Source organism: Ceratotherium simum, chromosome 20 (assembly GCF_057802395.1).
Source record: "Ceratotherium simum simum isolate JZ-2026a chromosome 20, ASM5780239v1, whole genome shotgun sequence".
Lineage (NCBI taxonomy): Eukaryota > Metazoa > Chordata > Mammalia > Perissodactyla > Rhinocerotidae > Ceratotherium > Ceratotherium simum.
Window position 1 is genome coordinate 41,555,719 of NC_141919.1, and position 72,089 is coordinate 41,627,807.

General features: G+C 37.5%; 1 long non-coding RNA gene across 1 annotated transcript; it reads left to right on the plus strand.

Moving 5' to 3' along the window:
* The first annotated feature begins 15,101 nt into the window (after positions 1-15,101).
* Positions 15,102-39,970, plus strand: LOC147914434 (uncharacterized). Its single transcript, XR_015555457.1, has 4 exons — positions 15,102-15,254; positions 24,550-24,697; positions 26,916-27,099; positions 37,721-39,970. It is a non-coding gene; the product is annotated as an uncharacterized LOC147914434 (long non-coding RNA).
* The last annotated feature ends 32,119 nt before the right edge of the window (positions 39,971-72,089 follow it).

The following is a 72,089-nucleotide window of genomic DNA, read 5'->3' on the forward strand; positions in this document are numbered from 1 at the left end:
TTAGATATGGTTCATTCATGAATTATTTGGATTCTACTCTGAGCAATTTGGTGTTTCTAGAAGGCTATGTAAGTAGTAGTTATAATCACTTGTGCCTCTGTCACTAGATAATTCAACATACTGCTTATGGTCAATACTCCAAATTCCAATTATAAGAAGCAGTTACATATTCATCAAGATATTTGTGGGGTTTTTTTTGCTGTTAAGTTGTATGAATTCCTTATATATTTTTAATATTACTCCCTCATCAGATATATAACTTGCAAATATTTTCTCCCATTCCTTAGGATTATCATAGGTTGCCTTTTCATTTTGGTGATCATTTCTTTTGCCATGCAGAAGGATTTTAGTTTGATGTTGTCCCACTTTTTTGTGTGTGTGTGAGGAAAATCAGCCCTGCACTAACACCCATGCCAATCCTCCTCTTTTTGCTGAGGAAGACTGGCCCTGAGCTAACATCCGTGCCCATCTTCCTCCACTTCATGCGGGATGCTGCCACAGGATGGCCTGACAAGTGGTGCCTGGGTGCGTGCCCAGGATCTGAACCCAGGCCACCAGCAGCGGAGCGTGTGCCCTCAACCGCTGCGCCACGGGGCCGGCCCCTGATGTAGTCCCACTTTTTTATTTTTGCTTTTATTGTCTTTTGTGCTTTTGGTGTCATATCCAAAATATCATCACCAAGAACAACGTCAAGGAGATTTTCCCCCTATGTTTTTTCTAGGAGACTTACAGTTTCAGATCTTACATTTAAGTCTTGAATCTATTTTGAGTTAACTGTTGTGATTTGTATAAGATAGGGGTCCAGTTTCATTCTTCTGCATGTGGATATCCAGCTATCCCAGCACCGTTTATTGAAAATATCATCTTTTTCCCATTGAGTCTTCTTGGCTCCCTTGTCCAATATTAGTTGGCCATATATACATGGTTTTATCTCTGGCTCTTGATTCTGTTCCAATGGTCTATGTGTCTATTTTTATGCCAGTACCACACTGCTTTGATTACCATAGCTTTGTAGTATAGTTTGAAATCAGGAAGGGTGATGTCTCCAGGTTTGTTCTTCTTTCTCAAGATTCTTTTGGCTATTCAGGGTCTTTTGTGGTTCCATATGACTTTTAGGATTGTTATATCTATTTCTGTGAAAGATGCCATTGAAATTTTGATAAGGATTGCATTGACTCTATAGATGGATTTGGGTAGTATGGACATTTTAACAATATTAATTCTTCTGATTCATTAACATGGGATATCTTTCCATTTATTTGCATCTTCCTCAATTTCTTTCATCAGTTTCTTATCGTTTTCTGTGTACAGGTCTTTTACCAATTTGGTTAAATTTATTCTTAAATATTTTATTGTGTTTGATTTTATTAGTTTTTAACTATTTTAATTATTGCTTCTGGGTTTCAGTTGCCTAGGGCTTTGTTGAGCAGTGACTAGTGGGTCTTACAAATACGCCCATACTGAAGACTTAATGATTGAGGATAATATGAGGTTTTCTACTTCTTTATGAAAATGTTTGATTTTAAATAGCTTTAATGAGACATGCCAAAGAAATGTTTAGTGTGTGGGAATTTTGAGCACTGTGAAGGTTTTTAGGTGAGGTTACTGGATGGGTCCTTTTCCATCAAATCACAATTCCAACCTTAAGTATTTATTGAAGATTCTCTCCTTGCCTTGTTTCGTGCTACCTACGTACTGAGGATAACAAGGGAAGAACAAAAGAAATAGATTAGATTTTATTAAACATAGCACAAACAAATGTTTTTGTTTTTTGGTGGGGACAATTCTCCCTGAGCTAACATCTGTCGCCAATCTTCCTCTTTTTGTTGCTTGAAGGAGATTAGCCCTGAGCTAACATCTGTGCCAATCTTCCTCTATTTTGCATGTAGGTTGCCACCACAGCATGGACGACGAGTGGTGTAGGTCTGTGCCCAGGATCTGAACCCACGAACCTGTGCTGCTGAAGCGGAGCGCACTCAACTCAACCACCACGCCATGGGACCAGCCCCCAAAGAATTTTTAATCTAAGAAACATAATATATTTTTATGGAAGATTGGACTTTAAATATTATGGAAATTCAGAGAGGGCATGTAGTGGGTTTGAGATAATCAGTAAAACTTCTAGGAGGCTAAGAAATGCTTCTGGGAGGTTACAAAAGAACCATGATTGATAGGTAAGGTTAGGAAAAAGAAATACAGAGAAAAGAAAAGGAACAGTATTGATTTGAGAGGACACTTACCTATCTATTAAATGTATGAGCATTGCTGCCAATAGAATCTCCTGGGTACATTTGAGTTCCTATTTCTCATTCAAATGTCTCAAGATGAACTACTAGTTCTTACCCACCTATTGCTTTCAAATATCAAATGCTCATTACCACAGAGAGACTACAGAGGGGGGAAAACCTCATGTAAAGAATATGATACAGATGATAGATTCATGTTTTATATGGTGGACAGTGTGGGGAGGAGGAAAGGGATGAATATTTGATAATTTGTCTTCAGAGGCACCTTCAAACTCTGAAACAATGAGTCTCTGATAATGAAGTTTAGTTTGTAGTACTATGCACTGTTTTTTCTAGACATATATTGCATTTTTGCCTACCAGTTTAAAAGAATCTTCATGTGTTCTTTGTTAGGACTTTTATCCTCCTTATCCCCTAAGGATAATCTATCAGTGCAAAATGACTCTGGAAATGAGCATTTATTTCCAAAGGGTTACTGAAAAACTGGGGTGAATAGTCCTTTGTATGTCTGTAGCCCCTGGAAGGCCTTTAATCATCAGGAAATTCCCTGCATCTCCATAATTATTGGTGAAAAAAATTGATTTTCACAATATATTAATGGATGAAACAATCATCTAGGTCTTCCATAATTTTCACCACATATATTGTTCCGTTTATAGCAGGCAGTCTCTCTCATCAATGTAGAGGATGTCTTTGATGGTGTAATGGCAAAATCACATTGCCTCTTACTCTTCCTTTCAAATGGCATTCTGATTTTCCTTTGAACATTCTTATTAGCTTGGGAATTAGCATAAATTGATAGCCTTATATTAGGCATCAAAAAAAATCTATTGCAGCATGAATATGACCAGTTAGATTAAGCAGGACATGGTGTATGGCCTACCATAAACAAGAGGTCTGTCACTTTATAGAATCTTTAAAAGAAAAAAAATAAAGATCATGCTTCTCAGTTCTCCATACTCTAACATGGGCTTTGAGCTGTTTTTATGATTATCTATTTGATAGAAAACTGTTTGAGGGCACAGTCTTGCAAATATGACAACTGAGGGTTTGAGTCTTCTCTTCATACTGAGCTGTAGTCTCTCAGCTTCCTCATCTGTAAAATAGGATTAAATAAGCCAATGTGTATAAAGCGCTTAGTAAATAGCATCAGTCAGGGGAAGGGGACTGATACATAGTGACCTCTGTCTACATATCCATAATTCACTTCATAATTAAAGGCAATCACTTGTAAAATAAAGTACTTTTCTGAAAACTCTTTTATTCATTTGATCCTCAGGGCCTGAACTCAGTGAATAGAGTGGAAATGCAATTGGCAAATTCTAATACAAAGGCCTAACTGAGGACCCTACCAGGGTGTTCCCATTGGGGGCCTCTTCACCATGCCAACAGGAGAGAGAGACCTTCACTGTTTGATACACTCCTTTTATCCCTGTGTACCATGTAGTCAAAAGTGTCATGGAGATGAGTTTCTACTTATTAGAATTCAATGACCTTTGGAACGTGATTAATCTCTCCATTTCCCTGTCAGTAAAATTGAAATAATAATATTTACACCACCTACCGCAGCATAGGCGCAAGGATAAGATAAAATTATATTAGTAATAGCAAACACAGTTGGAATGCTTACTCTGTGCCAGCTACTGTTCTTAGCATTCCACGTATATTAACTCATCGATTCTTCTAAGAACCTTTGAAGGTGGGCACTACTGTATATCCCAACAGGGAAGTTGCAACATCTTCCTTTTCTAATTCATCCTGTATGTTCCGACTAAAAATCTATGCATTTAGCCACGTACAAGCAAAAGTCATACAACTTATTGACAGAGCTGGAATATGGATTGAGGTAGTCTGGCTCCACACAATACCGATATCTCAGGGATTTTGACAGCCCTTTGCAAACAGTGAATAATGAAGGACTGGAATGATCGTGCATACTTTAGCTTTCTATCTGTGGGTAAGAGAAGTCTAAGTGGATTGGGGATTCCCACTTGGAACCCAGTGAAAGAAGGAACCAAAAACAGGTTTTATTTTCTAATAGGCATTTCAGGAAGTCTACAAAATGCAGTCAATCTGAGAATAAGATGAAAGAAATGTGGAATTAACAACCAAATTTTATATGCAGCAGAACTGGAAACATGTACCCATTTGTTCATTTGTTCATCCATTCACTATCTGGCATTATGCTAACAGTTGGTAATACACAGATGAAAAATATGTAGCATTTTGTCTTACAGTGCCCACTGTCTAGTGGGGAGGATAACAGATATTGGTTGTCATTCTGCCATCTATTATCAGCTTGAACTTGAGTGAGTCACTCAATTGCTCTGATCTTCTATTCTCTCATTTATAAATGAGGATAAACTCTTCTGCATTACAAGATTTCTGTGAAATCTATTAGAGATGGGCTATATAAACTGCCTGAAACATGTCGTCACTGAATAAACAGCTGTTAATGTTATGAAGGTGGAGCATGGAGGGAGTTGAAGTTGGAGAACCAAACTGCACACTCTAGTAAGGATCACGGGGAACCACTGAAGGATATTTAGCAGGGACATGAGATGATCAGGTTCTCCTATTAGAAAGTTCACTTCTGTAGCAAGATGGAGGTTGGGCTGCACAGGGACTAAGTTGAAGGACAGGAAATCTATTGGGAAAGCATTAAACAATAGAGGATGAGGGCCTACAAGGTAGAGAGAGATTGTGGACTTGGAGCAGAGACAAGAGAAATTTTGGAGATAGATTTTTCTACATCTGAAACAGGGCTATTTTATGGAATTTAAAAATGGAATCTTAGGGAAAACCAAGCACAAAAACGAGTATTTTTTGCAGACAAATTCTCTTTCTCAGAACATTTCTCTTGGTTTTGAGGCAGAAGAAGAAAGATAGGTATTCTGGATGTTAATTTTCTGCCTTTGAGCCTCCATCTCCCCTTCCAGAGGGTCAGTAGGGATCACTTTATTTGGAGCCATTGGCACCCTTCCGCAACTCCTTTCTAGCACATACTTCACCACATTGCACTTATTTTTATGACTGTCTCCCCCAATAGATGGAGAGCTCAGTGAATAAAGAGTGTCTTTTTCTAATGCCCAATATTTAGATAGTGTATGACACAGAGCAGGTATTCAGTAAATGTTTGTGGAAGAACTGAATGAGTAAACAAATGACAGCATACTAGTTAAGCATAAGATCCTTGGAATAGCACCGACAGATTTTGAATCCTGATCCCACCATCAATTACTAGCAGAATAACAACCTCCTAAGCCTGTTTGCTCATCTATGAAATGGAAATTACAATATCATGCTGTTGCACTGAGGTTAAATGGCACAAATATGTGCAAAGTGCTTAGCCTACTCCCTGACACGCACTCAGCATTTATTTCATTAAATGAGAACTATCATTATTACTATCAATATTATTATCATAAAGACAACTAAGCTCTTAATTCCTAACCATTTTCTCTCCCACTCTCTCCTGCTCAACATAACTCTGATTTGAAAAATTGAATTGATATAACCTATGATTATACTAACTAAACTTGCTGAACAGTAGGATAGAATGATTTTTCTTTTCTTTCGTTATTCCAGCTTACTCTCTCACTCTCTGCCCCCATGCAGTCAAAGCCCTAGCATATATCTATATTTATATCTGTATCTGCATCTGTATCTGTATCTATTTCTGTATCTATATCTATCTATATATGAAGTATAATATGTCTCTAGGAGAGAGATATATGTGTATGTATATACATCTAGGATATATATATACACACACATATACATATACACGCATATCTTCTACATAACCCATGTATCCTATATATCACATATCATATCATATATAGGAGAAATATATATGTATATATGCACATCTAGGAGATGTATATGTATAAATATAAATGTATAATGTACACATATACAAATGTATATGTATAAATATATACATCTCCTAAATTACTTATATGTTCTATATATCATATATCTGTATAGGTATAGATATTTCCTTGACATAGAGAAATATTAAAGAAGGAAGATCAACTCACTGGGAGCCCAGAAACAGAAACAGCTGTACGTTGTTGAGGTAGGAAGGCAAGTGGCTGTCTTTGAAGAATTAGACCAATATAGACAGGAGTCACCGGGGCAACTGGAAAGCAGTTCTCACAGCTTTGTTTTCTTACCAACTGACCAAACATGAAAGATGAAACTCAGTATGTGGCAAGGGCTTCCTTTTATATACTCTCTCCAGCACCTTCCACATTTCCAAATAATTTGTTTGAGAAGCATACTTTGTGTTTTTTATTAAACACAGGATTGGGCTGGCTTTCTCTGTATGAGGAGACTTAATTTGCCAGTGAACTATAGCTTCTGGTTGGCCATCTGGAAAAATAAACTCCTCAAAAGCTATGTTTTCTTTTGTCTGGTTGCCGGCAGTGGATGTTGGGGGATTCGTATTGAGCAAATAGCAGGAAGGCGCTTTCCTGGCTCCTTGAAAACCTCTTCCTTCTCCAAGGGGGCGTCTTGCTAAGTTACAAGTTAACAAATGGTTCTTACTCCTATAATGCCTTTGTCAACACTATGTATATATGAACTTAATTTTCAGTAAAATAAAGCAGCTTTCCTGTTCTAGTTGGGGAGGCACTGCCATATGGACTAAGGTCAGAAAAAGCATATTGCCTGGAACACAGGCCAGCACACCAGCTGTGCCCTTGCACCAGAAGGTGAGGGGGTGGCAGGAGGAGACCTTTCTCTCCCAGCTCATAGTGCTTACCCCTCACCCCCACCCCAACCCACCAAGTTACCAGCCTGGTTGTTTGGAAAATGTCATAGGAGACAATTTCCATGTTTTACTAAAACAAATGGTAATTTTTCTCCCAAAGCTTAAATACCAGGTCACCTTTTTTAGAGCTCAGCATGTAAGAAGTAGGGCTTGACAAGCTAATGTCAAAAACCTTATTCAATCAGAGAAACACTATAGTTCCTGATAAGTTACACTTGTTACAGTTCCAAGTACAGTTACAGAATTATTCTTCCCTTGCCTTTCTTTGATAAGGAAGCAATTAGAGGGACATCCTAGTTGTGGTTAAAACATGGGCTAAGCGACCAGATAGACCTGACTTCCTGGGTTGGTTCTGCCACTTTTTAGCTAAGTGACCTTGGCTGAATTAGTTAACCTTCTTGACCTCAGTTTTTCCATGTGTATAATCGGAATAATATAACTAATAACAATGGACTCCATCTCATAGGATTATGGTGATTGCATGAGATAATGCAGACATGTGAAGTTACTAACACAAGTCTGGCAAAAGTACTGAATACGTTTTAAGAATGAAATTAATTAGAACAAATGTACATTTGTTAGGCTCAGATCACATACTCTTGTACACTGCACTAGGTTTTTAATATAATAATTAAGTCTGCTTTTTATAGTTGCATTCTGTGCTAAGAACTAAGCCAAGGACTTCATAGCCACTGTTTCTATGATACAAGAATTGTTGAAACTCAGAGAAATTAACTAGTATGCCCAAGTTCACTTGTGGAGTCAGGATTTAAATCTGGATGCTCAGATTTTTTTCTTTTACCAAATAGCTAAACTTCTGGCTATAGGAAAAAAAATGTAAATTGCATTCAATTGCCATAGTGTTTAAACAGTGACACAGTAATTTCATACTATTTCTCATAATCTTCATAAAATAGTCACCACAAGTAGGCAGTGCCCTTGGTTATCTCTACTTAACATGTATGCTTAGTGTCTTTATCCATGTCTGATGCAAAAGAAACCAGATATTCCATCAAAGAGGTTTATCATCAAAGTCAAAAGCTGCTGTGCTCTACAACTCTATTAGTTTGCTAGGGCTGCTGCTATAACAAAGTACCGCAAACTGTGGCTTAAACAGCAAAAATTTATTATCTCACAGTTCTGGAGGCTAGAAGTCTGAAGTCAAGGTGTTGGCAGGATTGGTTCCTTTTGAGAGCTTTGAGGGAAGGATCTGTTCCAAGTCTTTCCCCTTGGCTTGTAGATGGCTGTCTTCTCTCTTTGTCTCTTTACATCATCTTCCCTCTATGTGCATCTCTGTGTCCAAGCTCCCCTTTTTATAAGGACACCAGTCATATTGGATTAGGGCCCATCCCAATGACCTCACTTTATTTATTTATTTTTTAATTTTTTTGTGAGGAAGATCAGCCCTGAACTAACATCCATGCCAATCCTCCTCTTTTTGCTGAGGAAGACCGGCCCTGAGCTAACATCTATTGCCAATCCTCCTCCTTTTTTTTTCCCCTTTTTTCTCCCCAAAGCCCCAGTAGATAGTTGTATGTCATAGTTGCATATCCTTCTAGTTGCTGTATGTGGGACGCGGCCTCAACATGGCCGAAGAAGTGGTGAGTGGGTGCGCACCCGGGATCCAAACCGGGGCCGCCAGTAGCGGAGCGCGCACACTTAACCACTAAGCCATGGGGCCGCCCCGACCTCACTTTAATTTGATTACCTCTGTAAAGACTCTATTCTCCAAATAAGGTCACGTTCTGAGCTACTGCAGGGTTAGGATTTTGCCATTTGAGTGGGGGGAGGGGCACAATTCAACCCATAACAAACATTAGTGGGAATATGCCTTGTCTGCTGCAAAGTTTAATAAGTGAATTAGAATGAAGAACCCATCAGCCTCAATCTTAAACCTCAAGGCCATTTTTTATTGCTTTCTCTCTCTTTCTCTGTTACCTGCCATCCCATCAAACTTTAGTTCTTTCTATGCAAATTCTTTTATTTATTTATTTATTTTTATTTATTTATTTATTTTTTAAATTTTTTGTTTATTGCAGTAACAATGGTTTATAACATTGTAAAAATTTCAGGTGTACATCATTGTACTTCTATTTCTGCATAGATTACATCATGTTCACCACCAAAATACTAATTACAACCCATCACCACACACATGTGCTGAATTATCCATTTCACCCTCCTCCCTCCCCCCTTCCCCTCTGGTAACCACCAATCCAATCTCTGTCCCTATGTGTTTGTTAATTGTTGTTATTATCTACTACTTAATGAAGGAAATCATACGGTATTTGACCTTCTCCCTCTGACTTATTTCACTTTGCATGATACCCTCAATGTCCACCCATGTTGTCACAAATGGCTGGATTTCATCGTTTCTTATGGCTTAGTAGTATTCCATTGTGTATATATACCACAGCTTCTTTATCCATTCGTCCCTTGATGGGCACTTAGGTTGCTTCCAAGTCTTGGTTATTGTGAATAACGCTGCAATGAACACAGGGGTGCATGTACCTTTACAAAGTGGTGTTTTCAAGTTCTTTGGATAAATACCCAGCAGTGGAATAGCTGGATCATATGGTAGTTCTATCCTTGATTTTTTGAGGAATCTCCATACTGTTTTCCATAGTGGCTGCACCAGTTTGCACTCCCACCAGCAGTGTATGAGAGTTCCCTTCTCTCCACATCCTCCCCAACACATGTTGTTTCCTGTCTTGTTAATTATAGCCATTCTGACGGGCGTGAGGTGATATCTCATTGTAGTTTTGATTTGCATTTCCCTGATAGTTAGTGATTTTGAACATCTTTTCATGTGTCTGTTGGCCATCTGTATATCTTCTTTGGAGAAATGTCTGTTCAGGTCTTTTGCCCATTTTTAATTGGGTTGGTATTTTTGTTGTTGAGATGCATGAGTTCTTTATATATTTTGGAGATTAAGCCCTTATCAGATGTATGGTTTGCAAATATCTTCTCCCAATTGTTAGGTTGTCTTTTCGTTTTGTTGATGGTTTCCTTTGCTGTGCAGAAGATTTTTAGTTTGATGTAGTCCCATTTGTTTATTTTTTCTATTGTTTCTCTTGCCCGGTCAGATGTGGTGTTTGAAAAGATGTTGCTAAGACCGATGTCGAAGAGCGTACTGCCTATGTTTTCTTCTAGAAGTTTCACAGTTTCAGGTCTTACATTCAAGTCTTTAATCCATTTGGAGTTAATTTTTGTGTATGGTGTAAGGTAAGGGTCTACTTTCATTTTTTTGCATATGGCTATCCAGTTTTCCCAACACCATTTATTGAAGAGACTTTCTTTTCCCCATTGTATGTTCTTGGCTCCTTTGTCAAAGATTACCTGTCCATAGATGTGTGGGTTTATTTCTGGGCTTTCGATTCTATTCCATTGATCTGTGTGTCTGTTTTTGTGCCAGTACCATGCTGTTTTGGTTACTATAGCTTTGTAGTCTATTTTGAAATCAGGGAGTGTGATACCTCCAGCTTTGTTCTTTTTTCTCAGGATTCCTTTAGCTATTCAGGGTCTTTTGTTGTTCCATATAAATTTTAGGATTCTTTGTTCTATTTCTGTGAAAAATGTTGTTGGAACTTTGATAGGGATTGCATTGAATCTATAGATGGCTTTAGGAAGTATGGACATCTTAACTATGTTAATTCTTCCAATCCAAGAGCACTGAATATCTTTCCATTTCTTTGTGTCTTCTTCAATTTCTTTCAGCAATGTTTTACAGTTTTCGGTGTACAGATCATTCACCTCTTTGGTTAAGTTTATTCCTAGGTATTTTATTCTTTTTGTTACACTTGTAAATGGGATGGTATTCTTAATTTCTCTTTCTGCTACTTCGTTGTTAGTGTACAGAAATGCAACTGATTTTTGTATGTTGATTTTGTATCCTGCAACTTTACCATATTCGTTTATTACTTCTAAAAGTTTTCTGGTGGATTCTTTAGGGTTTTCTATATATAAAATCATGACATCTGCAAATAGTTTCACTTCTTCCTTTCCAATTTGGATCCCTTTTATTTCTTTCTCTTGCCTGATTGCTCTGGCTAGGTCTTCCAGTACTATGTTAAATAGGAGTGGTGACAGTGGGCATCCTCGTCTGGTTCCTGTTCTTAGAGGGATGGCTTTCAGTTTTTCACCATTGAGGATAATATTAGCTGTGGGTTTCTCATATATGGTCTTTATTATGTTGAGGTACTTTCCTTCCATACCCATTTTATTCAGAGTTTTTATCGTAAATGGATGCTGTATCTTGTCAAATGCTTTCTCTGCATCTATTGAGATGATCATGTGATTTTTATTCTTCATTTTATTAATGTGGTGTATTACGTTGATTGATTTGCGAATTTTAAACCATCCCTGCATCCCTGGAATAAATCCCACTTGATCATGGTGTATAATCTTTTTAACATATTGTTGTATGCGATTTGCTAGTATTTTGTTGAGGATTTTTGCATCGATGTTCATCAGTGATATTGGCCTGTAATTTTCTTTTTTGTGTTGTCCTTGTCTGATTTTGGTATCAGGGTAATGTCAGCTTCGTAGAATGAGTTAGGGAGCTTCCCCCCGTCCTCAATCTTTTGGAAGAGTTTGAGAAGGATAGGTATTAAGTCTTCTTTCAATGTTTGGTAGAATTCACCAGGGAAGCGGTCTGGTCCTGGACTTTTATTTTTGGGGAGGTTTGTGATTACTGTTTCGATCTCCTTACTGGTGATTGGTCTATTCAAATTCTCTACTTCTTCTTGATCCAGCTTTGGAAGGTTGTATGATTCTAAGAATTTATCCATTTCTTCCAGATTGTCAAATTGGTTGGCATATAGCTTTTCATAGTATTCTCTTATAATCTGTTGTATTTCTGAGGTGTCTGTTGTAACCTCTTTCATTTCTGATTTTACTTATTTGTGCCTTCTCTCTTTTTTTCTTGGTGAGTCTAGCTAAAGATTTGTCAATTTTGTTGACCTTTTCAAAGAACCAGCTCTTGGTTTTATTAATTTTTTCTATTGTTTTTTTGGTCTCTATTTCATTTATTTCTGCTCTGATTTTTATTATTTCCCTTCTTCTACTGATTTTGGGCTTGGTTTGTTCTTCTTTTTCCAGTTCCTTCAGGTGCATTGTTAGATTGTTTATTTGAGATTTTTCTTGTTTGTTGAGATAGGCCTGTATCGCTATAAACTTCCCTCTTAGAACTGCTTTTGCTGTATCCCATAAATTCTGGCATGTCGTATTTTCATTTTCATTTGTCTCCAGGTATTTTTTGATTTCTTCTTTGATTTCTTCGTTAACCCAGTCATTGTTCAGTAGCATTTTGTTTAATCTCCACGTATTTGTGGCTTTTCTGATTTTCTTCCTATACTTGATTTCTAGTTTCATACCGTTGTGGTCAGAAAAGATGTTTGGTATTATTTCAATCTTCTTAAATTTATGGAGACTTGTTTTGTGGCCTAATATGTGATCAATCCTGGAGAATGTTCCATGTGCATTTGAAAAGAACGTGTATTCTTCGGTTTTTGGATGGAATGCTCTGTATATATCTACTAGGTCCATCTGTTTTAGTGTGTCGTTTAAGGCCAATGTTTCCTTATTGATCTTCTGTTTGGATGATCTATCCCTTGGTGTAAGTGGAGTGTTAAAGTCCCCTACTATTATTGTGTTACTGTCTATTTCTGTTTTTATGTCTGTTAATAATTGCTTTATATATTTAGGTGCACCTACATTGGGTGCGTAGATATTTACAAGTGTTATATCCTCTTGTTGGATTGTTCCCTTGATCATTATGTGATGCCCTTCTTTGTCTCTTTTTACAGTTTTTGTTTTAAAGTCTATTTTGTCTGCTATGAGTACTGCTACCCCAGCTTTCTTTTCATTGCCATTTGCATGGAGTATCTTTTTCCATCCCTTCACTTTCAGTTTGTGAGTGTCTTTAGGTCTGAAGTGTGTCTCTTGTATGCAGCATATATATGGTTCTTGTTTTTTTATCCAGTCAGCCACCCTATGCCTTTTAATTGGAGCATTTAGTCCATTGACGTTTAAAGTAGCTATTGATAAGTATGTACTTACTGCCATTTTTTAACTTTTTTTTTTTCTCTCAGTGTTTTAGTAGTCCTTCTCTGTTCCTTTCCTCTTCTATACAGTATTGATGGTCACTTTAGTTTGACCTCTGTCTGAAAGCTGTACTCTTAACTCCCCTCCTCCCTCCTTTTTTGTTTTTGATATCATATCTAACCTCTTTTTTGTGCATTTGTATCCATTACGTTCTAATCATGGAAATAGATAATTTTTCCTATTTGTGGTCTTCTCTTTTCCTCTTAAATCAGTCCCTTTAATATTTCTTGTAGCACTGGTTTCTTGGTGACAAACTCCTTTAATTTTTGCTTGTCTGGGAAAATTTTGATCTCTCCTTCCATTTTGAATGATAACCTTGCTGGGTAGAGTATTCTTGGCTGTAAGTTTTTTCCTTTTAGCACTTTAAATATATCATGCCATTCTCTTCTAGCCTGTAAGGTTTCTGCCGAGAAGTCAGCTGATAGCCTTATGGGGTTTCCTTTGTATGTAACTTGACATTCTCTTGCGGCTTTTAGGATTCTCTCTTTATCTTTAATTCTGGACATTTTGATTATGATGTGTCTTGGTGTGGGCCTCTTTGGGTTTATGTTGTTTGGGGCTCTCTGTGATTCCTGTACCTGGATGTCTGTTTCCATCCTTAGGTTAGGGAAGTTTTCATCTATTATTTCTTGAAATAGATTCTCTGCCCCCCTGTCTCGCTCTTCTCCTTCCGGGACACCTATAACATGGATGTTACTGCACTTGATGTTGTCCCAGAGGTCCCTTATACTGTCCTCACTCTTTTTAATTCTTTTCTCTTTTACCTGTTCACCTTGGGTAATTTCTTCTAGTCTTTCGTCCAGCTCACAGATCCGTTCTTCTGTATCCTCTACTCTGCTTTTGAGTCCCTCCAATGAATTTTTCATTTCCAGTATTGTATTCTTCATTTCTGATTGGTTCTTTTTTCTATCTTCCATTTCTTTGTTGACATTCTCACTGAGTTCATCTATTCTTCTCCCCAGATCAGTGAGCATCCTTAACACTCTTAGTTTGAACTCTCTGTCGGGTAGGTTGCTCATTTCTGTTTCACTTAGTTCCTTTTCTGGGGTTTTGTGCTGTTCCTTTACTTGGAATGTATTCTTTTGCCTCCTCATTTTGCCTCTTTCCCTGTGCTTGTGTCTACGTATTAGGTAGGTCAGCTACGTCTCCTGCTCTTGGATAGGTGACCTTATGTAAGTGATGCCTTAGGAGACTTCCGGTGTGCTTCCCTCAGTTCTCAATGTTTCAGGGGTGACCCCTATGTGGGCTACGTGTGTCCTTCTGTTGTGGCCTGTTTGCTCTCCCTGTGGGCGCCCAGGGAGGCTGAGTTACGCTCCTGGCCAGCTGTTGTAATGCTCAGCTGCTTGTAGTTGTTGTGGGGCCCTTCAGTCTCTTTATCAGGTGTGGGGAGCCCCAGCACAGTTGGCTGCAAGTTCTAATACCACATTTATGCTGCAGTATTTCTTTTAACTGAGTAGGCCCCCAGCGTGGCAGGTTGTTAGGCTCAGGGCCTTACAATTGCTGTAAGCCTCTAGCCTATTAGGTCTCTTGTCAGCTCTCTGAGGATTGCAGCTGGGTGGGGCTGGCCTCAGACACGGGAGCACCCAATCGTTTCAGGCTTTGGAAGGTGGGGCAAACCTCCTATGTGGGTCTTTGAGAAGCACAAGTCTTCTGCAGCTGACAAGCCCTGCCGCCCACAGGTCCACACACACAGTCAACACAGTCCTGCCCCGTGTGAGTGCCCCGACCTCCCCAAGCGGACCCAGTCTCTCCACGGCGGGAGCCCCACACACTCTGCCACTGCCCCACACTCTCCACCCGCTCCTTGTGCACACCCTGCCCCGCTCAAGTCGGCTCAGTTGCCAGGCTGCAGAGAATCCAGTCACCAATCTATGCAGGCCCACATGTTGCCTGAGGGCTTGTTGTTGGGTGGGGCTAGTCTCTAGGGTGGGCTGCCTGCCCTGGCTGAGCTGGATTAAATCGGTGCTCTAGCGGGTGGGGCAGACCCTGGGCTAGCAGGCCTCAGGGAGAACTCCAATGGCGTCTATGTCAGCACGCTCACACCGGGCCACAACAATGGCCGCCGCCAATGTCCCAGTCCCTGGAGAGGTCTCACCCCTCACCAAGATGCACTCAGGGCCTATTAGGTGAGTCTCTTTTCACCACAGCACTGTGCACCTTTCTTTCTGGTGATTTTGGGATGCTTTCTGAAACGGGTGAGTTTGCGTGCGGGCCCTTTAAGAGCCAGTTTTAGTTTCTTTGTGAACCGGGTTTTCTGGGGGTGCTACCCAATGCTTTAGTAGCAGGCACAGTCAGATATTATGCCGCTGGTGTCGATTGTGCTGGGTCCACAAAATGCCCACAGCGGGGGCGCTCCCCCCGGCTCAGGGCCCGGCGTCTCCAGGGAGGCTGCGTACCTGTGAGCTGCTCCCGGCGGCCATGACGCTGGCGGCTTGTGAAGGCGGCGTTTTTCCTCTCCAGAAGGGAGTCTCTGCCTCTTCCACCCCAGTTAGGATTGTCCGTTGTTGCAGGAGTTCCTCTTATCCAGTTTTCAGTTCTGTCTCAGGGGTAATTTTTCCACGAGTAGTTGTAAATTGGCTGTGTCCACGGGAGGAGGTGAGTTCCGAGTCTGCTTACGCCGCCATCTTCTGCAAATTCTTTTTATATGACACTTTTCACTTCCCTTTATAACTTCTTAGGCAAGGCCCTTATTATACTCTGTAACAAAATGTTACTTGTGCTAGAAAATGTTGATTGCTTACCCTGAAGCCAGTCTCCTCAAAAGATTCTTCCTTGTTGTGACAACTTGCCCCCAAAATGCCAGATGAATGTTTCCCTTTTTTCACAGTCTTTTTTTTTTTCTTTTTCAGCTAGAGGTAAGATTTCTCAACCTTAGCACTACTGATGTTTTGGGCCAGATAATTCTTTGTTGTTGAGGGCTCTTCTGTACATTGTAGGATGTTTAGCAGCATCTCTGGCCTCTGCCCATATTCCAGTATCACTAGCCTAGTTGTGACAAAAATGTGTCCAGACATTGACAGATGTCCCTTGAGGGGGGAGCAGAATCATCCCTGTTTGATAACCACTGGGCTAGAGTGGGCATGTGAGGCAACGTATGGCAGATGGTAGGCACTCAGGAAATGATATTTTCTTTTCCTAACATTTCCATGACTTTGGATACTCTCCAAGTCTGTTTCAACCTTCTTTATTTTCAATAAATGTTGTCCATTAAAAATGAATAACATCTTAAAATTTCAACTTCACTCAGAGTATGTCCCAAAGATGTCCTGTTGATTTCTCTTGTAGGTCTTCTCAGTGCCCTCCTATACATTTCTATTAGCTTGTCTAACCATCACCTTAAAAAAAGCATGCCAAAATGAAACTCACAATTTTATCCACTCAAAAACACTTCCTTTCCTAACTTCATTATTTTAAATAATGGAATCACTTTTCACAGCCACATAAACTTGTGAGGTGTAAGTACATACAGCCCCTTAAGCATTGCTGCCTCTGGTGGACCTAAGCTTGTATTCCACCACCTATTACAGGCAAATCATGCAAGCTCTCTGAGCCCATTCACACATATATAAGTGTAGTTTTGAGACATAGGAATAGTATATGCTAAGAATATGACACACTTATTAGGGCCTTAGTAAATGTCGGATAGCACTATTTTATTAGGAATAATGAGGTAAACAATTTTATATAGAATAATTTCCTGCTTACCATCTAACAGCTGATGTGATGAGTAAGTTATATTAAAAAAAATCAAAGCAGATAGGTAAATGAGATGGATTCCTAGAGAAAAAAAAGAAATATTAAGTATATGTGCAATAACATGTGCTGGTTATTTGTCTTGTGTAGTATATTGATGCCTTTGTGGGATAGTGGAAATAGTTCTAAGTTGGGAAAGCATACCTTGCTTTGGCACTTAGCAGTTGTGCAACCTTAAGCTCATTACTTAGTCTTTGTATGTCTTAGCTCATTATTCACAAAAATTGGCTAACATCCCTACCTCACTGGGTTGTGGTCATGAGGAAACACTGGAAGGACAAAACATTTTGCATGGGTACAGAGATAACTCACTTTTAGCTAAATGGTATCCTGGCTGGGATTCAGAGAGATTTCCACAAACCACACTGTGACAGGGGGTCTGAGCCCCTGCTAATGCCTATTTTCATCAGTAAGATGGTCACTATAGCATATCTCAAGGTCATCTGTGTTAGCCTAGACAGGAGAATCTTAAAATATCAATGGGATGCTGGAAGACACTTTTTTTCGGAATGGTTAATACTAGTTCCAGGGTTTTGGTGAAGGCAAATGTGCATTCAGAATAATTCACACATTTTCTGGGAAAATCCCAAGTACTCTAAAAGCTGACTCTTCTTCCTAATAAAGTGAGTACAGGTCAGCTGGGGCCCAACTCCACCACTCCCCACCTCTGTCATTCCCCGTCACTCACTGGCATTAGTGCTAATGTGGGTGATGGAACACCTGATATTTCTTGCCATAGCACTTGTCTAGAATTTGGGTGCCTTTTGATACTTCCACTATGTTAAGTTCCACTTAAGTGGAAAAACTCTTCTCCTACAGTGTCAACTGTAGGAGAGGAAAAAGTATTTTTCCTCTACCCTTCTGACTTAGCTGAGACTCCTGTAATAAAAGACAGATTAATAAGAGAAAGACAAACAGAAGTTTATTAATATGTATATGTCATGTATACATGGGAGATATGCAGGGAAAAATGAGCAACTCCATGAGATGGCTTAGAATTTAGGCTTAAATATCATCTTAATAGGGAAAAGGGTGGGGGCATATAGGCCTCTTAGTGGAGAGTAAAAGATTTTTAGGAAGGATGAATGGGCCTTTAGAAGAATAAATGGGAGGTATGATAGTTTGTGGCAAATTTGTCTAGGTGTGGTGTTGACTTCTAGTCTCTTCTGTGACAAGAGTCACTCTTCCCTGGCTGATGAAAATCCCCGGGAGGGGATTTATGGCAATTGAGTTCCTTTTGGAGGATCTGTCTTCAGGCAGATGAGGGGAGTTCAGTAAAAGCCCTTCCCTGTTTTTGCTGTTTTTCAAATGCCTACAGCTCAAAATAATCAATATATCAAAGTGGCATATTTTAGGGGCATGTCCTGAACTCCTACAGTCATATTTTGGGGTGGCATACTCTGCTATCCTTCACAACTCTTCTGTGTTAAATTCAGAAACTAGAATGATTGGTGAGCTACTTGCCCAGTCTGAAATTGGGTGTTGTCTAGGAAGCGAGGCTACCATCTGGAGCTCAGAGTCCTAGCCTAACCACAGATTCCCTACAACAGACCCCATACACAGTGTCTACGGACATATAAGACGTTTTTAAATCCAGAAGGTAGTAGTGACCACTCCCATACAGTGCTAGGAAGGACTCTTAGAAGACCACATATTTTGTTAGAGAATGACGTGGTGTTATTGCCCCACAAACCCCTAATGCACTTAGAGTGAATCTTCAGAGGATTCACCAGGAGGAAAACATCCTGAGGTGCAAAAACGTTTCTGGAGGGAGTGAGATTTGTTTGACTCTGTATACTGATGGATTTCTCAAATGGCATTAGGGGTGGGGGTTTGGTGGGTAGCAGGGAGTGGGGAGAATAAAAAGGCTGCCTTTCTTGTGACATGCTAAAGCCTGTCACTTAAGGGCAAGTGCCTGATTATTGCTCTTTCACGCCTGGGTGCCCTGTTTGCTGAAGGTGCTGTGAAAAGTTGCCAAGAGATAAATTCAACTGTTTATGAGAATCATTACGTGGTTCCGTGTTTATTTCCCTGGCACCCTCCAAGATCTATCATTTGGAGCTGAACAGCTGTTTTCTGGTGCTTGTAAATAAAAGTATTTAAATATGTCTTAAACACATTGTTTAGAAAGTATACACAAAATAGGATGCTTTTCTAGCATGAGGGAATCTATATGAAGAAGGAAAGGAAACTATCATTTGATTATTGCTAACATCTATTGTGTGACTGGGATAGTGTTACATTCTCTCACTGCTGTTATAAAGATGATAATTAAGTGGGCGGTTCTTGTAGGCTTCCGACCAACTTAGAAGCATTTCTTCTTCTCAGGTTTCAGCTGCTACTTCCCCTGAGTGGGAGCTGGAAAAGCAAAATAAGAAGACCTTTGAAGCCACACAATGTCTGGTCTGTCTCGGCTAACTGTGTCGTAATATAACTGACATTATAGCAGGTAGCAGGAAAATTCATGTCAGAAACAATACAATTCCATATTTCATTTATAGCCGGGAACAGAATGTGCACTGCTATAGTCCTGGGCAACCACTTCTTCACCGACTAGAGAAGGTGATGGCTCAGTCAGCTGTTGACCTGAAAGCAATATCAAAACAGCTATCGTGCAGTACCAGTTTATCAAAGTAATATTAAAAGCTGAGCATTTTAATTCAAAAGAGTACGCTCTGATGTTCCTCTTTTCCTTCACCCTTGTTCCCAGCAACTTGTCTCACGACTCCTAAGATGACATTCAGTCTGGTTCTCCAACATGTGTGTGAATGGGAAGCCAAAGCCTAGTGATCATGGGAGTGGATTAGCAGGACTGTGACTTACCTACTAAGCACCCATCTGCATTCAGCTGAGAAGCCACTGCTCTCCCATTTTCTGTGAAGAAGAATATTTCCATATGCTTCTGGTTAGTTAGCAAAGGAAAGATAACAAAAAAGTAGTCAGGATTGCCACATTTTTTTGTATAAGAACAAAAACGATTGTCAGGACTTCCCTGTGGATTTGTGGAATAAAAATGAACAGACTCAATGACCTCTCTAATAAACTTGCTTCAGCTCCTGAGGTTTGCCACAGCGCCCCCTGTCTTTTGAATTGGAGAGTTTCGGTTTCGAAGCATTTAGCTAGGGTATAGCCTACACTACATGGCTCTCAGTCTTGAAGGTTCCTGACACACCTGGCATCAGATTACCTTATATCCCAAACAGTTTGCCAAGACGTGAAGGGAAATTTGCTTAATGAAGGTAATCATTTTGGGGGCCTCTGCATCCAGAATCATTTCAGACCAGCGTCTAAGACTGCAAAATGTCAAATGCTAGGCTGACCAAGTATTGTGCTAAGACCTGCCTGAACGCTTTAATTCAAAAGGGTGAGCTTAAAAGAAAGAATCCAGGGGAAATCATCACTTCCTCAAATCTGATTGAAGGTTGAGAGGGATCAAGGGAAATTTCAATAGCTTGGAAACTAGTCCCCAGAAAAACAATGAATAGGGCCTGGAAGAAAAGAAAGGAAGACTTGCTGATTAGTTCCCCCTGTAGAGAGAGTCCCTGCCACTTGGCTTCCTTTGATGAGATTACAGACTTCTGAAACTAGTTCCCACCGGGAAGGTAGACATGTTGAAAGAACATCCTTCTAAGTAGGCAGGGAACATATTCCTTGTTCTTGGGAAAGTATACGATTTTGTTCTCTGGAATGACTTAATCACGTTTTCATGAGACCAGAGCGTTGCTTCAGGAGGTTCTGAACCAATCTAGTCTTAGAGGAAGTTTAGGTTTATTTGAGGAAGTTTCAAGCATTCCAGATAGCCAAATTATTGCGTTTTTATCTTTATACAATGTTCTTCAACAGGGTAGAAAGACCTTAAGGGTCCTCTTACATTTCTTGTCCTTGAGCTTGTTCCAATTCCATTTCTCCGTGGTTTCCCTCAATGCCCACCCCCAACTGGGGACGGAGGATCCAAGCTAAATTTTTATTGATTTGGATACCATAACGTAACAAATAATTTCTGCCCGTCTTCTTTTCATATGCCCTCCACTCTCACTGCAGTCATATATTCCAATTCATACTCTCATAATTTAAGACATTTAGAGTTGAACAGGATTTTAGTTTAGAGTTAAACTTCCCAGCCTAAGCAGGAAAGCCCATTCCTGACTTATAGTCACTGTCTTCCTTAAAACTATCAGTGTCAAGGGAACTTCTCGGTTGACTTAAACTTATTTTGGTACACCCTGTCTTTAATTCCCCATCCTCCACATCCACCTTCCCCTCATTTCCCTGCTTATCCCAACCTAGTATATCTTTCAAGACCCAACTTAAATCCTATCATTTCCTTAACAACTTCTTATATGTAAGATGATTCTATAAACTAATAGAACCAGCAGAATCATAGAATCTTAATCAGTTAAAACCCAAAGGGACTGTATAGATGTTCTAGTATAGTCTCTTCATTTTACAGACATGGGAACTGAAAATAAGGGGGGTCTGATAGGTCTGATATCCTACATTTTGACATTCTCTTTAATGCAGCCATGAACAGTCTTGTTGTTGTTTAACACTGCAAGTATGTTTGTATTTTTTTTCTCTCTTTTTGAAGGCAAAGTTATAATTTCTATGTCTGTATTTTGCATGGTGTTTCATACCTACCAGCTTGTTCTAACTCAGTGCTGTCCAATAAAACTTTCTATGATGCTGTAAATGTTCTATAACATCTGCTCTGTCCAATATGGTGATCACTAGCCACATGTGGCTTCCGAGCACTTGAAATGTGGTTAGTGAATCTGAAGAATTGAATTTTTAAAATTATTTCATTTTAATTACCTTAAGTTTAAATGTATATAGCCACATGTTGCTAGTGACTACCTCATTGAACGTTGCAGCTCTCGTTCATTTGTTGTTTCACAGCAAGTGAAGAAAAATTAGGGTACATTTGTTGACTTGATAATGTTTTTTAATATTGTTTGAATCAGAATAACAGAGGTTTAGAGATGGAAGGGGCCAGGTCTCATCATCTCAGTTAATACCCCCAGAAAAGTGAAAGCGTTGGTTCAAGGTCACTTGGTTAATTAGGAACAGAGCTGGCACCAGGGTCTAGGCCTCCTGGCTCTAGTTTTTCTTTGTTATTTTTTTCCTTTTTTTGCCATAGTGTCTTGGAGATAGTGAGAGCAGGAATTGGGTAGTAAGTGGAAAGGAAAACCAACTGAAATTTTTAAAAATATGAGGATTACAGACAAGAAAGAAGAAAAGAAAGAAAACCATACAAGAGTGGATAAATTTAAGAATGTCAGAGAATGGAGATGAAGAAAAGGGAAAAGAAATTAAATGCTCATACTTTCATCCATGAGCTAGTGTAAATGAAGAATTCCCTTTTAAACGCGAAACAATGTTACTGTAATAAATCAGGGACCATTGCATAGGTGTACCCATGGTTAGACGATGAAGAGAGCTTAGTGGTAACTGAACCATGACAAAGCCCTCATACTAATGAATTACATTTCTCAAAGTCCTTGTCAAATCAATCAGAGAACTCTCTCTGAATGAGCGTGGAATGTTAACATCTGGTTCACTGAATGGAGATAACAATTTCATCCAAAGCCTTGTTAGTCAACCTTTCATCCCCCCCCCGTTGTCCGCTGATCCCACTTTATCCTTCCTCGTACTTTGCAGCTGATCAATGGAGAGATCTTGATGAAGAGTGTTGGATTCAGTGGCGTGTAAGATACCTGGGAAGTAGAGGAGACTGGTGGAAGTGAATCATTCGGAAGCCTAAAGAGCACTCTGGATGCCCCTTCTTCATACATTGTCCTGATACTCTCAGCAGATCCAACAACTTTTCAAGAGAAATAATTTGTGATGAGACTGTGGCTTATCATTAAATAAGAGAAGCGACTAGTTCCCAAAAGCTCAGTGGTGTTCCAAAGAGGATGCTACATTTGTTTTTTTTCGTAGTATTTTGTGTTTCCTAGAAGGGAGGAAAAACTAAGACTAAAATCTGTAATATCATGATTTGTATCATGCATTCTGTTTTTCTGTATCTTTTCTCATTCTGGCAGGGAAGTGAAATGATACTGAGATTTTCTCAGAGTGTATGGAATAGTAATTTCTTACTAATTTAGTGGTTGTTCAGTTAGGTCATAGGTGTAGCAAGCTTTTCTTTTGCATCTTGAATGTTACTTTACCTGTTGACATGGGGCCATTCTCAAAGTCACAGGCTCAGGTTAGGATTTACTCATTTAGGAATATAAGATGGGGTCAATCATCAGTTCCTTCCAAATCTCACTCTCTCTTTCTTCCTTCTACTCATTTCCTTCTTCTGAGGTTCCCTATTTCTTATTAATACTACCACCCATCCTGTTCAACTGTTAGTCTGTGGAGCATTTTTTTGTGAGGAAAATCAGTCCTGAGCTAACATCCAATGCCAATCCTCCTCTTTTTTGCCGAGGAAGACTGGCCCTGGGCTTACATCCATGCCCATCTTCCTCTACTTTATATGGGACACCGCCACAGCGTGGCTTGACAAGCGGTGCGTCGGTGCACGCCTGGGATCCGAACCTGCGAACCCCGGGCCACCGAAGCAGAGCACGTGCACTTAACTTCTGCGCCATCGAGCGATGTGGGGCAATTTGACTGTCCTTTTTTTCTCATGGCCTACCCCTAGATGATTTCTCCATCAAGCAGCTTCTTTCTACAGTCTCACATCTGTTTCTCTCTTTTCCATTTTGTTGCCTCTACCCTAACCCAGGGTGCTGTTAGTTTTTTGTCTTTCCTGTCACCAGTACAAGCTACACACTGTCCCTTAATGAATCATTCTGAAGATCAGGACTAATTGTATCACTCTATAGCTCAAAAACGTTCAATGGTGTGTGGTACTTAAAACGAAGAAGGAGAAGAGGAGGAAGAGGAGGAGAAAGAGGAAAAAGAAAAAGGAGGAGTAAGTTGCCAGTGGAACAAAATAGAAAGCTAAGAAATTTTGCTATATATAAGAATTGAACATATAGTACTGATAGTAAGTCAAATCAATGGGAAATTATATTTCATGCAATGGTTGTGAATAATTGCTTTAAAATATTTAAGTTGGATTTTTACCTTTCAGCATACACCAAAATAATTTTCAGATTGATTAGATATTAAATCTAAAAAAATTCTTAAAAATACTTGAAAGATATCAGAAATAACTATTTAATGTCAAGATTAGAAATACTTTTCTAAATAAAAAAAGCAAGAGAAGAAAAAGAATAAACATAACATTAAAAATCCAGTAAAAACCCAGTCTCAAAATTCAAAGGCAAATGCCATCGAGGAAAAAATATTTCCAAGATATATGGCATTCAAAGTCTGAGTGTACCTAAAATATCAAGATCTCTTACAAATTGGTAGGGAAAAGAGCACTCCAATAGAGAAAATTTGCAAAGATTATGGAGAGGGAATTCACAAAAGAATAGAAACGATCTATATCATGAAAAGAAAGACATCAGAGCTAATGTGCTCTTTTCCTCTGTGTGTTCTTCCATTGTTTTAAACTTATGAAATCCTTCCTCATTTCAGGATTGGTCAGTCACATTTTTTTCTAGTTTATGTTTTCAGTTTGCATTTAATATTTAATTCACTCAATTTATTTGGATGTATGCTCTGAGATATTAGAGCCAATTCAATTGTCATCTTTTCCCTCTTTCCTAGATTGCAAGCTCTTTGAGGGCAGGAACAATGTGCTATTTATTTGTGTGGACCCTGCAACATGTGACAAGTGTATGGTACACAACAGTCAACACAGGAGGGGTCAAGAGGGAGCATCAGAAAAGTTTTGAGAGAGGAGGCATCTTCTGAGGTTAGTCTTAAAAGTCTAAAATATTTTCAAGATATTGTCTCTTTTTTTTCCTTTCCTTTTGCATGTCTCTTTTGGGTTAATCATGGCTTAAAGGCAACGTAACATGACAGAAGAGGAAAGGGTTCTGAAGAAAGACAAATGAGGATTCAAATATTGACACCACCAATCACTTATGTCACTCTGAGCCTCAATTCCTCATCTATAAAATTAGATATACTGGTGACTACTTGCATGGTTGTTAGGGAGATGAAAACCCAGGTTTGTAAAGTGATCAGCATATTGATTCTATTCTCTTTGTACTCCTCACTTTTTCTGCTAGTCTGGGAGAGACATTTTGCATCTCTTAGCCTCTTTCTCTGTAGTGAAGTAAAAATGTGGTAGTATGTGTGAAAACATCTCGTAACCTGGGATTTTTCTCACAGCATAAAGTCCTATTAGTTAAGTTTTTTGGTATATATTTAAGTGTAAATTGCTTATTATGCTCTTGTTAATTATGAATGGAATGGAAGTGATGTTTGGGTGAGAAAGTTCAGAGTAGATAAATAGAGGTAAGAAAACAGAGCAAAGTTAAATGTGAAAAACAGAATTTTAAAAAAATTCTAATGCGTTGGAGTCATGTAGTAAATGGCCTGGATTTGGGGGTCAGGCAAACTTGAATTTGAGTCTCAGTTCTGCCACAAACTCTCTGTGCCACCTTGGGCAAGGTACTTGCCCTCATAGAGACTCGGTTTCTCCACCTTTCAAGCTGGGATTAATAACATTCCCACAGCAGGGGTGTTGTGAAGACCAATGAGATGAGTAAATGAAAGCATATGGCACCTAGTTGACATTTGATAAATCCTTCTTGTTTTGCTTCTTTTCTTCTCTCTCAAAGACTAAAGAGCAAGACTGATTCATCATAATACCTCTGGGTATTTATATGTTTGAAAGACCTGAATATGATTTCTTAAATACCCAACCAGTACCGGTGATTGCCTTAGGCTTCAGGGAGAATAGATCCTACTTTTATAAATGCCTTCAGACTTGATCCCCTTGTTTACAGAAGGATTTTTGGATCCATGTCTGTCTCATGACACAGTCTAAATCTCCATGCGTATTCAGTTAATCATCTTGATCTGTCTTGCAGGCACACAGCCATCATTTTGCTCTTGTGAAGACTAAGAACATTGTGTACTTATTCCTTTGTTGTGGAGGGCTGTCATTTGTCGTTATCACTGCCTGCTTTTTAAATTCTGTGAGCTGTAAAATGTAGTACCATATATTCCGGAGTTTTTTTTCCCACTGAGAGTATTTCAGTTGAATGTTTTTTTAATAGTCTGGGAGGGAAGATTTTGATAATAAAACAAAGCATTCGAAATTTAAAAAGTAAGCAGTACATTTATAGCAATTATGTAGGGATGTTATTAGTGATTAAATATAGTATTATAGAATAATCTATCTAGGGTGAAAAAATGCTAATCATTACAACCCAGCAATTTTTTCTAGTTCTTTTTGTTTTTACTGAAAGAATGTTTATATTTTAGAATGATTGAAGCATGGCTAACTATATTTGCATCAGTTATTTCGTGTAATAAGATACAGCAGAGTATTTATATTGTTACTCTGTCTTTTAAATTGTTAGTTAGGGGATATGATTCCAGCCTCTGTTATATTCTCTTTAGATATGGCCTTGAATGAAAAGAGGCAGCACCCTTTTCTCCGATGATAAAATATTCTCCACACACCATTTTCCCTTCCTTTCCTAGGCTCCGGAGATATGCGTTTGCTGTTTCCTTTACCTATATGTCCTGGGTCATAACTATTTTGCTAGAATCAATAATTTAACAATTAGCCAACCTGTCTTAACTTCAGATTTGGTTTTGTTAAGGAAAAAGTTTAATGTTTGATTTGAGTCTGTTATGACCATTTATGCACTTTATGGAATTATCTCATTTAATTACCTAATTTAAGTTTAAGGTTAGGTGATATGTTTGATTGTCCCCATTTCAGAGCTGAGGAAAAGGAGGCCCAGAGAGTTTTCATAAATTATCCCACATTTTTATCTGCTAAGTGAGTTGAAATTATAACCTGGATCTGAATAGCTGTAAACATAAGTTCTTTCCAAGTCAGTAGGCTACTGGCCCTTTACACTGATTTGTAAGAGTTCTTAAATGGCCTTTTTATGATTAGAAGGTTATGTAAGAATAATGCTTCTTTCCTCTTTTATATCCCAAAATAGGGAACACCGGTGGAAAAGCAGGCGTTTGAGGGGAGTGGTGAAGAACCTGGCTTTGGACATGCTCTTTTTCAGGTGTTTGCCATACACCCATGTGGAGTTGGATACATGGGACCTAACCTCCAGAGAGAGAGTGACCAGGACTGGAGATAGAGGCTTGGGAGCATCAGTGACACGTACACAACAGGTGAAAGGCACTTGCAATCTTGACTTCTTTTTGGCCTGTTTTCCCCATTCTTAGAGTGGTTTGTGGGATTGTGAAACTAAAGGCAGAGTAATTTAACATATGGGAGGTTCTTCTCTAAATAAGATGGATGGAGCCAGGAGTCTAAGAGGCTACGCCATTAGGAGATGTGGGTAGGGGTCAATCTAAGTACTTAACGTTTGTCTAAGCCAAAGATTCTCAAACTTTGGTATTTTACAGAATCACCTAGATAACCAATAAAGAATCAGCAGCCCAGTAGGGAAGGCCTGGGCCTCTGTGTTTTTGTCAAGTTCTCAAGAAGAGGCTGACAGACTCCAAAGTTTGAGAAGTACTAGTCTAAACCATATTTTGAAATGCCTAGCTCATTAATGTATTACCGATCTCATTAAGTAATGACTATAAAAAAGCAATCATCTCACCTTTTTTTATAATTTATTAGGATCTGCTGCTGATTTGAAATTTGAATTAAAAAATATATCGTTATATTTTATGCAGTTATCTGAGGCTGACAAATACATTCACATGATAAAATCTTTCTAAGACAATTCTTTTTTTTTTTAATTGATGTCTTTATAGTTTATAACATTGTGAAATTTTGGTTGTACATTTTTGTTTGTCAATCACCATATACATGCTAAGATGATTCTTATCTTGCTCCTGCCACAGAAGGCGAGGATGAGCATATCCAGGACATCTGAAAAATTCTCCTTTTCAAACTTTGCTTTCCCTGTGGGAAACAGCATGAGGGAAAGGAAACGAGTCCTGATCCTCCCTGGAGGCAGTGCTTACACATATTTTGGAATCTGAGGGGCAGCTGCCAATTCCACCTGCAGGCAGAAAGAACACACCTGTTAGCTACATGGTTTTTAAAATAGCCTGTACTTGACCAGATTACAAGGAACACTGTTGTTATGGCATCAAAAAAGGAAGCTGACTTACATGCAAGTAATCCTTATTAAAGGGGATTTTAGGAAGCTGGACACTTGAGAAAAGCAGGCAACTGTGAAAAGAATATCTCTTGCTCACCTTTGTAAAAGCCAACAATTACCCCCAAATTGGGCTAAGATTAGATAAGGCCATCAGTTGTAATAGAGTTGATATCTGGGAAGGGGGGAAGTTCGAGTCATTCAGAGATAAACCTCTTATTATGGTTCCCTTTCCTTGATCGTCTTTATCCTCTCACCCCATCCCTGCTTTCTACACAGTGCTGGTGGGGTGAGGAAGGAATGACTTGGGAAGTGCTCCTTAACCAGGCTTTTGTCTGCATTGTCCAAGGCTCGGGGCTTTCTCATCAGCAGGCTCTCCTGCCCTGTCATTAGTCCTAGTGGCAAAAGAGCCTCATTCTCATGAACTGACCCATGCTGCCAGCAGGTCACCTCAGATGGAGGCTTGCTGCTCTATTCAAAGGCTTCTGAGAGTCCCAGATGTTGCGGCAAGATGCAAATATGGGGACACTCTTTCATCGCTCCTCAGTTCATTTTTTGACCATTGGAAGAAACAGGGTTCTATCTGATGATCAAAGGCGTGGTTTCACACGGGCCTGGTGGATTCGCACCTTTCACAGGTGCAATTGCAAAAAGAGTCTCCTTGTGAGCGCAACAGTTAATTCCCTCCGAATGTTACTACAGTTTAGGGAGAAAGAGTATTCCCCCCCTTCTTTCCATTTCCCCTTCATTTATGCTTAAGAACAGGTAATTGGAGCAGGGCCTCCAAGTGTAATCTTGCCCGAAGGCTAAGCTTGCCACCTAATGACACACGGTAGTTCTTTATTGAGGCAGTCTTGCACTCATTATCCCTAAATTAGTTCCCTTTTCTCCTTTGCTTTATTATTCATCCACCTCCTCCTTTTTCACGTGGATTTTTCCAAGTGAACCATGACAAAGTGTGTCTTTGTGAGGTTGTGTGTCTGTGCAACAGTGCATCTGTGTGAGTGCCCCCCCACCCCGCCCCGTGCCCCTCCTTTACATTAAGTGTTTATTTAAGCCGAGGCAGTGGAAAACTGACAAAAATCTTGGGCATTGATTGCCTCATAATGATCTCACATCAATCCGGGCAGGAAAATATAGCTGAAAATAGAAGAAGCAGAGCTTCAGGTGCAGGGTGCCCCTTGTCACAGCCAGGTGCAAGCGCCTCAAACCCAGAGGGAAAAATGGAAACCGGTTTTTGAATGAAGACTGTGAGAGTGTTTGTGTAAAAGTATAATTAAGACTTTAACGTCTTGTTCTGTCAAAAGAAGAGTTTATATACCGCTCATGTGATGTGACATCCAGTTGGACTTATAACATGAGGTAAAGACAAGAAAATACTGATGTGGCTTTCTTTGTTCAGTCCTGGGTTGGAATCCCTACTTCACCCCTGGTAAACTAGCATTACTTATCCTGTCTGAGTCTCAGTTGCCTCACCTAAAATAGGGATAATAATATCAACCTCACAATTTGGTAGTGAGGATTAAAGGAGATGATATTCAGAGTGCTTAGTACAGTGCCTGTTATGCTGTAGATAACACATTTTTAAAAAATTTTCCATCCTTCTTGATTCCCTTATAATAAACTGAAACGCAGCTTGGAAAAGTTTTGGCTGAATAGCCTAAAAATCTGAGCTTAGATTTTCTTCTCTCTCTAGGATCATTTTTTTTCTTCAACTTGAAAAGGGACCTAGGGTTTCTGAAGCACACCAGGCATTTCTGTTATATACCAGACACTCTGCTTGGCAGTGTGATGGTACTAAACCCTTGTACAAACTCTGCAAAGGCTTCTTATTATTCCCATCTTGCAGATGAGAAAATGGAGGCTCAGAGAGGTTAAGTGACTTGCCCCAGGTTCTAAACTAAGTGTTGGAGCAAGTATGCAAACAAGAGTCTGTCAGGTCTCAAAGGGGCTAAATACAATTGAGAATTAGGGTCTATGTCATTCACCTAAATTTGCTTTAAGATAGTTATTCCCTCAGATATATAACAAAATCTTCTGATTCATAGGGCTAGTGGACTCTCTAAGTCTGTACAGAGGAGGTAATATCAGCAACTTTGCCTAACTGCTTGATTCCTAGGGTAAATACATGATATGTGTATTCAATATATCAACTTTGCTCTTGATATTATTGAATAGATTCAATTATTTCTGCCTCTTTACCAACGTGATTTCCTTCAGACAGACATCTCATAGATTACAGGTTTTCCATCTCCTCTTCCTTATCCTTACCCAAGGTAAGGTAATTCCAAAGGTAACCATCCCTCCTTACCCAACCGTATTCCAGCTGAATCTCCTTTTTCTTCACTAGCCCATGGATTTCCATGTGTTCTTCAGCCTCTATAGCACTGACAACTCTGTGTTGTTGGTTATGTTCTATTACTCCTTCTCCATGTATCCTCTTTCTTAACCTGCAAAGTCATTTCTTTCTTCTCTACTTTTTATCCTTCTTCCATGAAGCTAGAGTTAGCCGGGCGAGAGTTCAGTAAAGTGGCATGGGGGAGACATCCAGGTTCTAGTTCTAATTGGGTGACCTTGGTAAGTGATTTAACATCTCTATGCCTCACTTTCCTCACAGTAAAAACAAATGTTCCCGTTGTCACTGTGTATGATTCTTTCTTGACCATAGCTCCAGGGGCTACAGGGGCAGTTTTTATACCATCGCCTCCATTGGAGGTACAGTTTTTACTCAAGGACAGAGTTGGTAGCAATAGTAATAATACGTATATACAGCACTTTGTATTCATGAGAACAGTATGCAGACATCATTTTATGTTCCTTCTAACACTGACTTGGGCCAGGTCACCTAACTAGTCAGTAGCAGAGCCAGGGCCTGAATATGGTCCACTCATTTCTGAATCTTGCATTCTGTGCTCTGCATCTCAGCAGGGTGAAGTAAACTGGCTGGGGCATGAGGAGAGGAAGATCAAAAGGTTTTTTGTATGTGTCTCTAAGTGGACTGTGCTGGGGCAGTGAATGGATAGTGTAGACTGAGAATAGAAAACAAAAGAGTAGAAAGGGTGGTATGGATTTTTCAAAAAGCAAAGAAATCTTCCTGATTAATTATTGTTTTAGTCCTTGTGGTTTTTCCTAAACATCTACAGGATAACATCTGAGTGAGGGAGTATGCTGGGAGTGAAACAGAAAATATAACTTCAATTTCAAAATCCTAAATCCAATACTAAAGAATGCAGTGCAAGTTACTACAGTGACTCAGAGGATTTTCTATGTTTTCTGGATGATATTTTCTCCAAAATGAAAAGTATTCCTTATTTTAAAATCCATTCTATGGTTAGCTCAAAGATTAGCTTGTACAGTCCCTTGAGTTTCAAGGCTAGGGACTTGTAACTTTTTTTATGTCAAGATCAACATCCCCTTCTCAGGTTGACCTTGTCTTGCCTTTGTGAAAGATGGATCAAATTTAAATCTGTCTATTGTGTACTCAGTGGCCTCTTTTAGCCATAAAAGAGTTCATTCTCCATTAAAAGGCCAGTGACATATTCCAGATTCTTTGTGAAAGAATCAAACATATCTCTCTTTGTTCAAGAGATTTGTTAGTTGGGGGAGTGAAAAGGGAACAGGGAAATGTTGAGTGGTTTCATCATATGTCCAGAAGTCCAATGTAATGCATTTGGCCCAAGCCTTTCTCATTTAAGATTTAAACCAATATTTATTTTAGAAAGGAAATTCAACCCATATGTATCTGCCTGAGTAGCCTTGTTGGCTTTTATTGATAGGAAACAGGAAGTTCCTTTTTTGCCAACATTACAAAAGGCCTAAAGATCAAGTGAATTTTATTCTTGGCAAATGTAGCTTCTACCCTGAAAGGTAGAAGATAGGTTCCAGGTAATAACAAAAGAAAGACAAACATTATCCTTAAGTGTCTTCCAAGATAAGAAGGGCGGAGAAGACAGAGCAAGTTCTAAGGATTGCTGATTGTTTCATTTTGTCCCAAAGCCAATATAATTTGTTCTTGAACGCAGATTCTCACATGCATAGGTGATGCTACACTTCGTTCAAACAATTTCAGCTGTAGACGCTAAAGACTTAGCATAAAAAGAAAAAAAATTACTGTAATAACATCTTTTACTGATTATTTGTGCCCTTCAAAAAAATTATGAATGTATGCTGTTTATACCAAGGAGACTCACTATTTTGATCTCTATTTTTTATATAAAATAAAGAAGTTTTTTGGAACAGGAGATACTTTTACATCATCCTGAAGAAAAAGTCTGTCTTTACGACCTTATACTATCTTCTAAGTTAATTAATTCAAGAAAAAAATAGTTTCACAGAGCATATTCACTACTTTTTCTCATCTGCTGTAAAGATTTGACACTGTGAGCTGTTCTGATTTTCTGTGTTTAGCTAATTCAGCCTAAGATTTATTCATGGAAAAGAGCTTTCTTTAGACTGACTGTCCTTGGCCTGATTAAGAGTTCCCAGGGGTGGTGGGGAATATTGGAAAGCAAGTTCTACAGACACAGGGCCAGACTGATAACCTAATGCAGAGAGACAGGCACAAAATTTGGTGACTCTCAGGAGGTGACTTGTGGCACTTAATTGACGCAGGAGTCCTGGACAAAATGAAGTCAGAAGGTAAGGTGCTTAGTATCACGAGAACTCGAGCATAATATAAATTTTATTTTTGCTTGGAACGTAGCCAGGATCTGAAAGTCCACTTTCCCCATGAGGTCCTGATTTGGTAAGGAGTCCCTAGGATTGTTACCTCCTCCAAGCAAAAGTCACATTGTAACAAGACTTTTTTCGGCCACAGACTTTCCTCTAAGCAGTGTTTCTCAAAGTGTGGTTCCCCGGACCAGCAGCATCAGCATAACCTGAAAAGTTGTTAGAAATGCAAATTCTCAGGCCTTCCCCAAGAATTAGTCATAAACTCTGAGATTGGGGCTCAATAATCCATGTTTTAACAAGCCATCCGGGTGATTCTGATGCTTGCTGAAGTCTGACAATCACTGCTCTCAAGTAGATAATGCCTTTAGGCCTTTGGTGTAACACTCTGCAATGCAATCATAGCAGTTTGAATTTATGCACAATTCTATGAATTTAAGCGCCAACTCTATGTGGGCAGTTAGCTATTAGCCACATGTTTTAAATGAATGTATGGATTATTTTTCCCTGGGAGCCTCAACCTCTGACTCCCTGGTCAGCGTGATCAGTTCAGCCTCTAAACAGTGGTTGCTATCTACGTGTGTTGAGGCAGCTTGAACCCTGCCTACCCTACCACTCACTAAGAGAGTCAAGCTAGATTCAGATGGCTCAGTACGGAAAGGAAGCCTAATGGTTTCTTTCTAGGATGTTCTGAAGCAATAGGTCACATGCTTGTGCTACTTCTCTTGCTGTACCTTCTTGGACTCCTGATGGAAGTTCTGACTCTCCGTGGGCCAGATAATAAAGAACCTAGATTTCTGAAAGCCCCAAACACTTGGAACAGAACTCAACCCCTTCTCCACCACCAGGTTGTGCAGTAAGTACACTGCCTGGAATGATTGGAAAAGCTATCACCTTCAACTTCCCTTTCAGTGAAGGGTGTTCTCCCTTGTTTCATATCAAACTGAGGTAATGGCAAGTGCTTTAAACCTTCTGTTTTGTACATGTTCTGTGAATCTGTATGTTTATGCAAAAGCCACTCATCTGAAGAGAACAAAACTATCCTTGCTCCTACTCTGGCACCAGAAAGTCAGCCCTGACTTTGACTCCTGATGGATACATATTTTTCAGAGGTTTCTTTGGGCAAAGGAATTAATTATGACTAGTTTGACCTTATTTCCAGATCCTTATATGGTCACGTACCTGGGGAGCTGAGGCCATGCCATCTATGACTCCCGGGATCCCTTTGTCACTTCTAGCCTAAGCTTATCTCCTATTCTCTGAGCCCCACCTTGGCTTCTAGTTCGACTCATAATAGGAGAGGCATCTCCTTTCAAAAATGTAATCTGAGCAGCAGGCACCAAGTGATACTGGTATGAGGTACCCACGGGATAGAGGTAGGCAGCCTTTTGTACACTTCCTGCTGGGAAAGGAGCCAGATGCTACGCCTGGCCAGCTTAGGAATCTAGTCAGTGGACATATTTGGTTGGAGATGAATACATTCAGTACACTCAGAGAGAGAGGATGGTCTTAAACTCATCCAAATACTTAATGGGTCATTTTCTACTATAACATATGCTTGAAGAACTGAATGCTCAATTGTGTGTCAGGCGTGTATATATATATATATATATATATATATATATATATATATATATATATATAATTTAAGGTATTTAATTTAATTCTTGCATCAACCCAGTGAGATAGGGATTATTATGATCCCTAGTTTGCAAGATGAGTAAACCAAGTCTTGAAGGTTAAGTGAATCATTGTCAAAGAGCAAGTGAATTGGAAACTGCATTCCGACCTTGGACCATTTTTTAATAAATTCAGTGCTATTAGCAACTAGATCATCTGTTCTTAATCTTTCAGACTCAATCCCCCCATCCCTCTTTATAAAAAATATTTGAAAGGCCCCCTTTATTACCATGAAATAAATTATAGAGATAATGTAACCAACCTACATACAAAACTTGAAAATTCATAAAATGGAATACTGCACAGCAATAAAAAGGAGCAAACTACTACAAAAGTGTACATTCTTTGTTATTCCACTTGTATAATACTCAAGAGCAGGCAAAACTAAACAGGATTAGATATCAGAACACTGATTACCTTTGGGGATGGAGAAGGGAGGGGGTTGACAATAAAGAGGCATGAGGTGAGCAGAATGATGAATATGTTCTATATCTTGATGGGGGTATTGAATATACAGACTATATATTTGTCAAACTCATCAAAGTATACACTTAAGATCCATGCATTTTACTTTTTGTAATTATAACTCAATAAAAATTAAAGTCAATATAAAATTCTAACAGTAATATATGGGAGAAATAAAAAGATTTTTAAACAACATATATTTCAATATGTAGATGATTGAGATCATCTATATTTGAAGACATAATAAAGTAGTCAGATGCTTGCATCTAATATTAATAAATAATATTAATAAATAAATAAATTTGGATTTTCAGTTTTGAATTGAAGAGTGTCAAAACGTTTTTTTTTACATCACATTTTGAAGATATTATACATACATATATCCATGGAGATTGAATTATAGTGGGGCAGCTACAAATGCAGCCCAATACAATGTGTTATACTGGGTTCACCAATATCATGCTGTTTTTGTTGGAATGAACTACTCTTGGAAGAGTTCCAAAAAATAATTTCTCTACTCTTTCCTCGATTTACACAGTGGTGTGAATTCTGGAAAATCAGTGAATAAACTATGCAAAAATTCTTTTTGTGTTTATATATAGAACAGAGTTGAGTTTAAAGTTCAGATGATTATACATTGGGTTTTTATCTATAATGATGTCCAAACATTAAAAAACTGCGTGAATTATAGCACACTTCTTCACTGTGCAGGAATCTTCTCCCGTCAGGACGTTTTACATCCCCAGCCCTTGTACACCAAACGTATGTAAGGCTGTGCCCAAACACTGTGACAACTCGAAACCCCACACATTATCTAACTCTCCTCAAGAGGAGTGACACTGGCTAGTTGACAGCTCTGCTCCAGACAATAGTGGAAATTTTAAGATCCTTCTCAAGTACTACCTCTTCTGATAAGCTTTCTTTAACTTTTTTCAGGCTCATCAACATGTCTTTCTTCTGTCCTCTTAGAATCCCAAGGATATTTCTATCTTAGAAATTATCTTCTTATTTTTTATTTTTGGTAATTGTTAGTATACTTGTCTATGTCTCTCCTGAAATTATAAGGTCCTTGATGTTGGACATATTTTTATCTCCAACACCCAGCAAGTTCAGGCACATGTTCCACACTTAGTATATATTTGTTGAAAACATGCATGACTGGATTAAGGAAATAATGAATGCAAACATCAAATCTACTGAGTCCACATAATCCAAGCAATGTGCTGAATTTATATTTCTTTAATTTGATTATTTAATACACATATACTATTACGTTGTATAGTTGAGATATACTAGCATTAGAACAAACTTCGATTGAGAAACAAATAATTCTTTCAATAAGATCTTTTTTTCAACATCCTACTGGCATTAAAGGTAAATAAATACGTGTGTTTTACATAAAGACCTCCTTCTCCTCATTTTCTTATACTGAAATTAAGATGTCATGATAAGTGCTGTATCAGTTTTTAACCTTCAATGATTTCACTATTATGTAACAAACAAATTAAAAAACAAAAAAGAAAAGGGGCCGATTACATAAGGAAATCTATATTTATTTGAAAAGACAAAATGTGATTCTTAAGATTCTGCTGCTACCAGTGGGAAAGAGTCCCATGCAGTTCATTATGCCCAAAAGGGCAGCTCTGTTACCTCTGCACCTGAAGTCTTATCTGGGTTCTTACCTGTTATCTTCAAACAATCTTAACAGGGCTTGCATTCATAGCTCCTAGGGATATAGATATGGGACCTTCCTAGTCATGAAGTGGGCTCCAAAATTGTGATTAGATAGACTTTTCTCATTTCCAATTCCTCTCAGCTGTTAAGAACACTGGATGACCTTTCCGATCTCTCAGCTCTATGGAAACAAAGAAGTACAGTGTAAGTATCCACCAAATCTTAGGCTGGCTACTGTGGCTCTGCTCTGCAAATATGAGAGTTAGGTTCCTTGTGTTTATTTTTCTCATAAACCAAAAAGGGCTAATAGAATTAAGATTTCCAGGAAGACCCAAGCTTGGAGATATGTTTTACTATAAATGTAAACAAAAATAAAACACTAGAAAAAGGTCACAGTTACACTTCTATAAAAGTCTCTTTTGAAGATTTTGTTTTCCTTATATATGAAAGCACAGAATTCAGATCTGGTTGGGGGCAGCCAAAAGCAAAGAACATATTTTTACAATCTGTTATATCCTTTTTCAGGTGATAGGAAATTATTCCTGAATATAATTCTGGTGAAGGCTTGCCTGGGTCATTTTGGGGACAAGTTTAGTGGACGCTTTGGGACTTCCTTATATTTGGACTCAAAGCTAGGATATTCTAATTTTGTCATTGTGTTTGGAACACTTTACTGAGAAAGAACCTTTAGATGTATCTTGGGAGAGTAGTTTTAAGGCCAACTGGGAATACTTCAATATGTACTGAAAAAGTCTCTTCTTCCAAAGAGTTTAAGGTGGTCTTTGTCAGGCACTTCATTTCTCTGCAGTTTTCCTTCACCCACAAACATTTGCAAATATTTTTAGAAGACAAATAGGATGGTTTCTGGAAAGTGTATTGGTTACTTCTGAATATACATGTGTCCATACATATTTATTCTGAACTTTCTTAATATATATACATATATACACACATATCACCTCTCAAAAAGAGGAAGGGGTCATTCTTCCCAGAGGAAGGCCGATCTCGCGGGATCTCGGTAGTTCTATGGGGGCCGGCCAGGTGGTCCTGGGATGCGAAACATCTGGGTGCCTGGGTGTCAGGGGCCCCTCGTCGCAGTCTCGTCCATAAAGAATCCAGTTTACGCCTGCCACCTATCCAGCAAACCCCAGTGCCTAATCCCTCTTTTTCCCCACTCCCGCCCATCACAGTGCAGAGGGGCCTCGCCCACGGAACCGCCTCTGGCCCAAAGGCTGTGCCGACCACTCCAGGCCAGACTGGGAGAGTGAACCGCGCATGCGCGGGCCGCACAGCTGTAGGCTTACAGGACCGAGGGGTCAGCGACACGGACGTTTGGTGAGGAACCCCGGGGCCGCAATGCGATGTCTGCCAAGATCCAAGATTGCAGCAACCCGGACCATTATCCTTGGGGCCAGTCGTTTCTCCTGGCAGCTGCGAGGTGTCTAGAATTCGTCCCAAGAGACCATCGCTACCTGTCCCTGGAGCCTTTCCCCTGAAGGACAGCCTCAGGACATTGCTGTCTCCTTTTGACGGGGCCAACTGCCATGGGGGAGCTGACCCCTTTACCCAAGTCCCTCCATCAGGAAATGTTCTCCTCTTTTGCACCCCGTGGGGGACGCCCGAGGGTCGAGGCAGAGACTGGGGCCTGGGCCCGGTGGGTGGAGTGTGGGCTTTCCCAGGACGGCGAACAGGGCAGTTGGAGCCTGCAGGCTGTGCTATGTGGCTACGCTATATATCTTTGTCACATACTTAATTACTAGTAATAAAAGTTGTAGGAGAAAAAAGAATGATCCTACAAAATTAGATAAGACCAGGAATTGTAAATATACAATTATAGGATGGAAACAAGAAAACCAAAGATATTAAAAACTAAGATTATAGATGTTCCAGAATACCTCTCAGTCACATGACAAACTAAGCTAACATAGACTTAGCTCTCCCTCTGCATTACACTACACATAGTCAAGTGCAAAAGAAAAAACTTGGCAATTTACAGGATCCAGAAACAAAATACCAACTCAAAGCCAGAAGTCCCAGTGTGCAAGTTGCTACTGTGGCAGACCAAGATGGAGCCTGTGGTCTATATAAACGATAAAGACCGGGGACTAGGGATTTAATACTAAGGAATGTGGCTGTGGCCAACAAGAGTTGGGGAGTTAAAACTAAAACCCTAGCGTAAATCTGAAACCATAAAGGGTTTCACACTCTTAAAAAAGATTTCTAGAAAACACCTGGAACAGAGAAGTAAGGGTTTGGAGTTGAGGATAAGGAGAAAATAATTCTTCTATAAGTAATTAAAACGCCAAGTGTTATCCACAGATGGGATCTAGATTCACACCACTTGCATTCCATGGCAGTTTCAAGATGAGAAATTAGCATACTTTCCTGGACCAGTGAAACTCCAGAGATTAATAGTAGAATTAAATACAAAATGGCGATGTTTCTACAACCCATAGTCACAAGATTTATAGAAAAGGTAATCTGGACCAAAGATGAATTCATAACAACCAAAAATACAAGCCACATAAGAAAACAATTTACTGGAAAGGAGATTTAGCAGAAACACAAACAGGAAAATTGGCACCTCAAAGAACTTAAGGAAATGAAATAATTTGAAAAAGTTTGGAAAAAAAATTCAAGAATAAAAGGATGGAAATTACAATGAGGTAATAGAGTATATATTAAAAAGAGCTGGCAAATTTGAAAACAAACCATCTAGAACTTCTAGAAATAGTTTTTGAAATTTTGGTTAAAAAATACCCTCAAAAAATAATTACATAGCAGATCACACAAACTAGGACAAGAATGAAGAGAACTGAAAGCTGTTTGAGAAACTTACCAGAATGCACAGGAAGAGATAAAAAGGTTAGACTGAGATACAAAGGATAGATTGAGAAGATTTAATGGCATAAAGGACATTTGTGAAAAAAATGGGTGAGAATTTTCCAGAATCAAAGAAAATCATGAGATTGAAGAGGTACACTGAGTCCCAAGCAGGACTAAAATATATATATATATATATGTTTATATATATATAAAATCAATCACCAAGAACAATAAGCAAATTTTAACCTGAGCAGAGAGAGATTACCTACAAAACAACAATTATACTTAGTTTGGACCATTCATAAGCAATAGAAGCCAAAAGAAAATGGAATAATGTCTTCAAATGTTTAAAATTATATGTACAGCTGAACTTCTATATAAGAATAATTCAGAAATAAAGACATTTTCATACAGTCTGAGAGATTGGACCACTAACAGTTTCTCATTGAAAGAACCAATGAAAGATCTGATTCAGGAAAAATAGAATCCAGAAAAAGAAGCCAGATATAAGAAGCATGTGAGGTGATATAAAGATGCATTGATAAAAATAACTATAGTGATAGGTAATTCTGTGGAATTTAAAAAGACATTGAAACCAAATATATATACTAGAAAACAATGTAATAAGGTGTTTAGTGTTAGAGTTCTAAGGATTTTTCACTATTCAGGAAGAAGGCAGAAATAATGATTATAGTTAGATATTGTTAAATCAAGTGTGCAGATTAAAATTTAAACCTAAATATTGTGAGGAAAAGACTAAAAGAATTTTTAAATAAGTAAAGAGTAGAGAAAATGACTACAGAAAATGTAAGCACACCAACAGAAGGTGGAAAAGAAGACAAAATCAAACAAAGAAAAAGGTTGGTAAATTAAAAACTCAAAACGTGATAGTACAAACTGATGCAAAACAATAGTATTACAATAAAAAGAAAATAGATTAAACTCACTCATTACAAGACATTTTCACATAGAAATCCTGTCTGAAATCTCAGGGCAGAGATTGATCAAGAGTCCTACTTGTATGTAGGCAAACTCATGTCTGTAGAGTGAATTTACTTTACTCAATTTGAAAAACACTGTCCCAGTCACTCCAATCTAGGAGTTTCCCCTTTTAAAAAGTTCCAGTGAAAAGGGATTGGTAACTAATTTAAGTTGGTAATTGCTCTTTTTAAACTATCTGATAGCAAGCTTGGGTTTTCTAAACCAAAATTTGTATCATTTCTTATAGGGTCACAAGAAATTGATCTCTTGATTTCTCTAAATAAGAGATATTGAAAGTAGATAGACACAACCTATATTTACAGTAAAGATTTTGGGACACAGATGAGATTAGCAGTGCCTGTTATATTGTGCGGCTGAATTAAGGCCACAGTGTGTGTGTATGTGTGTGTGTGTGCACGTGTGCGTGTGTGCTGAATTACCTCTAATAAAAACTTTTTAGAATAATCAGTAGAATGAATTTCCATGTTCTGTTCCCATCATACACGTTTATTTTTTCTTTTCTAAGATGCTTGAATGTAAAACCTGAATTTAGAATTTTACAGGTTTGGTAATATCTGATTTTTTTTTTTTTTTGGTGTGGAAAATTGGCCCTGAGCTAACATCTGTTGCCCATCTTCCTCTTTTTGCTTGAGGAAGATTGTCCCCGAGCTAACATCTGTGCCCCTCTTCCTCATTTTTTGTATATGGGATGCCACCACAGCATGGCTTTAATGAGCAGCGTATAGGTCCGTGCCCAGGATCTGAACTCGCAAATCCCAGGCCACCGAAGTACAGCACACACACATAACCACTACGCCACTGGGCCAGCCCCTCAGATTTTTGTGTGTGTGTGTGAGGAATATTAGCCCTGAGCTAACATTCATTGCCAATCCTCCTCTTTTTGCTGAGAAAGATTGGCCCTGGGCTAACATCTGTGCCTATCTTCCTCTACTTTATGTGGGATGCTGCCACAGCATGGCTTTGATGAGCGGTGTGTAGGTCCACGAACCCCGGGCTGTCAGAAGTGGAGTGCATGAACCCAGTCACTATGCCACTGGGCCAGCCCTGACATATTTTTTTATTCAAGAAATTTCAAGCAGTTTGGACTCATTTTCCTACTAAATATTTTCTTTCCCTCGTTGAATATCTAGATCTGAGATCTGTTCTCTTATCAACAAAATTTGTCATAAGCTTGCTTTTTTCCCCAAATAGTATAACCTTAAACCAAGGTCAGATCATGCTAGATTATTTAAAATATTATGCAAATATAATTTTCTTCTTTTTCATTTGAAAAATTTTCCTTTCTCCCTCTAGTATCTGATGAGACATGCTTAGATGTAGACCCTGAAAAGCCCCAGAGAATTAGGGCTTTATCCATAGCCCTTTTCAGCTTTCCACTACAAATATTTTCTCTTATTCTGAACTGAGATTAAATGGACTTTAAAAGGGATTTGCATGAAGTTTATTTTAACCTCCAGAAGCAGTCTTATTTAGAATATTGTGCATAATTTGCTCCTTTAATTCAAAGATTGCAGCTAGATTAACAAAATGTATATTACAATATATAGCAATTTTCTCTTTTGCTACCACAAATGTTTCCTCTGTGGTCATGCAAATATGACTTTATGTTTTCTTAATGAGATGGAGGAAGGAGCTAGTGTTTACTGAACATTGGCTATTTTACGAGATTGCAGCAGGCACATTCTATCAACAATTTAATGTAATACTTTTCACTTCATGAGTTACTTTTAATTTTCCCCATATTCCATAGGAGGAAAATGAGTATTTGTTGAAGTCACTATATTTTTGTCTTTCGCATCCTAGTCTAAAAGATATGAGGTTGATTTCATTTATGGGATATTTTGAATGAAATTGCTTTTTTCTTTTATTGCCATAAGTGTCTTTACAGGTGCTTGACTTTACAGGCAAAGAGTTTACTTTTATAAGGCATTGGTAGTTTACAATTTTTTCTTATGTCTTATTTCTATATGCTATTTCTACTTTCTATGAATGTTTAGTTTTATAAATGACATTTTCTATTTTGAGATAGTTTGTCCTGTGATGTCTTATTGTGAGATCTTAGATGTAGTCATTTTAAATAGTATTTTATTTATTTATTTATTTATTTAATTTATTTTTTTGTGAGGAAGATCAGCCCTGAGCTAACATTTGTGCCGATCCTCTTATTGCTGAGGAAGACTGGCCCTGGGCTAACATCTGTGCCCATCTTTCTTTATATGGGACGCTGCCACAGCATGGTCTGACAAGCAGTGCATCAGTGCGTGCCCAGAATCCCAACCCGGGTTGCCAGCAGCTGAGTGCACGCACTTAACCACTACGCCATGGGGCCGGCCCTTTAAATAGTATTTTAAATAGTTACTACAGTGTATTATTTTAAAGAAAGTAAATGTAGATTCCAGTTGTTGTGAGTACATGTATATGTGTGTGTATATATGTATATATATAATTCAGGTAAAATTGTCATACAAAAGACTGGACAAATTTAAAGTGTACAATTTGATAAGTTCTGACATATAAATACACCCGTGAAATCATAGCCACAATTAAGATGGAGAATATATACATGCCCTGCCCCCCCCCGCCAATTTTCTCCTGCACCTTTGTAATCTCTTCCTTTAACCCCTTCTGTTCTCTCCTCTCCAGGAAATCACTGATCTGCTTTTTGTCATCATGGATTAGTTTGCATTTTCTAGAGTTTTATATAAATGGAAACATACAGCATGTACTTTTTTGGTGAGGGGGTGGATGGGTTCTAGATTCTTTCACACAATAATTATTTTGAGATTCATTCATGTTGCAATGTGTATCAATAGTGTATTCCTTTTTACTGCTGAGTAGTATTCCATTATATAAATATACCACAGTTTGTTTGACCACTTACCTGTTGTTAATTGGCATTTGGTTTGTTTCTAGTTTGGGGCTATTACCAGTGGAATTTCTATAGCTGTTCATGTACAAGACTTTGTGTAGACATATGCTTTCTTTTCTCTTGATCAAATACCTAGGAGTGGAATGGCTGGATTGTATGGTATGTGTATATCTAACTTATTAAGAAACTATCACACTGGTTTCCAAAGTAGTTGTACCATTTTACATTCTCACCACAAGTGTATGAAAGTTCTAGTTTTTTCACATCCTCACCAAGCTTGGTATGATGAGTCTTTTTCATTTTACCAGTTTTATTAGGTAAGTAGTGGTATCTAATTGTGGTTTTAATTGGCAATCCCCTCATGGCAAATAACGTTGAGCATCTTTTCATGTGTTTATTACCATCCACACATCTTCTTTGATGAACCATCTGTTCAAATCTTTTGCCCATTTTTTATTTGGTTGTTTGACTTCTTATTGATTTTTGATGCTTATTTATCTATTTGGGATACAAGTCCTTTATCAGATGTATGCTTTGCAGCTAGTTTTTCCAAGTCGGTGGTTGGGTCTTTTCATTCTTTTAATACAGTCTTCTGAAAGATAGGCCTTTTTAATTTTGATGAAGTATAATTTATCTTGAAATCTAGTACCACAATTTTGTTCTTTTTATTTAAAGTTATCTTGGCTTCTCTAGTTCTTTTGCATTTTCATATGAACTTTTGAGTCAATTTGGCACTTTCTACAAGAAAGCATACTGGGATTGTGTTGAGTATATAGATCACTGTGGGGAGAAGTGACATTTTAACAGTGTTGAGTGTTCTGAGCCATGAACCTGGCTTATGAACCTTCATTTTTCAGACCCTCTTTAATTTCTCTCAGCCAAGGTTTCAGAGTTTTCAAGTGTACAAATCCTTCATATTTTTGTCAGGTTTCCCCCTAAGTATTTCATATTTTTGATGCTTTTAAGATTATAATATTTTACTGAATTTCAATTTCCGATTATTTGTTGCAAGTTTACAGAAATACAATTGACTTTTGTGTATTAATTCTGTATCCTACAACCTTGTTAAATTTGTTTGTTAATTCTGGTAGCCTTTTCGTAGATTCCATCAGATTTTCTACACAGATGATCTTGTTGTCTAATAAAGACAGTTTTGCTTCTTCTTTTCAAATCTGGAGCCTTTTTCTTTCTTATTCCTATTTTTTGTTGCTTGACTACACTGGCTAAACTTCCCAGTACAATGCTGAATAGAAGTGGTAAGAGCACACACTCTTGTCTTCTTCTTGATCTTAGGGAGAAAACATTCAGTGTTTCACCATTTTGTTGTTGCCTGTAGGTTTTTTATAGATGCTCTTTCTCACTTTGAGGAAGTTTCTTCTATTCCTAATTTCTTGAAAAGTTTTTGATAGGAATGGTTGTTGACATTTGTCAGATACTTTTTCTGCCTCTGTTGAGATAACCATTTGGTTTTTCTTTTTTTAGTTTCTTAATATAATACATTATTTTAATTGATTTTGGAATGTTAAACCACCACTGCATTCCTAGAATAAACCACACTTAATATGTTATCCTTTTAATATATTTTGGATTTTATTTGCCAAACTTTTATTTGGAATTTTTACATCTATATTCATGAGGACTATTAGTCTATAGCTTTATTTTCTTGTGATACGTTTGTCTGGTTTTGGTATCAGGACAATGCTTATCTCATAGGATGAGTAGAAAAATATTCTCACCTCTTCAGTTTTCTGGAAGTGTTTGTGTAGAATTAGCTTTGTCTTAAATATTTGGTAGAATTAACCAGTGATGCCATCTGTTCCTGGGGTTTTATTTTGTGAGAATTTCTACCAAATTCAATTTCTTTAATTTATTACAGGCTATTCAGATTCTCTGTTTCTTCTTCAGTGAGTTTTGGTGGATGTGTCTTTCATTAATCTGTCTACCTTATCTAGGCAGCTAAATTGTATAAGCATAAAGTTGTTCAGAATATTCCCTTATTATCCTTTTAATGTCTGTAGAGTACAGAGCGATATCACTTCTCTCATTCTTGATATTGCTAACTTGAATCTTCTCTTTTATTTTCCTGTTCAGTTTGACTATGTGCTTATTGGTCTTCTCAAAGAATTGGCTTTTGATTTCAATAATTTTCTCTACTGTTTTCTCTTTTCTATTTAATAGTTCCCTCTTTGATCTTTATTATTTCCTTTCTCCTGCTTAATTTGAGTTTAATCTTATCTTCCTTTTGTAGATTCTTAAGTTAGTATCTGAAGTCTTTTATTTGAGGTATTTCTTGTTTTCTAATATTGGCATTTAGTGCTATAAATTTTCCCCTTATGTACTGCTTTGGTGGCATCCTACAAATTCTGATATATTATGTTCTCATTTTTATTTCATTTAAAATACCTTAAAATTTCTCTTTTGAGGTGTTCTTTGACCAGCGAGTTATTTAGAAGTGATTATTTTGTTTCCAGATATTTAGGGATTTTCCAGGTATCTTTCTATTGTTGATTTCTAATTTAATTCCATTGTAGGTAGAGAGATCATACATTGTATGATGCAAATACTTTTAAATTTTGAGACTTATTTTATGGCCCAGAATATGATCTAATTGGTAAAGCCCTACGTGCACTTACAAAGAATGTGAATTCTGCTATTATCAGGTAGAGTGTCCATGTTAGTTGATAGCATCATTCAAGTCTACCATATTCTCACAGATTTTCTGTCTACTTCTAACAATTTTTGAGAAAGGGGCACAGACATCTCTGACTCTATTTGTGGACTTGTTTATTTCTCCTTGCAGTTCTATCAGTTTTGGTTTGTGTATTATGAAGCTCTGTTTTTAGGTATATAAATATTTAGGATTATGTCTTCTTGATTAATTGACCCTTTTATCATTATGAAATGATGTTCTTAGTTATATGGTGATACTGTCTTCTCTGAAATCTACTTTGTCTGATATTAATATAGCCACTCCAGCTTTGTTTTGAGCAATGTTAGCATGGTATATCTTTTTCCATCCTTTTACTTTTATCTTATTTGTGTTTTTTTATTTCAAGTGGATTTCTTTCAGGAAGCATAGAGTTAGGTATTGTTATTATATCCAGTCTGACAATATCTGCATTTTAATTGAGGTGTTCAGACCACTTAATTTTATATGATTATTGATATGGTTGGGGTAAGTTTATCACCTTGCTATGGGTTTTCTATTTGTCCATCTGTTCTTTGTTTCCTTTTTTTTTTTTTTGCTGGGGAATATTTGCCCTGAGCTAACATCTGTTGCCAGTCTTTCTCTTTTGCTGAGGAAGATTCGCCCTGAGCTAACATTGGTTGCCAATCTTCCTCTTTTCATATTTGAGCAGCCACCACAGCATAGCCACTGACAGACGAGTGGTGTAGCTCTGCGCCCAGCAACTGAACCCAGGCCACTAAAGTGGAGCATGCCGAACTTAACCACTAGGCTGCTGGGGCTGGCTCCTGTTCTTTGTTTCTTCTATCTTTTCTTCTGCTTTCTTTTAATTGAGTATGTTTTATAATGACCTTTTATCTCTTTTGTTGGCTAATTAATTAAAAATATTTGTTTTGTTATTTTAATGGTTGCTTTAGGTTTTCTAGTATATATCTTGTGCCTATCACAGTCTGCCTTCAAGTCATATTATATCCCTTTATCTGTCATTTTGGAAGCTTATAATAGTATACTTTCATTTTCCCTCTGGCCGTTAGGCTATTGTTTTCATGCATTTTATTCATACATATCATATAAATCCCATAATGCATTGTTATTATTTTATTTAATTTAAGGTAAATTGTCTTTAAGAGATTTAAATAAGAAAACAAATGTTCATATTTACTCATGTAATTACAATTTCTGTGCTCTTCACTTGCATAGATCTGTATTTCTATCTGTTATCGTTTTTTTTTTTCTGCCTGAGGATTTTCTTTAATATTTCTTATAATGTGGATTTAGTGGTGATGAATTCTTTTGACTTTTATATGTCTGAAAATATCTTTACTTCATCTCTAGGTATGAGTTTTATTTTTAAAGTTTTTTTCTTTTTGCACTTTAAAAATGTGGCTCTACTTTTTTCTGCTTGCATTGTTTCCAGTGAGTAATATGCTGTTACTTTCTCTTTGTTTCTTTGTACATAATGTGTCTTTCTATTTCCCTAGTTGCTTTTATGATTTTCTCTTTATAACTGGTTTAGAGCTTTGGATTTTTATATGCCTTTGTGTGGTTTCTTTGTTTCTATTTTTTTTTAATAATTTTATTTATTTATTTTACTTTTTTCCCCAAAGCCCCAGTAGATAGTTGTGTGTCATAGCTGCACATCCCTCTTGTCACTGCATGTGGGACGCGGCCTCAGCATGGCCGGAGAAGCGGTGTGTCGGTGAGCGCCCGGGATCCGAACCCGGGCCGCCAGTATCAGAGCGCGCGCACTTAACCGCTAAGCCACGGGGCCGGCCCTCTTTGCTTCTTATGTTTAGGGTTGTGGAGCATCTTGGATCTGAGAGTTTCTAGTTTTCGTTTAATTTGGAAAATTTTTAGCCATTATTTCTTTAAATATTTTTTCTTGTCCCTATTTTGGTCACTCCAATTACATATATATCCAGCTAATTAAAGTTGTTCTGCAGCTCACTGATGCTTTTTTTATTTACTTGGAGGTTTTTTTTCTCTGTGTTTCATTTTGGGTAGTTTTCATTGCTGTCTTCAAGTTCACTAATCTTCTGCAATGTCTAATCTATTGTTAATCCCATCTAGCGTGTTTTTCATCTCAGACATTGTATTTTCATCATCAGAAAATTTGTGTTTCTGTAATATTTTCTATGTCTCTAGCTAACTTTTTAAACATATGGAATATAGTTATAATAAATTTCAGTATCTCAATCTGCTAATTCTAATATCTGTTTTAATTCTGGGTTAGTTTCAATGGATAGATTATTCTCTTCATTATGGGTCATGTTCTTCTGTTTCTTTGTATGCCTGGTAATCTCTGATTAGATATCAGCTATTTTGAATTTCACCTTGTTGTTGTTGAATATCTTTTATTTCTATAAATATTGTTTTTTTTTGTGAGGAAGCCTGGCCCTGAGCTAACATCTATTGCCAACCCTCCTCCTTTTTTTCCCCAAAGCCCCAGTAGTTAGTTGTATGTCGTAGTTGCACATCCTGCTACTTGCTGTATGTGGGACACCGCTTCAGCATGGCCTGACAAGCAGTGCGTCGGTGCGCACCTGGGATCGGAACCTGGGCCGCCAGTAACAGAGCACGGGCGCTTCATCGCTAAGCCACGGGGCTGGCCTCTCTATAAATATTCTTGAATTTTGTCTTGGGACACAGTTTAGTTTCTTGGAAACAGTATGATTTTTTAGTTCTTGCTTTTATGATTTTTTTGGGGGCCCAGAGCAGATTCAGTCTATAGCTAATTATCCCCCACTAATAAGTTAAGATGCTTCTGAGTACTCTATTCGATGCCCCTTGAATTATGAGTCCTTTCATTCTTTCTGGTGAACAGGCACTCTTTCTTGCAGTGTGTGTGTGCCCAGCACTGTTCCCTTCAGTCCTGTTAGATGGTTCTCTCCCCAAACTCCTGTAGTTTCCGCACACACGTGCATGGATCAGTACTTTGTTCAATAGTTGAGGTGGACCCTTTGTAGATCTCTGGGGTTCTCTCTGTGCACCACTCTCTCCTCCCTGGTATTCAGTCTTGTGAACTCTGCCCACACTGTTCTTCCAAATTCTCAGCTCTTCCTTAGCTCGTGGAGTCTGCCTGCATTTCCTGTCCTTGCGTTGTGGCCTGGAAACTCTCCTGGTTGTAAACTAAGGCCATCAGTTGTAGGGCTCACCTCACTTACTTTCCACCTCTCAGACGTCACCTGTCGTTTGTTACTTAGTGTCCTGTGTATGGAGAACACTTATTTCAAATATTTAATTTATTTATTATTTTTTGCTTGTGTTAAGTGGGAGTATATTTGGTTCCTGTTACTCCCTCTTGGCCTTGGACGTGTCCTCCATTTGTGGTTTTAAAAATTATAATGAATACTTTGTGAATATTTAATGCATATATATAGCATGCTATTACTTTATATTAGATCCTTAGCCCCTTTTTGTTGAGTATATTTGTTTTCTATTGCTGCTATAACAAATTACCACAAATTTAGCGGCTTGACACAAACTTACTCTCTTTCAATACTGTAGGTCAGAAATCTGACAGCGGCCTCACAGGGCTAAAATCAAGGTCTCAGCAAAGCTTCGTTCCTTTCTCTTGGCAGCATTCAGTTCCTTGTGCTTGTAGGATTGAGGTCCTTTTTTCTTGCTGACTGTAAACTGAGGGCCATTCCCAGCTTTTTCACCACATTCTCTGTCTCATGGTTCCTTTCTTCTGCTTTCAAGCCAGCAGTGGTGAGGTGAAGTCCTTCTCAAGTTGCAGCACCTCTGTCACTCTTCTACCCTCCTCTTCCGTCTAATTTTAAGGACTCATGTGATTATACTGGATCCACCCAGATAACCCAAGATAATCTTATCTCAAGTTCCTTAACCTTAATCACATCTGCAAAGTCCCTTTTCCCATGTGAGGTATTGTTCACTGGTTCCAGAGATTATGACATGTTCTAGACTACTTTTTATAAAATAAGTTATAGAACATGGAGCCCCATTTATAATGTCAGGACAGGCTATGGTCTCCATATGGCTAGACTAGGATTCCTGTACAGTAGCAGGCTAATTAAAGGTTTCACCACCTAAAGAGAGTTACTGCCAACAATGGAGTTGAACACTGCTGAAAATAGAGTATCTAAGCTCTAAGCAGGAAGAAGATTTGAAGGTGAAACACATTTTAAAACTAAATGTGTCCATTGATGAGGATGTTCTTAGTCAAAAGAACCTCTTAGAAGTTGAAAATATCATTTGGGGAACAATCACAAGCTATTTCAAGAACATAAGGTATCCAAAACAGAATCCTGTTGTCTCTTAGAAAACATTAACTATTTGATAGGTACTATTCTAAACAATCATTGCACCCAAGGAGCTCACAGTCCAGTGGAGAAGATAAATTTGTATAAAACCAACTAAAATATAAGACAGTTTATGATAATTCTATTAACATGTACTTGAGGCATAAATTTAAAAATAGAATAAATTATATATCAAGAAGTTTGATGAAACTAGCTAGATAGATCAAGAAAACACAAAGAAGACACAAATTACCAACATCAGAAGTGAAAGAAGGGAAATCACTATTGATCTATTAGACACAAAAGGATAATAAAGGAATATTATAAGCAACTTAATGCTCATAAATTCACACTGTTGATGAAATGGACAAATTCCTTGAATGACACAGACTATGAAAGCTCACTCAAGAAGAAACTTATAACTTAAACTATTTCTTTCAAATATATTTGTAGATAACTCCCTCTTCCCTCCAAAAAACCCTTGTGATCCAAGATGGCTTCCCTATTGAATTCTGAAACATTTAAGGAAGGACCAATACCTATTCTATGTAAACTTTTCCAGAAAATAGAAAAACAGAGAACACTTTCCAATTCATACCAACACCAGACAAAGATAATACAAGAAAGAAAAAGACCAATACTTTTCATTAATATAGTTATGAAAATTCTTAATGAAATGTTACAAAATCAAATCTAGCAATCTATGAAATAAATAATGTCATGACCAAGTACGGGTTGCCTCAAGAATATAAGGTTGGTTCAATATTTTAAAATCAGTTGGTCCAATTCACCACATCAACAGACTAAAAAATGAAAACTACAGTGTCATCTCAATAGAAAAAGATAACACATTTGACAAAAGTCAAGATATATTCATGAAAAAACTCTCAGCACAGGGAACTTCCTGAACTTGTTCAAGTGTGCCTACAAAAAACCTACAAGTAACATTAAACTTGATGATGGTTGAGGAGATTATTTTCTCCCCAAGATTAGGAAGAAGGTAAGGATGTCTTTTCTCATCATTTGTATTTAACATTAGAGAATTAGGCACAGCAATAGGCTTAAATACAAACATACAAACAAGAGGCACATAGTTATGAAAAAGAAGAAATAAAACTGTCAGTATTCGAAAAGGGTGTAATTGTCTACATGGAAAGTCTCAAAGAATTTACAAATTCTTTCAAAACTAATGTGTAAAATTAGCAAGGTAGCAGGATACAAATTCAATATAAAAAATCAGTTGTATTTTATATAATGGTAACAAACTTCCAAATTGAAATTTTAAAATATCTTGTAAAAGGACTTCAAAAATCTTGAACTTCTTAGGGAAAAATCTAATCAAGTATTTGCAAGATCTGTATGCTGAAAACTGCAAAATTAGGATCTACGTGGAGAGAGATACCATGGCCATGAATCCAAAAACTAATATTTTTGAGATGTTCATTCTCCCCTAAATTGACCTATAGATTCATTGCAAATCCCACCAAAATTCCAGCAGGTTTAAAAAAAAAAGAAATTGACAAGCTGATTCTAAAATGTATATGAAAAACAAAAGACAAATAGCCAAAACAACTTTATAAAAAAAGACGAAATTTGGAAAATTCTTACTATTTTATTTTGGGATTTACTATAAAGCTACATTGTCAGAGAAGTATGGTATGGTGTACAGATAAACATAAGTCAGTGGAACAGTGTAGAAAGTCCATAAATAACCTCATACATATAGGGTTAATTGATTTTTAACAAAGGAGCAAAGGTAATTTAATGGGGAAAGGAGTATATTTTCAAAAAATTGGGCATTCATATGAGAAATAAATATTGCACCATAAAAAAGTTAACTAGAGGGGCCAGCCCAGTGGTGTAGTGGTTAAGTTCACACGCTCTGCCTTGGTAGCTGGGGTTTGCAGGTTTGAACCCCGGGCGCGGACCTATGCAACGCTCATCAAGCCATGTTCTGGCACCATCCCATATACAAAATAGAGGAAGATGGGCACAGATGTTAGCTCAGGGCTAATCTACCTCAGCAAGAAGAAGAAGATTGGCAATGGATGTTAGCCCAGGGCCGATCTTCCTCACCAAAAAAAGAGTTAACTTGATGTGGATCATAGACCTAAATTTACAAGTTAAAATTCTGAGTATTTTAGAATAAAACGTAGGAAAAAAATCTTTGTGAGCTTGGATTAGGAAGATTTCATAGACGGTTCATAAAAAGCTCAACCATAAAAGAAAAATTGACACTTTGAACTACATTAAAATTAAAATCTTCTATTCTTCAAAAGAAATTATTAATAAAATGTAAAGGCAAGGCACAGAATGGTAGGAAACTTTGCAAAATTCCAATTTGATAAAGACTTGTCTCTAGAATAAAGAACTCATACAAGTCAATAAGACAACTCATTTAAAAATGGGCAAGAGTTTGAACAGATACTTCCCCAAAGATATATGAATGACAAACACATGAAAAGACGCTCAATATTATTATTCATTAGGGAAATGTAAATTAAAGTCATAATAAGATTTTGCTGAACACCTACAAGAATAGCTAAACTTTAAAAGACTGACAATACCAGTTGCTGGTGAGGATGCAAAGCAAATGGAACTCTGATACATTCCTGGTAGAAATGCAAAATGATGCAGGCCCTTTAGAAAACTATTTGGTAATTTCTTTTAAAGTTAAACATACACTCACCACGGTGAACCACAAATCTCACTGCTAAGTTATTACCCTAGAGAAATAGAAAGAGATATCCACACAAGGACATGTACAGAATTTTTATAGCTTTATTCTTAATAGTTCCAAACTAGAAATAACTCAAATGTCCATTAACTGGTAAGTGGAAAACAAATTGTGGTATTTCCATGCAACGGAGTATTACTCAGCAATAAAAAGGAGTGAACTACTGGCATATGCAGCAATGTGGGTAAATCTTAAAAGCATTGTGTTAGGTAAAAGAAACCAGACACAAAATGCTACATACTGTATTTATCTATTTACATCACATTCTGAAAAAGATAAAACTATAGGGACTTTAACCAGATAATTGGTTGCCAGGTGTTAGGGATGGGGTTAGCGGGTTGACTGCAAAGGGCCACGAGGGAAATTTTTGAGGCAATTAAAAAATTCTATATCTGGACTGTGTTGGTTGCAATTACACAACTATATACATTTGTCGAAACTTATTAAGGTGTACACTAACAAAGGGTGCATTTTACCTCATCTTTATCCTCAAGAATCTCACAGCTTATTAATATGTAGCAAAGAAAGAGTTCAGACACTTTGATGTACTCTTTACACTTCAATAAGCCTGACAAACAAAATAAAAATTGAGAAGATGCCACCACTTCTTCTTCTCATTTGTGCCAATATAAACATAAATATTCATTTCCATTTCCGAAGTAATTTCCTGATGAACAGTCAAGGGATCTCATGACTCATACAGTCATGTGCTCTCATAAAGTCACCTACTGGATTTATGTGGATTAGGGAGAGAGGTTGCTGATGTAAGGCCAAGAGCTCGAGGAGATTCCAAAATGCAAGAGCACAGAAGATGCCCCACCTTGAATATCTCTTATCCAAAAGCCCCGCTCAGGGTGTAGTGCCACAAAGACAAGCACAGGACACAGTTTCCACTCTAGTTGGAGGAAGTGCTGAACATTAGCAATGTCTTGGCTCTTTCTCTGACAAACCTCATTTCCTGGAGCAAGAGAAGCTCCGTGTCTCAGGGCTTTTCCTTCCTGGTTTCGAGGAGGGATATGCGACACTCTTGCCACGAGGCATCTCAAGTTAGGAGAGCTAGCTCTGCCCTAGTGCATATGCGCTTCCAGTCATGCTTGCAAGTTCATACCCCTGCAGAATGCAGTAAATAAGCAACCAGTTGTATTTGTGATTAGTCTGAATTGTTAGAGGATGTTTCCGTATACTTTGTTGAATTTTCCACTTTGCAGATGTCCCCCAAAGTGGTACGGAATATATTTTGTAGCTCTCTGAAGAAACTCAGTAGGTCCCAAGCAAGTCTTTATCATCTTACTCTCAAATATAATCTGTTCAATTCAACAAATATTTATTGAACCTTTGTGATGTTCCAGACAGTGGAGAGAAGAGGGCTGGCGTTCAAAAGATGAAAGACTTGGTCCCTATACTCAGGAAGCTCTCAATTAATATGCATGAAAGAAAATTGTCAGACACTTTATGTACTCTGTATGGATATTCTTATATATGTGAGAATTTCTTGTTTTGCCTCTATTCCTTTATCATCAATTGTTTTTTTAAAGATAAGGGAACAGAGACCACAGACATTTTTTACATTCTGTCTTTGATTCCTTTCCTTAAATTTCCTAGATTTTGTTTCTATTTTTCGATAAAATATTCATTAACTGTTTATGGGGCATATACTATGTGCCAGTATTCATTAAAGGAGAACCTTATTCCATGTCCTCACATTTCCACGGAGGAAAGGCAATTTCTGATCCAGTTCTCACACATGGAAATACTGGAATGAATACTTTCAAATTATCTATCCATTCGTTTAATGTTTTCATCTCCCTAGAAATATGAGTTAACTTCTCTGGTTAAATTAGTGAGGCCCTCATATCTATTGGGCATATGTATTCTAGGGGGCAAAATTAGTGCATTGAAAGGCAATATGGAATGGTCATCCCTTATCTCTGGCTTTATTAGGTGTAGTTGCACTCAAGTGAGGTGGGCACTTCTGCTCCAACCAAGTACATTGTAAGTCTTCTAGATCTGGTCCTCTGTGTTGGAAGTGCACCATTCTCCAGAATCTCTTCCAGAAACTGAAAAAGTATGTCAGATCATACTAGTTTTATAGCCTGTTATCTTCAATTTGAGAAGTGAGGGTGCAGTCACCGAAGGAGGTACGTTCACCAATTTAGCTCTGTGAGGTGGCTTTGTGTTTTGGGGGCAATTGTCCCACCATTAATAAAATAAATACTTTTATTTTTATTTGATTCTTTGTTACTTTTATGTTTATTTGATTTATTCAATACACTTTTACTGAGCATCTACTGTGTGCAAGGTGCTGAAAATACAGTGAATGAATGAGACAGGTTTTCTGAAACTGATTTAAAAATGAAAAAAGTAAAGAAAATATAAAAATAGTGAAAATAAAAGAGGGTCATGTGATACAGAGTGGCTGGGGAGCTCTTTAAAATGCATGACTAGGGAAGACTTCTCTGAGAGGTGACATTGAAGCTACATTTTGAATAATGCAGCTTAATGCGAGGAAACAACTAAGTATGGGGGAAACACATAAGGGAAGATCTGAACACATAAGAGAAAGAGCATCACTGATGGATAAAATAGACTCTCTCCAAGCCCATGAGCTGTATTCAGTGGGAGGGTAGAGAGAAGCCAGGGGTGACTAGCGGGTGGCTAGCTGAGGGAAGGAGATAAAGGATAGCCCCTAAAGTCACTGGTGGTGCCCCGTTTTTGTACTTCATCTTTACTCATTGCCTGTTAACACTTCCCAGCACTCTTTCTTCTGAGCCTCAATTTCTTCACATAATATTCTAGAACTCTCTGATATAACTAATTTTTTTTTTTTTTGCAGAATGTCACCCTTTACATGAGGTCAGAATGAGTAACATTTTTCTTTCCTGAAAGATTCTAGAGTGTAATGACATATATTTTTTGAAGTCTGTACTTATATTAATCTGTATCACTGAATCCGAAATTATCTCTGATATCTGAACCCTAAATAGTCTCTGTGTTAAATTATTTTCACAAGGAAGCTTTAAAGTAGCTATACATTAAAAAAAAATCTGTGGGTTATTTTATGAAACCCATGCTCTTGCTTGTATTTTCTGTTTTAGATACTTACTATTTGGGGCTTTCTTTCTTCCTTTTTTTCTGTCTTAGGTTTCTCTAGGTTTTATTTCAGTTCTACCAACAGTTTTTCTTCTCGGCAGTCATGCCATTATACAATTGCAGCAACTGACCCCTAGCGTACTCATAACATTTACAGAATAAGTAGTTCTTTATCTCATTATTTCCCAGGAGAAAACTAATCCTTGGGTGTGGAAGTGGGATTCCTCAGCTAAAGGCATGCTTGACGGAGCCAAGTATCTAAACAGACGGTGGTTCCACCACTGAAAGTTGTCTGAGTGGAATGCCTACACACTCACGGTGGTCTTAAAAGAAAGTGAGAGACATCTGTCAAGATCCTCCAAGCAGTTCGGCTTTCTAATCAGACCATCTGAATTCCTGAGTGAAAGATAAGAAGAACCCCTACCTTAACCCATAGGGCAGTCACTCAGCAGTAATAAAGCAGATGTTTAAACAAGGTACACTTAGCCTTGTCTGTCAGTCTGTCATTTAGTGAAGAGCTGGGGATGCCGTGGAGAACAAGGCGGGAAGGAGGAACAGGTGAGGGAGAGGAAGCAAAGAATCCTGCTAGACCTGAGTGTTTGAGTGATTGATGTGCAGGTATAGAGGCAATGGCTTAAAATAAAAATGTGGCCGCTAAGACACTGTGGCAAGTCTGAAACAGTAGCTGTGACTTACTGATTTTGAAAGATGTCCAGAGAGAAAGACTGGGTCAGTGTTAGTGAACCATGGCTGAGAGAGAACGTATTTTATACTCCCTATCTTTCATATGCATTATTTTGGTGAACACTAAGGGCATTTGGCCAGGGAATATAAGTTTTTGTGCAACTTATCCAGAGAATAATTTTCTTAAAGTGGTATTTGTTTCTTTGTTTGGCTGTGATGTAATGGAAAGTATGCGTGTGATATTTGGTACTGGGCAAATCATTCAGTCTCTCTGAGGTCTGATTTCCTCATTTGTAAAATGGTAACAATAATACATACTTTGAAGAGCTCTTATAAGAACTGGAAATTAGGTCTGTAAAATGCATGACAAATATAGCTATCATTAGTTTTGAGGGCATGTTCTCTTGGAAATTGTTGACACTGTTACTGATGACCTATTTGGTGGTCACTGTGGAAGCATGGGACTCCGAGGGGAGAACTCTTCATGGAAATTTAATAGGAATATCTAAAACCCAGGAATGGATTCAACCTAATGTTGAGATAAGAGACTGTAGCTACAGCACCACTGGAGTGTCTGTGAGTGGGTATTTGCCTTTCGGGATATCTAAGCAATGTGGCCACCTTGCAGTCCATTTTACCAGAGGGATGCTCAGGGAGGAGCTAACATACAGAATATTTTATAGTTGATGAATGTGCCTGGGCAGGGGTCTACATCTGCCTATGTGCATGCATCTGTTCCGTGCAAACTACTTACTTGCCTATGGGAAAATATAAATCCAAAACAAGTAATAGGACTACTTTCAGGTATATTATCACATTCAAAATCAAGGTTTTAAAATCTGCTTTCATTGCAGCCTTAGAGAATTCATAGACGGACTTGAGAGGGCCCTTGGAACCCATTGATGCTATATGTGAAATTTTTGTATATAAATTTTCCTGGGCCGATTTTTCATAGTTTCTATTTTCAAAATGTTTTCTGATCATAAAAAGTTAAGCATCGCTGCTTTAGGGTATAGAATTAAATAAGATAAAACTGACTGACCTCAAAAGCTTTTGGATATCTGATGTTTAGAGGACAGGTGGTTTCTTTCAGTTGGATCTATTTATATTCTTTGAATTACCATCACCAGCAAATGAGTAACAGTAAACAGGTTCTGAAATATCAACTTGAAATATTCCCTGCAGTTCCTATGTAGCATTTTTTTTTTTAAGATTCTCTTCCTGTTTGGTTCCTCTTAGTTTCTAAATTTTCTAAATTGAATTATGATCAATTTTCAGGTACTGAGAGAAGCTGTTGGAGATGAGTCATATGAAAGCAAATAGAATAAAAAGCTAGCTAGCTGGCTGAAAAGGCCTCTAGAGAGTTTTGTGGGAATTATGAAGAAATCTGTCACATTAGGCATAAAATAGTTTGAGGGCTGATGAAATAAAGGTTGACTCACAGGAATTCCTGCAAGGCAAAATTGTATGCCAGTTCATTATTATTGAAGAATCAAAAGAAGTAATTTCTACATTATGATTTTGGGAGAAATATATCTTTAATAATTCAGTCACCAAGTGTAGAAACTTGCAATTTTTTTTTTTGCATTGAGATAGTAATAGCGGACATATGTTATATTCAAAGTGTTTTGCATACATTTTTTTATTTAATGTTTACAAACACCCAATGAAAAAAATACTATTTCATAGTTCAATTGACTCATTATGATATTGACAAAGAAGGGACTGTAAAACCTCAAACTACATAAGTAAATAGAGGACATAGTATAGTTACATTGATGATTAGTATTGATAATACCATTTTACTAAATATTACACTAGTTAATGGATAAAGTATTACTGCTGCAGTGGTAATACTGGCTCCAATAAGACATTCAAGGAAGGAGTCATTCATGGTTCTGTGCCTTTCAAACTGTTTGCAGCCATTCTCACCTCCCACAGTGGACACTGTATTTATTACTTTTAATTCTTTTCCTGGATTTCAATATAGTATTGTTTAACTTTAAGCAGCTCTAACATTATTTTTGTAAGGTACATCTTAGCAATTGTTCTGGGTAGTTTCAATAAATTTGGCAGGTCATTCTAACCTTCCATTTTGTTCAGGGAGACGTGTACTCTGAATTCTGTGGGAGACACTGGCATCACAGAGCCAGTCACATACATAACGAAATACAAAGGTAATGAAATGTCACATTGCTCCATTAGAGAAAAAAGGAGAAACTATTATGTTTTGTGATTGGTATATTACAAGGGACATGGGCATATTTCATAAACAAACACTAGTATTTTTTTTCTGAATTTTTTTTTGTATTTTTTATAAAACCAAACTGCTGATTCAGAAGAATGTTTTAAAGCATAATTAAATTTGAGGAAATAATACATCTGCAGACTCTAAGCAATAAAGCAAAGTTGAACATTGTAGTGAATATTTTTAATATCAATGACATCTACTTAATTCATTCTTTTACTCACATGTTCATTCATTTACTCAACAAACGTTCAGTGAGCGCATACTATGGATCAGGACCTGTGTTTGATGTCACAGATAATTTAAAAATGAAATAGAGAAGATCCTTGAAAGAGCTTATAGTTTCTCCCAATAGCAGGAAAATAGTCTGAAAGTAAGAAGATATTTTTCTGTGTAAAATTATGAAATTATGTGACTGCAGAATCAGAATTGTTTAGCTGCTTCTGGATTTCTGATGGAAACTGGGTGCATTCAAAAGGATGTGATGTCACCACATTGCTGAGATCCTAATCTAACCACATCTTATGTGATGCTTCCACAACATTCCAACAAATAATTACTTCTCTCTTCTCTGACCTGATGATATAGTAGCATTTATGGTCAGGGTTGAAACTAGGAGTGCAAAGTGGGTATGAGATTTTGCCTGATTTATTCCTGATTTTTCAAGAATGCCATCTTGTTTTTTGCTAAAGTCAGTGAACACATTTCAGTCAATTTGCTTGACTTCTTTGAATTTTGACACTTTTGACTATGTCCTCCTTTTTCATAGTTTTTCATTGTCTCTAATGAACACTCACTCTCCTAATTATTTTATTACTTTTTGGATGCTTTTACTATTGTCCAATGTCTGAAAACCATTGTTTCATGTTTTTATGTCAAGAAGGAGGGTAAATCTGATTCCTGTTTCTCCATCAGGAAACAGAAGTTTGAGTGGTCTTTTAAAGTATTAAAAACGATTATATTGGCATTGAAGGAACATTCAACATGAAAGTACTTATTATTATAGCTACTTCAGCTGTCTTTTGATTAGTGTTAGTACGGTATATGTTTCTCCATTCCTTTATTTTTTTTTATTTTTGATTTTTTTTATTTGGTGAGGAAGACTAGCTCTGAGTAACATTTGCTGCCAATCCTTCTCTTTTTGCTGAGGAAGATTGTCTCTGCGCTAACATCTGTGCCAATATTCCTCTACTTTATATGTGGGATGCCTGCCACAGCACGGCTTGATCAGTGGTACGCAGGTCGGTGCCCAGGATCCAAACCTGTGAACCCCAGGCCACCAAAGCAGAATGCGCAAACTTAACTACTATGCCACTGGGCCGGCCCCTCCCTTCCTTTATTTTTAATCTACATATGTCTTTATATTTAAAGTGGGCTTCTTGTACAGAACATATGGTTCTGGCAATCTCTGTCTTTTTATTGGTGTATTTAGACCATTGACTTTTTTTTTTTTTTAAAGATTTTATTTATTTATTTTTCCCCCAAAGCCCCAGTAGATAGTTGTCTATGTCGTAGCTGCACATCCATTCCAGTTGCTGTATGTGGGACGCGGCCTCAGCATGGCCGGAGAAGCGGTGCGTCGGTGCTCGCCCGGGATCTGAACCCGGGCCGCCAGCAGCGGAGCGCGAACACTTAACCGCTAAGCCACGGGGCCGGCCCTAGACCATTGACTTTTAAAGTGATTATTGATTAGTTGGATTAATATCTACCATATTTTTTACTGTTTTCTATTTATTACCCTTGTTCTTGGTTCCATTTTTGTCTTCCACTAATTTCTGCCTTTTGTGGTTTTACTTGAGCATTTTATGATTCCTTTTTCTCTCCTTTCTTAGCATATTCATTTTACTTCTTTTCTTTACTTTTTTTAAATGGTTGCCGTAGAGTTTGCAATACACATTTACAGTTAATCCAAGGCACTTTCAAATAACACTGTACCACTTCATGGGTAGCGCAAGTATCTCATAATAACAAAATGTTCCTAATTCCTCCCTCTCATCCCTTATATCATTGCTGCCATTCATTTCACTTATACATAAGCTATAATCATCAAATATGTTGCTACTATTATTATTTTGAGCAAACTATTACCTATTATATCAATTAAGTATAAAAAAGTTTTTTAATTTTAATTTTACTTATTTTTCCTCTAATGCTCTTCTTTTTTATGTAGACTCAAGTTTCTGATCTACGTCATTTTCTTTTTCTCTGAAAAACATCTTTTAACATTTCTTTCAGGGAGGGTTTATTGGCAACAAATTTCTCTCAGTATTTGTTTTTCTGAGAAAGTCTTTATTTCGCCTCCTTTTTGTAGGATAATTTCACAGGGTACAGAATTCTAGGTTGTTATTTTGTTTGTAATCTCAACACTAAATATTTCACTCCATCTGCTCCCTTCTTGCTTGCAATGATTTCTGAGAAGTCAGATGTAATTCTTATTTTTGCTCCTGTATATGTAAGGTGTCTTTTTCCTCTGACTTCTTTCAAGATTTTTTCATCTTTGATTTTCTGCAGTTTGAATATATATATAGGGGTAGTTTTTTGTTTTTTGTTTTGTTTTGTTTTGTTTTTTTAGCATTTATCCAGATTGGTGTTTTGTAAGCCAACAGGAACTCTAGTTTGGTGTCTGATGTTAATTTGGGGAAATTCTCAGTCATTGTTGCTTCAAATATTTCTTCTGTTCCATTCTCTCTTTTTTCTCCTTCTGTTATTCTCATTACACATATGTTGTACCTTTTGTAGTTACCCCACAGTTCTTGGATGTTCTGTTCCTTTTTTTTCCAGTCTTTTTTCTCTTTGCTTTTCAGTTTCTATTGACATATCCTCTAGCTCAGAGATTCTTTCCTCAGTCATGTCCAGTCTACCAAGGAGCCCATCAAAGGCATTCTTCATTTTTGTTACAGTGGTTTTGACCTCTAGCAGTTTTTTTATCCTTTCTTAGAATTTCCATCTCTCTGCCTACATTTCCCATCTGTTCTTTCACATGGTCTACTTTTTCTGCTAGAGTCCTTAGTGTATTAATCATAGTTTTTGATTCCTGATCTGATAATTCCAACATCTCTGCCTTATCTGCATTTGGTTCTGATGCTTGCTCTCTTTCTTCAAACTGTGTTTTTGCCTTGTGGTATGTCTTGTGATTTTTTGTTGAAAGCCACACATGATGTACTAGGTAAAAGGAACTGTCAACAAGCCTTTAGTAATTTGGTGGTAAGGTGTGGGAGGAGGGGAAAAGTTCCGTAATCCTATGATTAGGTCTCAGTCTTTTAGTAAGCCCATGACTTTGGGTTGTGAACTTCGTAAGTGCTTCTTTTCTCCTCCTCCTTGGGTGGGACAGTTTGGCTAGAGGGGCCTGGAGTTGCACATTTCTTTCTTCCAGGTTGGTTAGGCTCTGATATTACCCCAATAGTTGAGATTCTGCTAAAATAGTTTCTCTTGAGGTCGGGTCTTATTAAAAAGAACAGAAAGCTCTGGTTATTTACAAATGGTTACTTTTTTCCCTCTCCTCTTTTTTTTCTCTGATATTCACTGTGAATACCTGGTTGAACTCCTGGAGGTAAAACTCACAAAAATGTTAGGCCCTTCTGGAGTTTTTAACTCTTAGACTTGTCCATGTTGGGCCTCCATCAATTTGTCAATTACAGTTCAAGTTTTCCTACCAGGTACTGGTTCCCATGGAATTTTCTTCTCATGGGTTTCTGCTCCAGTAAGTTGTGATTCTCTGTATCTACCTGTCTGTCTCTGCAATTTTAGGGGCAGCAATTTGCCCTATGATCTCACTTCTCTAACTGATCTAAGAAAAGTCGTTGATTTTTCAGTTTGTTCAGCTTTTTACTTGTTTAGGATGGAGTGATGATTTCCAAGCTCTTTAAATGTTAGAATGGAAACTAGAAGTCTCTAGAAGTATATTTAATGCTCTTCTGTGATGCTGATATTTCTAGTTTTACCTGACTTTTAGCATCTTAGAGAATATGGTAAAGAGTTTCCTGTGTTTTGAAAAGTTTTGCAGAGGGAATAGAATAACTAGCAATGTTTACATAATTAAGCCAACTCATATCTTCTGAATGCCTATGTATGTCAGGCACTTCTCTAGGTATTTTGACATATATTATCTCATTTAATTTCTATATACACACTCCATTTTTACATGGGAAGGACATAGATTGAGGGAAGGTATGCTATTGTTTGTTATTAAGGTATGCTATTGGTGGGCAAGCCAGCCCTGGTGGTCTAGTGGTTAAGATTCGATGCTCTCACTGCCATGGTCCTGGTTTGTTTCGTGGTCAGGGAACCGCATCACCCCTCTGTCTGTTGTCATACTGTGGAGGCTGCTATTGCTGTGATGCTGAAAGCTATGCCACCAGTATTTCAAATACCAGCAGGGTCGTTCATGGTGGACAGGTTTCAGCGGAGCTTCCAGACTAAGACAGACCAAGAAGAAGGACCTGGCCACCCACTTCCAAAAACATTGGCCATGGAAACTCTATGAATAGCAGCGGAGCACTGTCTGATATAGCACCAGAAGATGAGAGGGTGGTGCAAAAAAGACCGGGCAGGGTTCTACTCTGCTCTACAGAGGGTCGCTAGGAGTCAGAATTGACTTGATGACACTAACAGCAAATTGGTGGATGAAGGAATCAGGTTTGTACTTGGTCTTTCAGACTTATATTATTCCCAATTGATAATTATTCTTCTCATCTGAGTATTCTTTCTTCTTCACTGCTAAAATAGTCACGGTTTTATTTGACCTTCCAGAGGTAAAGGGATTATCCTGAGAAGCTTAAGTATACTGAAAAAAAGAGAAGATTCTTTGTCACAAAATTCCTACATCTTGTCATGGTTATTAGAATGGAGAATTACAATGGCTGCTAAAAACAAGTGGTAAATGTTATTTCTCTAAAATTATATTAATGGTCTGAGCACCTTGAGAAACAGCTATCAATATCTGTCTACACTTACTGACCCCTAATTAATCTAGCTACTGTGCCTCTATTTATTATCTTTAATTACTGAGAGATAAATTATTGTATTTTTGTTTCTAATTGTTATTACTTCCTGTTCTGTATATCTACTGTGGATTCTGAGAGACTGTAGACTAAAAATAGTTTTACTTTGAGGAGGTTAATAAGAGCTCAGAAGAAAAGTGGGCAAGAATGTGATCTTCAGCCTTTCAGAAATTATACACTAGTTTTCAATTAAAATAAAATAATATAAATTAATAAATATTAGAAAAATTTTAATAGAACTATCTGGTATTAGGACGCAGACATATAAATGTGGGTTCATAGTTAGGCAGCCAGACTTCATTTGAACTTCTCTAGACCAAATATAAATAATTTTGAGACTAATGGATTGTAAAATTAGAGGTTAAAGTGAAATCATTCTGTCTAAGTAAATCTACCAAATATTAATAGCTGAAAGACACTGCTGCTATTAGTTTTATTTTGGTACTACTATTATTTCTATAGAATTTTATGAGAATTGAATTTAATTGTTGTAAAGATAAAGATTCAGGTAGACAGCATAATTCTGCTATCATAACGTTCATCACACAATGTTGAAATCTCCATAAGTTCTGAGGAGTTTTGTTCAGGAAACTTTGTTTAAGGAAGATTCTTTTGATACTTGGGATCAGATGGTAAAGAGCCAAGAGACTTGAAGTACGAACATCTTTCTAGTTCTGGTACTGGTTCTAGTTCCGTACTTGAAAGTGTGCCTTTCTAGCATCAGTATGATTTGATTCCGTATTTGCTGATACATGGGCCACTATTAGTTGCTCTCCTTCTCTAATAACTTTAAATAAGTCAGCAGGCGCAGTAGAAAGAGCATGAGCTTTGTTTGGCATGAGGCGAATCTGGATTTGTATATGAACTTTCTGTATCTGTTTTGTCATTTTAAAATAGCAGGCATGATAACTATCTCACAGGAATGTTACAGGGATTAAATGAGATGCTGGAACTAAATTAACCAGCCTGATTTTTGACATATAGTAGTTATTTGATAAATGCTTGTTGATTAAATAAATTAATGAAAATCTATATAAAAGTTAAGGCAGCCATCTTTCTCTCAGCGGAGAGAATACATAAGCAGAGTGAAGAGTTAAAGAGCAATGTAAAAAAATACACAGTAGTTTGAGAGGGACAATAACAGACATTTTGAATTTAAAAAAGTGCTTGAGAGGCTGGCCTGGTGGCGAAGCAGTTAAGTGCGCGTGCTCCAAGTTGGCAGGTTCGGATCCTGGGCGCGCACCAACGCACCGCTCATCAATCTGGGCAGCGTCCCATATAAAGTAGAGAAAGATGGGCACAGATGTTAGCCCAGGGCCAATCTTCCTCAGCAAAAAGAGGAGGATTGGCAACGGATGTTAGCTCAGGGCTAATCTTCCTCACACACGCACACAAAAAGTGCTTGAAATACTCATCGCCAAGTTCATAGGATAGAAAGTTTACTTCAATCTAGAGTGTAAGAGGAACTCTTTGAGAAAGAACTAGTTTCAGAGAAGGCAGAAATTCTGCCTCTATCCCCAGGTCTTAGCCCAATATTTGGCACATTAAAGTTCCACAAATTTTTGAATAAACTCTTAGGAGTCAGAAAGGAAAAACAACTACATTGCCAAAAAATACCTGTTATATGTTTGTTAATTGTGGGAAAATTTTATAAATTATTTTGAAAAATAATAATGGGGCCAATTCTAAGAACATACCTCCTGCCCATAGAGTAATGTTACAAGCTAATTCATTTAACACATTTAGATGTGACTTATAAAAATCTTCAGACTAGTGGGGCCATCCCAGTGGCATGGTGGTTAAGTTTGCACACTTGGCTTCGGTGGCCCAGGGTTCGTGGGTTCAGATCCCTGGTGCAGACCTACACACTGCTCATTAAGCCATGCTGTGACAGCATCCCACATACAAAATAGAGGAAGATTGGCACAGATGTTAGCTCAGGGACAATCTTCCTCACCAAAAAAAAAATTTCAGACTAGCACCCATGCAAGTGCACCAGTCAGCTCTCCCTCTAAGAGATAACTTGCTGCAAAGAAGGGTCCACTGCAGTGTTCATACTGATGTCAGACTCTCCTCAGGCTTCTCCCAGCCCATGACTAAATTTAGACCATTTCTGCCCAAAGCAGGATTCCTCTAACAGTCAGTCTTTGCTATAGGGATGCCTACTGGCCTGATGGAAACATTCTCAGGGCTACACTGTAGTCTGAGGCTCTTGCTACCCAATCCCCCGCCTTCCCTCCCTCTGTCTGCATATGTAAGACCCGCATCACAATCTGAGGCTCTTCTGCCTACTGTTGCTCCCATTCCCCTTATCCTTCCTAGGTATTCTCTCAATCAGTGTCTTGCACTTCTAATTATGTCTTGATGTCTGCTTCCCAGAGGGCCTGAATTGACACACAGAGAATGCTAAACAAACATGTTTCTATAGAACGAATTACTACATAGTAATTAATGTTATGTTATTACATTTTCCCCTCTATCTGGAAATACTTTTTTTGTACCGATACAGTTTCTATAATGAAGAGATTAAGGAATTTTTTTTTCTGATCACACACTTGAAACACTCTGTAATGAAATGAACTGTTTTTTCATAGTCCCCTAAAATGATTTCAGATGCCCATTAGACATCTCATACCTTGATCCCTTCCAGGCCTTCTCCATTCATTTAGCTAATACATGTTTAGCAAACATCTTTCCAGTTCTGGAATTTCTCCCAAGCTCCATACTAGAAAGTATGCCTTTCTAGCATCAGTATGATTTGATTCCATGTTTGCTGATAAATGGGCCACTGTTAGTTGCCCTCCTTCCATAATATGTGATCAAGGCACTGAGAACACCATGGGAAACAAAAAAGTCCTGTTTCCCATCCTTATGGGAGGAGACAGGTATTAAATAACCATAATTACACAAACTAACTATGACAGGCTTATATATGGAAAAGGAAAAGCAGAGGGATGAACAAAAAAGATTGAGAAGAAATAGAGAAGTAGGAGAAAAAACAGGAAATTATGGTATCATGGAAGTCAAGAGAAGAGGATTTTAATACATTTAACTGTGTTGAATACTACTGAGAAGTCAAGCAGATGAAGAATGGAAAGCGACCTTTGATCTGGCAGCATGGGAGTCATTGGTGACCTTACTAAATATGTTGGTGGGCAGAGGGAACAGAGACTTGTTTGATGTGACTGAGGACTCAATACTAGTTGAGGAAGTGGAGACAGAGTGCATAGACTACTCTTTCTGAGATTTGGCTGTGAAGGAGAGAGGTAAGAAGGAATAGTATATTAAGAAAGTTGAAGGAGGACTTGGTAAGTTAGCAGATATTAGAGCATATTGGTCGCTTATGACAAGAGATCAGTCAAGAGTAAAAGATGAAAGAGATAGCAAAGAGAAGGGATACTTGCTTTTTTCCATCAGCATCTCTCCTCCTGCTTTCCACCCCAAATCAAATTTCAAATGTCCATTGCTTGGTTGAGAATCTGACAATCTCAGAAACTATTGACATAAAGATATATCTCTTTATCTAAAATGGTGTATGAATCCGGATAACTTTTTCATTTCACTGAAGAGGAGAGCAGACATTTGAACAGGGCAGAAACTTCCCTCAGCTAAAATGATGTTGGACATATATTTTAAAATATGCAAGCTTAAATAATTTGAGTAGTGTCTAAAAGCTCATACCATTGAATTGATTTTTTAAAAATTCTGCAGATACAGAAAACATTAAGAGGGAACCCTTGAAAAGCTTGGAATTTTGAAAGACTATAGGAAGGACCTCACTTCACTTCACTTGTTTTAGGATTTCAAATCATTGAAGCCACTATTGATAATAATGTGGGTTTTGCCTTTAGAATTTAAGCCTTGTGTTTCTGAATTAATTATTGATTCGTGAAAACTTGAAAGATCTCTGAGGAGTTTAACATTTGCAATGTGGTGACTACCAAGTAGAGAAAACATTTGTTTTGTGCTTTTAGTTGTTTAAACATTTCTCAACTCAGTGAGAATTTTGAAGATGATTTAAGAAGAGAATGGATTCAAGAATATGGATTATTATTATTGAGCCAAAATGGCTGGAGGTGTTACCTTTTTTCAGGCTTATTTTCTCATTCTGTTTCAGAGCTTTGTTTTTTGTTAAAACATGCATATAGGTATCATGAATTGTAATCTACCAATAGAGAAAACTATTGTCATAGTTACCATAGAAAGCTAAGGTCATTTTGAACTCTTAAGATCCCATAATTCTGTGTTAAATTCCATCCATGGTAGACTTTGGAGACTTCAGAGGCTTGGTCTCAGTTTTGTGGATGTGCATTATGAATCAGGAAGTTTTGTATTGATATTAGCATAGAACCGTAGAATTTTAAACTAGGAAGGGGCTTTAGGAATCCTTTATGGCTCTCAAACTAAAAGGGGGTTTGAAATGCTATGTAAATTTTGTTTGTATGTGCATTTGTTCAGATTCTCTAGATTTCCTCAGATTCTTAAAGTAAGAAAAAAAACGCATCCAAAACTACATTTTACAGAGGAGAAAACCAATGCCTTGAGAACCAAGGCCTTTCCCCAAATTGCACAAAATTTTAGTGGGAAAGATTTATATTACTATGAGATTCATTTCATTCTAAAATCCATGAAATTGAGCCAGACATATTAAGACTTTCTTTACTGTTCAAGTCATTTATCAGGCTCAATTTGTCTGCTGCATGGCTCCACTGTACTATTTAGGTGCATTGGCAAGGCTTTAATTCTCTTATGAGAAAAATTGAAAAATTAAGAGGATATAGACATCATTGCCTTTACTGGGAAAAATAAAGAAAAGGCTATGAAAATGAAGTTTATCAAATTAAATGCTGAGAGGAAAGATTCATTGGCATTTTGCATCACACTAACTCCATGCTAACATGATCAGTTCAAACCTGAGGAGGAGTGGGATGTGTCCACTATTTTTCTGTTTTCTTATTTCAAAAGTGAAGTGAATAGACACCTAAATGGAGCCCAGCTGCTGTTCCTATTGACTTAATGAGTTTCTTAATGCACCCCATTGTGCCTCAGTGTTAGAGAAACATATGGCACGTTTAACTCTTAGCTATGGATTTATTTGACTTTTTATTGTGTATTTTCCACCTGTGACTCTAGTATCTTTAAGAACACACACACACACGTATATATACATACACATATAGATGATATTTGCCAGTTGCGCTATTTGTATGGCTATATGAACGAAATGGCTTTTACTTCTTAAATGTTACCAATGACTCTATGTTCTAGAAGAAAAAAACTAAAAACAACATAAAAACCCATCCTCATTTTAAAACCATTGTGAACGTTTAAAACTTTTTGGAAAGTAATAAGAATATAAAAAAAGGTACAACAAAATGGTTTAAAGTCAGTAACTTGATCTACTTGGCAGGATATCATGAAATAATTGTATAAATGGCCTAAAAAATTAAACATGGGCAGTCTTATAAAGACATTGGTTCCATAAGAGATGTCTTAAGAACAGAAATGCAATCTATCAGGAATTCAGGAAAAAATGGGAGGATAACATCAATAAATAGATAGGTGTCTTTATTTTTCTTCTGGTAATGATTTTCCTGAACCACATTTGATAATGAATCTCAAGTTATAAGTCTTCACATAAATCTTACTACACCATTATGAATGACTAATTATAGTAAAGCTCAACATGAGAATTAAGTCATTCCCTGGGGCCGCCAGAAAGAGCCCAATGTGAACTGCATTATGGCGCTGGGTTTTGATGTGCAGCTATTATTTTCCAGGCTTTGACTTTGAAGACATTGATCAAAAACTACCACCTTCTACCACGCACAATAACCCTGTCAGATGCCTGACAACACCTCATAACCACCACCTTATGCTCACAAAGAAATGAATTTCAAAACCCAATGACGTGAATGGCTAGGAGCCAGGGAGGAACTGATTTACCGAATTTACCTCTTATTTAGAATCTTTGTGTGAATGGAAGCCATTTTTTCACTCACACAGCTTTTTAATTGGGACACTTCTAATGAAAGCTCCAGAAGACAGACTCTGGCACCACAAAGGATAGAAGAGAAAAAGGCAGAAATGTATAATACTTTTCGAAGTTAATTTCTTCATATTTTATAACGATAATGAACAAAAAATTATTTTCTAGGTCCTATGGCAATTCGTCATGAAGAAATAGGGATTTGAGGGTATTTTTTACATATCTTGTTTGTGTTCAATCAATGGAATACAGTGGGAGCTAACACATTAAATTGTATCTTTTTTTTTAAAGTTAACTATTTTGTTTTCCAATATGGATACATATGAGCTTCTTTTGTAAATTTTTATTTTATGAACGCCTTTAACTATTTTTCTAATGCTGAATGGTAGGGTTTCACAACAGATACTTTGAGAAGAAAAGATTACCTTTGAATTGAATGTCAGGTTTTGAAAGGAATAAAATTTAGTATTTAATCTGACTTGGGTGATGCTTGAAAGTAAAAGGAAAACATGTTTTAAATTTCTAGTGGCATAAGTAAATAACAGCTTAAGTTTTTCCCTTGATTTTTGTCTTCTTGTTATTTACATCCTGGGATATGGGGAAGAAAGAGAAAAACGACAAAACTCCATCATTAAACTTAATAAAAGAAGATATGCAAAATATGGAATTTTGAATTTCTCTGTTTTTTTTCTTCATACCTTCTGTTTTTCATGGGACTGTTGTTAACTGAAAGAACGGATGCATTTTCAAGGTTACTAATGAGTCAGCTAATAAGCACCCCTTCTGAGTATCTGTATCATGAACGACTCTCCTTAACAGGATGCTTTGTGAGTCTGTCGAGCAGTGGGAGCTAGCCTGACTCCTGGGGAGAAGCATGGGTGTAAAGAGTCTGAGTATTAGACTACCTTGAGGACTTGTTCTCTTTGAAACTCTGTTTTTTTTTTTTTTCATTTATAAAATCAGGATGATATGATTGTCCTCAATAAGGTGATTATGAGGAATACATGGCATAATATGTACAAACCCCAAACACATGCATGATACATGGTAATCGGCTCTTAAGAGGTAGCTGTAATTAATGAGGAGAGATGTCCTTCATAAGTAGAAGATCCTTTAGGATGGCAACATTTTATGAGGGAAATTTATTGATTTTTTCCCTTTATCGATGTTTCCTTTATTTATTGATTTTTCCTTTTAATTAATTAATTATTGTTTTTTCCTTTTAATTACCTAGGATGTAATTTTTAATTAAACTTCTTACTAAAATGCTTCAATGTTTTATATGTGCTATTCATTCTGTGATGATCTTTAACAGCCACATAAAGGGCTTTCACATACTTCCTGAGTAAAACTGTGTTGCTGTCTGTTTGTTTAAGGACTGAATTCCCAGAAAATGTTTTCACGTACATTCATTTATGAAGGTGGCTTCTATTCAGTGTAAGACAAATCACAAAGCTTATCTAAATCCCTGAGCATGAATTTACTTTAAATATCCTAGGAGTTAAAAAACAAAACAAGTTTCATAAGTTTTGAGCCCTATTTACACGGTAGACTTAGATCCATTAGAGTAAACTAATAAAGAGCATAGCTTTTGAACATGTGCTTACGCAATTAACCACAATGGCACCAGGGTTTCTTGTTATAGACTTTAAGTCAACAGCAGTCCTTTATAAAGAATTGTTTGAATGAGCAAGTTCACAAAAGGTGGTGTAATTTACTCAAAGAACCATCAGGGTATGTTACAATGATTGGAGCTTTTGCCATGTTTTGCTTCAGTTCCCCCCAGTCATACTCAACCAGAAATTTGCAAAACGGTGATCATCTTTCTGTGAACTGAAACCTTGTAGAAGTATTTTTCCAATGGAACTCTGAGTTGTCATTGTTATTTCAGGAGAAAGCGTAAATTTCATATTAAGAAAACCACTGCCATTTAAAAGAAAAAGAAAGAATACATAGGATGATGATGAAATGCACTGCCTGTTAGAATTCAAATGTATATGACCTCTTCAGGAAAAAAAGTTAGTAATGTAAGTCAAAGGCTTTAAAAATATTCACAACCTTTAATTCAGTACTTTTATTTATAGGAATTCATTCTAAAGAAATAATATGAAGTATAGAAAACATTTTAAGCTCACATATTCATTCCTTTCTTATTTAGAACAGGGA